Here is a 72089-nt window from a genome sequence, read left to right on the forward strand (position 1 = left end):
CTCCCAACAAATAAGAGTCCAGGACCAGATGGCTTCCCAGGGGAGTTCTACCAGACGTTTAAAGCAGAGATAATACCTATCCTTCTCAAGCTATTCCAAGAAATAGAAAGGGAAGGAAAACTTCCAGACTCATTCTAGGAAGCCAGTATTACTTTGATTCCTAAACCTGACAGAGACCCAGTAAAAAAAGAGAACTACAGGCCAATATCCCTGATGAATATGGATGCAAAAATTCTCAATAAGATACTAGCAAATCGAATTCAACAGCATATAAAAAGAATTATTCACCATGATCAAGTGGGATTCATTCCTGGGATGCAGGGCTGGTTCTACATTTGCAAATCAATCAACGTGATACATCACATTCATAAAAGAAAAGATAAAAACCATATGATCCTTTCAATTGATGCAGAAAAGACATTGACAAAATTCAGCAACTTTTCTTAATAAAAGCCCTCGAGAAAGTTGGGATAGAATGAACATACTTGAAGATCATAAAAGCCATTTATGGAAAGCCCACAGCTAACATCATCCTCAATGGGGGAAAAAATTTGAGAGCTTTTTCCCTGAGATCAGGAACATAACAGGGATGTCCACTCTCACCGCTGTTGTTTAACATAGTTTTGGAAGTTCTAGCATCAGCAATCAGACAACAAAAGGAAATCAAACGCATCAAAATTGGCAAAGGTGAAGTCAAGCTTTCACTTTTTGCAGATGGCATGGTATTATACATGGAAAATCCAATAGACTCCACCAAAAGTCTGCTAGAACTGGTACATGAATTCAGCAAAGTTGCAGGATACAAAATCAATGTACAGACATCAGTTGCATTCTTATACACTAACAATGAAGCAACAGAAAGAAAATAAAGAAACTGATCCCATTCACAATTGCATCAAGAAGCATAAAATACCTAGGAATAAATCCAAAGATGTAAAAGATCTATATGCTGAAAACTATAGAAAACTTATGAAGGAAATTTAAGAAGATATAAAGAAATGGAAAGACATTCCGTGCTCATGGATTGGAAGAATAAATATTGTCAAAATATCAATACTACCCGAAGCTGTCTACACATTCAATGCAATCCCAATCAAAATGGCACCAGCATTCTCTCGAAACTAGAACAAGCAATCCTAAAATTCACATGGAATCACAAGAGGTCCCGAATAGCCAAAGTAATTTTGAAGAAGACCAAAGCAAGAGGCATCCCAATCCCAGACTTTAGCCTCTACTCCAAAGCTGTAATCATCAAGACAGCATCGTATTGGCACAAAAACAGACACATAGTCCAATGGAATAGAATAGAAACCCCAGAACTAGACCCACAAATGTATGGCCAACTCATCTTTGACAAAGCAGGAAAGAACATCGAATGGAAAAAAGACAGTCTCTTTAACAAATGGTGCTGGGAGAACTGGACAGCAACATGCAGAAGGTTGAAACTAGACCACTTTCTCACACCATTCACAAAAATAAACTCAAAATAGATAAAGGACCTGAATGTGAGACAGGAAACCATCAAAACCCTAGAGGAGAGAGCAGGAAAAGACCTCTCTGACCTCAGCCGTAGCAATCTCTTACTCGACACATCGCCAAAGGCAAGGGAATTAAAAGCAAAAATGAACTACTGGACCTTATGAAGATAAAAAGCTTCTGCACAGCAAAGGAAACAACCAACAAAACTAAAAGGCAACCAAGGGAATGGGAAAAGATATTTGCAAAGGACATATCAGAAAAAGGGCTAGTATCCAAAATCTATAAAGAGCTCACCAAACTCCACACCCGAAAAAGAAATAACCCAGTGAATAAATGGGCAGAAAACATGAATAGACACTTCTCTAAAGAAGATATCCAGATGGCCAATAGGCACATGATAAGATGCTCAACGTCACTCCTCATCAGGGAAATAGAAATCAAAACCACACTCAGATATCACCTCACGCCAGTCAGAGTGGCCAAAATGAAGAAATCAGGAGACTATGGACCCTGGAGAGGTGTGGAGAAACAGGACCCTCTTGCACTGTTGATGGGAATGCAAATTGGTACAGCCACTCTAGAAATCAGTGTGGAGTTTCCTCAAAAAATTAAAGATAGACCTACCCTATGACCCAGGAATAGCACTGCTAGGACTTTACCCAAGGGCTACAGGAGTACTGATGCATAGGGCACTTGTACCCCAATGTTTCTAGCAGCACTCTAAATAATAGCCAAATTATGGAAAGAGTCTAATTGTCCATCAACTGATGAATGGATTAAGAAATTGTGGTTTATATACACAGTGGAGTTCTACATGGCAATGAGAAAGAATGAAATATGGCCCTTTGTAGCAACATGGATGGAACTGGAGAGTGTTATGCTAAGTGAAATAAGCCATCCAGAGAAAGACAGATACCATATGTTTTCACTCTTATGTGGATCCTGAGAAACTTAACAGAAACCCATGGGGGAGGGGAAGGAAAAAAAGAGGTTAGAGTGGGAGAGAGCCAAAGCATAAGAGACTCTTAAAAAGTGAGAACAAACTGAGTGTTGATGGGGTGTGGGAGGGAGGGGAGGGTGGGTGATGGGTATTGAGGAGGGCACCTTTTGGGATGAGCACTGGGTGTTGTATGGAAACCAATTTGACAATAAATTTCATATATTGAAAAAAAATAAAAAAAATAAAAAGTGATATTTGGTCAAAGACCTGAAGGAAAGGATGTAGCAAGTATGTGGAAATCTAAGGGGCATTACTACATCACTAAGGCCCTAAAGAAGGAATACTCCTGGTGCATGTGCTGAACAGCAGGAGATCAGTGCAACTTGAGCAGAGAGAGTGAGGGGGAGAATCGCAGATGAGATCAGAGAGGTAAAGAAGAAAGGTATCATATAGGACCTTGTAGACAATCATAAGTACTTTGATTTTTATAGTAGGCAAAATAGGGAGCCATTTTTTTTAATTTTTTTTAATGTTTATTTATTTTTGAGACAGAGAGAGACAGAGCATGAACGGGGGAGGGTCACAGAGAGAAGGAGACACAGAATCCGAAACAGGCTCCAGGCCCTGAGCTGTCAGCACAGAGCCTGACGCGGGGCTCGAACCCATGAACCGTGAGATCATGACCTGAGCCGAAGTCGGACGCTTAACCGACTGAGCCACCCAGGAGCCCCAAAAGGTTTTGAACAGAGGAGTAGCATAATATGACTTTGGTAAAGTTCACTTTTGAATCTATGTAAGCATATACTCTAGTAGAATAAAGAGAGGAAACAAAGAGACCAATTAGAATAATATTTCAACATTCAGATAAAAGATGATGATGGTTTAAATCACTGAAGCAAAAAGTGGAATAGTAAGAAGTGGTCACATTTTGGTATATTGTGAAGGCAAGGATAGATGAGAGATCGGACATTGGGGATGAGAGAAAAAGAGATGTCAAGGATACCTCTATGATTTTGGGCCTAAGCTACTAGAAGAATAGAATTTGCATTTTTTAAGATAGAGAAGACAATGAAATACGTGTTAGATACCAAGCGAGAGTATAAATAGGCAGTTGTACAGAAATCTATACAGAAACCCAGAAAAAAGACTAATGAAAGTACAACTTTGGTTAACAGTTAACCAGTTACATAGTTAATAGTACTTGTTAACCAGTTGTACTTGTTAATCATGTTGTAACTTGTACTATTAATATGGTTGCATATTCCTGGTAGATATAGTTTTGGTGGGATCTGTGGAAATTCTTTTTTGCTTGCTTCAATTATCTCAATAATGAAGAAGTAAAGTCAGAAGCTCTCATGAGAATGAGGAGTAAAGTTTTAGGAGTTTGAGTGAGAAAAATTATGAAATATTCATCTAAGAGAGTGGGACACATTAAATAAAGTTGAGAAGTTTATTATGATTGACATGCATCGCTAAGTGTGTACTTGAGATTCATGGTCATGAATTTAAAAAGAGCTAGTTAGTGTGATTGGATATTTTTCTGTAGCCAAGTTTAGCTGTAAAAGTGCAGATGAAGAGTAGGTAAAAAGTTGGTATATTAGTCTGCTTAGTCTACCATATCAAAATATCCCCAGCTGGGTGGCTTAAACAACAAATTTATTTTCTCACAGTTCTGGAACCTGAAAATCCCAGATTAAGTCCAGCAGGATTCAATTTCTGGTAAGTAGTCTCTACCTGGCTTAGAGGTAGCCACTTCATACTCACGTGGCCTTTACTCTGAGCATGAGAGAGAGGGAGAGCAAAAGTGAGAACGAATGTGAGAGAATCTATTTCTTCCTCTTCTTATAACTCCACCAGTACTATTGGATTAGGGACCCACCTGTATTACCTTATTTAGCCTTAATTACCACCTAAAGACCCTATTTCCAAACACAGTCACATTGGCTACAACATATGAATTTGAGGGGGACACGATTCAGTCTATAGCATCTGGATATATGTAGTAACACTTCTTTAATTTTTTTAAGTTTTTCATTTTAATACCATTATAGTTAACATTCAATGTTATATTAGTTTCAGGTGTACAATATAGTGATTCAACAATTCTATATGTTACTCAGTGCTCAGGTAGTTACACTTTTGCCAAAAGAGAAAGAGTGTGTGAGAGAGATCAGGCAGTATTACCCTATACTATATTCAAGTCAATGATTATATTAATTGATCATGAATTTAAGATGGCTAAGGGGAGAGAGAAATTCAAAGGGGTGAGAAACAAAAAAATATATAAAGTAGGAACAATGGAATGGAGTCTCAGTTTATAGATTATTGTAGTTACTATATTTTAACAAAAACAATGAAAAACATAGGAGGTGGTGGATGGATAATAGGAAATTGAAACTAAGATTTTGTGGACATGGCAGCTATTGGCAATATAAGATCTGAATTATAATCTTGCTGTGAATGCTATAATGTGTTACCCCAAATCTCCTTTCAGAACAAGGACACTCATTTTCATAGCTTCTGGGAGTGTTGTCTGCTGAGAGCACAAACAATTGAGTCCTTTCCCGGGCATTGCCCTTCACTGAAGGTAAATACTTTGGCCAAGGATATGCCACTACTTAGGGTCTGCCCATATTCAAGTATTGATGAGTTTAAAACTCTGGGAGGCCATCTCAGCTCCAGAGCTCCCTGCGGGATTAGATGAGGCCTTTGCTGCTACTGGCATTGTATGTCAATTGACATTGTTTCTCTCAATTGACATTGTTTCTCTGTCCAATCCTGCTTCTTTCATTGCCTCATAGGTGTTGTTTCAGAGAGCACTCTTTAGTAAACTTCCTGAATTCAAATATCCATCTCAGAGTCTGTTTTACACAAAAACTGGCATGGGATAGTTGGGGCTAGGCATGCTCTGAGGAAGAAGACTTCAAAACGGGATGCTAGATTACTTGTCAGTTGGCTGGAAAAAAGAATGCTGCCACCAGTGGTAGGCGGTATATGGATAACCTTTGTCATGTTATAACAATGTAATTGTTAAAACTCTCAGAGAGAAGGGGAATGCACAAGCAGTGGCAATGTCTCAGGAGTTTGAAAGGTTCAGGACAAGTGGTAATGATAACTAATGATTACGACAATGGGCAACAGATGGCTTTTGCCGAGTATGACAGATGCATTGGAGAAACAATGAAAGGCTAAGAGTGATTAACCAATTTCAGCTGAAGTATGAAAGTCAGCCTTGGAAGAACTTAAAGAGACTTTCACTTTTTACAACCAGATGATCAGGCCCAGAACTTATCTAGGACAGTACAGGACCAGGGAAGGGTTATGTTCCCAGCTCTGACATGTTTACACCAAGGTAGAGGCCCTGGTTGAGAAGGAGAGGAAATGAGGCACCTGGGGGATACTGTTGTTTAAGCATCTGACTCTTGATCTCAGCTTGGGTCATGATCTCACGGTTTGTGAGTTTGAGCCCCACGTTGGGCTCTACTGTGATGGCCCAGAGCCTGCTTGGGATTCTGTCTCTCCTTCTCTCTGCCTCTCCCCCCTCTTTTTCTCTCCTCTCTTCTCTCCTCTCCTCTCCTCTCCGTCTCTCCCTGTCAAAATAAATAAATACAGTTTAAAATAAATTTAAAAATAAGAAAATGATAGGAGGCCTGAGATGTGGGATGAGAATACCCTTGACTTCTACAACATGGATAACCTTGAAAAATTATGCTAAGTGAAAGAAGCCAGACACAAAAGACCACATATTATATGGTCCCTATTAATAGGATGAGGGTCAGCATAACTAAAGAGCACAGGGTTTCTATTTGACGGTTGAAAATATTCTAAAACAGACTATTATGATGGTGGTTGGTGCATGTATGTGAAAACATTAAAATATTGAATTGTGCACTTTAAATGGGTAAATTACATTGCATGCAAATTATATCTCAACAGAACTGTTTTTAAAAAAATCCTGAATTCTCTGATTACCCCAAATCCTTTGTACTTAAAGAAATGATCTCCTCCTCCCTCTTAAAGGCTAGTTCCCCCACCCTTCTTGATAGCCATGAAAAGGTCTCTGTTGTAAGAAAACTGTGGCCCCTCTTGTTCTATCCTCAGCTCCCCTCCTTGGCCACCAAACCAATACTTAGAATCATGTCACACAGAACCTGGATGTGCAAGTGTCAAGTGTGGAAAGGAAGGGAAAGGACTAAGGCAAATATCTGAACAATGTAGCCAACATGTATCAGGAACTGATACAGTATGCATGGGATTGTATCCTGAGGGTGCTGGATCAAGGAAGGCTGGGGGGGGGCAAACATCTTAATTTTTAGTTAGATTAGTAAGAATTACCAATATTGATACAATCTCTTGTAATGTAATGTAAACACCCTGGCAAAGATCCTGGATGATGGTGCTAATATGCTGGTAGGATGGCACCTGGAAGTTTAGATAAAGTGATGGCCCAAAGTAAGCAAAGATTTTAGAACTTCCATGGAAAATAATGGAAAAAAATGATCAAAATGCTTAGTAAAGAGGATATGCTAGAGAGGATACATTTTATATGACCAGAAAATGCACCAGCTGTCTATGTTCCTCCAGTAAAGCCTGGAGGATAGCCCACTTATAAAAGCAATAAGGAATATGTTGGTCATCATCAAGAAGTACATTGGTGGTCATCCTCTGTAGGCAAAGTCTGATGGTAAGAGATACTATTATAGAACTGTGTCCCCTGAAAATAATGGTAGATTAAAAGATCCTAAAATATTACAGATCAGGTTATTGTCATTACCTATCAGAGACAAGGTGAGCACAATTACTCTAATTAGAGGCAGGACTGAATTGGTAGACAGGAGTATTGATCCATAGAGCCTGATAGAGATGGTTGATGGAGCATGGTTCAGCAGCTCTTGATTCTCCCCATTAATGTCTTAGATTGGGTTCCCCAGAATATTGAGGCCAGAATTCTTCCAAGTGCTTCATTGAAGCAAGACTCTCAGAAGGGGTTTGTAGGGAAGTGAGGGAATAAGGCTAAGGCAGGGAAAGTTGCTGAGAAAAAAAAATGTAGCTTCCAAAATATATATTTATTGACTCCTTACCCTGTGCTTCTTACAGTGAAACTCTGGAGCATGAATTGAGCAGTGTGCTGCAGCAAGCTTGTAAAAGCAGATTGTGTACATCTCATCCCCAACTCTGATTTTAGTGATGTCAGACTGGTATATTGACATCAGACATAGTGGGAAATTTTCACAACAGAAATCAGCAGACACTACAAATCAGGGCCTTCCCCCCACTCCCCTCACCCCCACCCCCGCAAAAAGTCAGTTTATGTCACTGCAAGAATTTCATTATAGAATAAGTTTTTCCTTTAGGAGACCTCTGAATCAGTTGGTCAGTCAATCTCTGGCTGTATGCTTCCACCTGGGGTGGGGTACATAACTTCTTGGGTGAGAAGACTCCTGCCCTATGATGAATTTTCAGAGAAGGGTGCCACTGTGAATAGTTAGTAACCAGTACTCATAGCAGGAAGGTGAGAACACCACCCAACAAGTTTTACAGAGGCAGGCACCTTTTCAGCAACATTTCAAATCCTTTCAGCCTTACCTCTCATTGAAGCTCCAACAAAAGCAACCAGTTCACAAGGGAACAGGTGGTCTCAGTTTCTCGTAGGTATAACCTGATAGCACCATGCCTTGGACCAGCACCTGGAGTTTTGGACTTCCTACAGTGGAACTTTTCTGAGGCTGAAGCATGAGACACTGTTAACCAAACTGGGCCCTTGGGCTCTCCAAGCAATAGAAATTGATAAGAGGTCAAACAGGAGTTCCAGGCAAGGGTTTATTAGGGCTTATGCTCATGCACAAGTGAGATAGCACAAAAGAAGGAATCCTCAGGTTTACTCCCAGAGGAGAGGTCAAGGTAGAATTTTTCTAAAAGAAACCTGGGAGGGAAAAGGGTGACATTTAAGCACGTAGATGTGGGGATTTATTAGCACCTGGGCACGTAAAGGTCATGCTTTTTCATGCCTTGCATGCATTATTGACATGTTAAATCTCCACTCCTGGCCATGCTTTTTAATATTACAATGGGGGGGGGGAGTCAGTGAAAATTCAGCACTGTGGTTCATCTTGTTGCAAACAGGTTTGGTCTGCTCTTCACCAGTCTTAGTAATAAGAATCCTCCTTTCAGTAAGCATCCTCCCTCTGCATTCCTGAAAGATATGCTATTCAAGAAGTATAGATATTTAGCTTTTTTTTCCTTATGGAGTCAGCCAAAAATGCTGGATTTTGTGGTCAGAGTTGAGGGGACCTGAGTCCAGTCCCCACTTTGTCTCAACAAATGCGGGGAATTAAAGCCCTGTAAGCCAGACTCAACTCTTGAAGGATAAATGTTCATCTCTTTTTCTATCCCTAGGTAGATGATTCTGAGTTGCATTTCAGAGGGCTCCCCAGAAGCTCTCTTCAAGATCAGGCACTCACCCTGTAATCATGGGCAACAACTGTCAAATTTTGAAAAAACATGTCCAACAAACAAACTACAAGGTAATTGGTACTTTATTCAGTCAATTGCAATAGGCAAAGGACATATCTTTTCATCTGGCTATTGATTTGTATCCTTTATCATATCCTTTAATAAACTGGTAAATGCAAGTAACTGTTTCCTTGAGTTCTGTGAGCCACTCTAGTAAATAAAAATAACTTAAAAAGAAGGTGGTTTGGGGCGCCTGGGTGGCTCAGTCAGTTAAGCATCTGACTTCGGCTCAGGTCATGATCTCACAGTTCATGGGTTCAAGCCCTGCGTTGGGCTCTGTGCTGATAGCTTGGAGCCTGGAGCCTGCTTTGGATTCTGTGCCTCCCTCTCTCTGTGCCCCTCCTCCACTCACACTCTGTGTGTGTCTCTCTCTAAAAAATTAACATTAAACATTTTTAAATAAATAAATAAAATAAAAAGAAGGTGGTTGGAACCTCCAATTTATAAACAGTCAGTTGGAAATACAGGCAATAGCCTGGAGTTTGCCACTGGTGTCTGAAGTGGGGGTTGGAGGGTAGTCTTGCATGATTGAGCCCTTATCATGTGCTATCTGATGGTATCTCTGGTAGATAATGTCACAATTGAGTTGAATTCTTGGAAAATCTGCTGGTGTCTGAGATTTGTTTGGTGTTGTGTGTGGGACAGCCCCCTATAATGGAATTAGGTCTGAGAACCCAAAAAGAGGGTTTTAAAGGGAAAAAAAAGAGTCAAAAGTAGCAGAGTGCAATTGCATGATTGTGGTCTGATTTGGTCAGGCAGGTGTCTAAATATTGCCAGTAGAAATTTTTCTTTGTCAGTGTGGCACATTTCAGGCCATTAAATCCTGGTCTTGAAATGCTTGACTAAAAGAAGGGATTTAAAGGGAAAGAGTGAGTTTCTTGGTATTAGAGAGCAAAGAAGTCAATGAATGTTCAGTGCAGAGAATTTTCCAGTCCTCCACATCACCTTATATGGGCTCTCCTTTCCATTTCCCCCTCTCTGTCCCTTGCTCCTCCCTCTGAGTTTCAACATCTTCCATCAGCATTTAACTCTGCCTCAGGCTCTGCTTTTAGGGAAAACCCATGCTAACTCAAGAGATGATAGTAATCCATTCTATTCTATATTTATAAGATCCAGGTATACAAGTGTTGGATCCTACATAAGACACCCAGCATGTCCAACCAAGGCAATCGCAATTCAATTCCCCTACTTATGGAATAAATAATTCTAATTAATTTGCCATCAGGGTTAAATACAGCATAATTTGATAAACTGTATTAAAATATAAACTATCAAAAATAAAATAAAATAAAATAGAAACTCATTCATGAAGCTACTTGTTAGCCATAGCATGAGTTCTGTTTGAATATTTTTGATAAAAAATATTCCATTTTTTCCTTCTTTTATAGAGGTTGTGTGGATAAATTCAATTTTGTAAATCCTTCAACTTCTCAGCCAAAAAGAGCAAGATGTAAAATATTTTTATTACTCTTTTGATGAATTCAAGAAAAACAAATAAACTCTCTACCAGCTAAAGGTAGGTAACAGCAAGAAGATAATCTGTTGCCTCTTGCTGCTAAAATGAATATTTCAGTTGGTCAGTTGGTTGATGTGGGGGACAGGATGTGGAAGACATTGAAACAAATTCTACAGCAGTAATTAAAACAATGTTATTTTAAAAATATCTCAGTGGTAAAGATTAATTTATGTTTTCACTATCTACTTTTAGTTGTCATTGCTTCAATCAAATTTTCTCAGAATAACATCCCATTTGGCAGTCCTGAAAACAAGAACAGGGCAAATGCTTAATAAATATTTGTTGGAAGTATGAAGAGGAGATGGATTAGGAAAACAGGCTTAGGGCTTTGCTTATGTGTAGAAAAGAATATTGTTTTGAGCTTGCTTAGTTTTCCTGTTCCTAACTGTGAATAAAAGCTGGTGATGACAATAGTTGAAACATCAACACAATTAGCAAATGTCCTTAGACCAAATCTATAGTTATTGAAAGCTCTTTCGATAAAAAGCTGCCATTTGTTTCATTTTCAATTTTCACTCGATTTTTACTTTTGCCCTCTAAAAACCTTTTTAATGATTGCTAATCATCTAAGGAATGAGACAGAGCTTGTGATTGTTTCTGTAGCATTGGTAACATTAATTTTCCTGTCAGAAAAACTGTCTAAATAGCTTTTGTGTAATAAATGGTGCGTACTTATTGATCAAAATGGAATTTTTCTTTTATTGCTTTAATTGATGTTTTGTCTCAATTAAAGTGGTGATATTTGCAAGCAGAGGTATAGGTTTGTGAGGCAGGCTGATAGAAGCTAGTATTTTCTTTCTGTCACTGTGTAATGCAGCACGTTGCCTCAGGGTAAGAGAGATATGGTCTCCAAATCTGACTCTGCCACTTCCTTGTGAATGATTTTGACCAAATGCTTTCTCAAGGTTTCAGTTTTCTCACCCATAAGGTGAAAATCATATTGACAACCTTCCTCTTCAAACTGCTGTAAGTGCCAGTGGCTGGCATGCCAGTGCCTGGCATGTACTAAGAGCTAAAAACATGATAACTATTTTGATTAGCACTTAATACATGATTCAACCTCATACTCTTTCAATGAAAATATAATTCTACAACCATTTATTTGCATTTTCTACACTGACCAGTAGGATAAGTTATGCTGTTATTATTATTTTTTTGCTTATATTTTAAAAACATTGTTTCTTTGTTTTTAACATTCAATTGAAGTATAGTTGACATGTATTATATTAGTTTCAGGTGTACAACATAGTGACAATAACATATATTATATAGGGCTCACCACAATAAGTATAGTTACCATATATGACCATAGAAAATTATTATAATATCATCAACTCTATTCCCTATGCTGTACTTTTCACTCCCGTGACTTATTTATTTTGTAACTGGAGGTTTGTACCTCTTAATCCTTTTCATCTATTCATTTTTTTATCAACATCTTCTCTTTATTAAGATAGCTCATATTACCAAGGAGCTAGATATTAAGGGAGGACAAAAATTAATTTGCATCATTTTATCATAGCAGAATTTTTTTATTTTATTTAGTTTTATTGAGATATAATTGACATGCAACACTGTATAAGTTTAGGGTTACAGCATAATTATTTGACTTATAACATGATTAGCACATAGTTAACAGATATCATTTCATAACCATTAAAAAAATATATATAATAATATTTTCCTTGTGATGACAATTTAGGTTTTCCTCTCTTAACTTTCATAAATATCAAACAATATGCTGTTATTTTGAAATAAAGTTAAAGCATTAGTTTATATTGTTTTAATAATTATGGAGCATTTATAATGAACTAGTCAGTGGGCTGCAGCAAGAAAAGTACAAATGACCTACAGAACTTATATACAACTTGATAATGTAATGAGTCATTACTGAATGAAATAGTTCATTTTTATTTATAAAATATTTGTTCATATTACTATGTGTACATGCCTCTACATCTATTCATATTTATTTAAAATATTATTAGTATCCAGAAAAGGGCAAAGATGAAAAGCACCTTTAGTCCATCTATCTCTGTACATAAACACACATATATATGTATATACATATATGCACACAAACAATATACATATATATCTTTATATCTATATATATACATATATAATATATAATTAATATTTTGGTGCATATCTTTCCAGTGTTTTCTACTTTGCATATATTCAATATTTATTTCTGTTAATTGTTATATACCATGCATATTCTTTTGTAAACTGTTATTTTTATGTAAAACATATAGTAAATTGTTCCATTGATCTAAAAATACTCTTTGACCTCATTATTTTAAAATACACTAGAATAGTGTAGATACATATCATAATTTACTTTACCAGTTCCCTATGGTAAGCATTTTTATTGCTTTTAATATTTCATTAATAAAATAACGTGACAAACTTTGATACCATCACATCCATTTCACTTTCAGCAGATGAGTTCACACAGAAAATAGCAGCCATCAGAAAGGGGAGCCCTCATCATTCCATCATCAGCTTTATGAATTAGTTGCCTCATCATTCATTATTTCCTTCTTTCCTAAATGTTCTAGACATTTAGTGTCTAGTGTTCTTTCTACATTTTCAGAGAACATGTTCTTTGATTATTTCTTCTCTTTCATGTATATGCACTTTTTTCCTTCTCTCTGGGTCCTTCCCTTCAACATTTTATCATACTTAAATATTCACCATTTTATAAAACAAAAATAAATAGAAAAAGCTCCTTCATTAACCTCATGTCTTTAACTTTATGTATATCCCCAGATACTTGTTCTTCTTTCTGCAGGTTCTTAGCCAATTTCTTCCTTTCCGTTCCTTTCCTTTCCTTTCCTTTCCTTTCCTTTCCTTTCCTTTCCTTTCCTTTCCTTTTCTTTCCTTCCCTTTCCCTTTTTCTTTCTTTCTTTCTTTCTTTCTTTCTTTCTTTCTTTCTTTCTTTCTTCTCCTTCCTTCCTTCATTCCTTCGAAAATATGTTTCAGTTTTCTTAATTTTTCAAAACAGAAAACTTGGGAAGTATTTTATATTTTGTTTATGACACCCCCCTCTTCTGCAAGTTGATATCTAATTGCTCAGAAAGTATTATCAGTTTTACCATCCAAATAACTATTGAATCCAATTATTTATTTCTGTTTCCACTATTTTAGTTTATACCATTGCTATCTCTTGTGTGGACAGCTGCAGATACGGATCCTAACAGTTTTCCCTGAAACTACTCTGTCTCTCAAATCCTTTCTAATAATAGAAGCTAGGAAAACTTTTTCAATCATAAGTCTGATCATATCAACACTGTCTCCACACCCAAGAGTGTTGCGAGATGCCTTTAGTTAAACCCCTTCATTGGCTTCCCACTGCTGGTCATATAAAAACCAAATTCTTAGCTGCATGATCTGAGCCTGTCTCACTTCTCTTAGCCCTATTTCTTACTATAATCCCTTTATTCTCAATACCCCACTCAGGCTTGCCTTCTTTTAATTCAATGGATATACCATGTTTCTTCCTGTTCCAGGTCTTTGCAAATGCTTTCTCCTCCACCCAGAACCCTATTAATCACAGTATTGCCATTCTACTATGCCTACTTGATTTATTCACATCTGTTACATTTAAGTTCATGTCATTTCCACAGAGAAACCTTCCAGGTCACAGTTTCTCTATTTGATGTATACACATACATAACATTTTCCCTTGTCAGAACAGCAACTTAATATTTGTTTACTTGACTGTTTTATTAATATCTGTCTCCTTCACTAGATTGCAGACTCCTTGAGAATGAGGATATTTGTGCTTACTATTGCATCTGCACAATCCAACACAGCGCCAGGCTAAACATAGGCACTTGTAGGGGATGAGCTTAGGAATCCCCCGGGCTACACCAATGGGTTAACAAGGCATAAAGAAATACAAAGTCATAAAATGCTCTCACCCGAGTTTGCGTAAAACAGATTGGCACTCCAAGAATATGGGGGAGCAGAAACACCCCGAGAATAGGGAGGCACAAAGGTGCTGGTAATAGGGAGGTGCAAAGGCACCCGAAAATAGAGACGGCATGCAGAGCCCCCCAAAATAGAGAGAGAGGCAAAGGGCTAAAATAGAAATGGTGCAAAGGTGCCCAATACATAGGAATAACAAGATTAGACATGCAGGGTGAAAGCACCCCAAATTTAGTACTATAGCAGAAAGCTGCTTTCATAGGAGAATAGGGCCGGGTTAGGTAAATTGGTGGACTATGGACTGCTGAGCTGCAGGCAAAGCAGCCCAGAGCAGAGATGGTTAACAAAAGAAAAGGTGTCTTGCTAACCCCGAGGTTATTTCCCCTATCTGTCTCATCCCTTTGGCTAGCTAAGATAAACAGAGGTGCTGCCTCCTGTCTGCTGTTAACCATCTACCCATCTGCCCGGTGCCAGGATTTTGTTTTATATTGACCCAAACCCCAAACACTGTATATCTTCAAAACCCCCCTTTTCCCTCACATCCACAAGTCAACGTTCACAGTTTCTTTGTCTCTTTGTACACTCCCATCATGTTTGTAAGCCTTCTGATCTGAATAAATATGGGGCAAGGACCCTTATAAGGGCTCTTGTCTTTTCCTGGACATCAGCCATCTCTCACTTTAATCCTGTGTCCACTCTTTTGCTGGCCAAAAAAAACTTTATACTTAGAGTCTATGACAGGCACTCAATAAATATACCTGTTGACTAAAAGGATGAATGGATGCCAATTAGGATTATACACCAATTCCATCACTGCAACTGCTCATCTTAAAGATGCTAAGAACCTTGTTGCTAAATCTAATAGATATTTTAGAATTCTTATTGCACTTCACTTCTCAGCAGCAAATGAGAATTTTTTTTAACCTGGGATACCTGAAAAATTTTCTCCCTTTGTTTCCTAAACAAAAATATGGAATTTTATATATACTCATTGTCAGGACTTTTACTTAGCACCTCTTCCTCTGTTCATTACTTAAACATTCATGATATACAAGATTCTTTACTTTTTGTCCTTCTTCCTACTAATTTATATTATATCACTGGATGATACAATCTGCTCTCAATGATGCAATTAACATGTGTGTTTTAGAACAATAAAGATGATACAGTTTACATGTATCTTATCTTTTAGTATTAAAATCCAATTTTTAGATAACAAGAGTTAAGTGACCAGATTTGCATAGGTTGTCATAGAACTACATTTGTGTAGGTAAATGCTTTGTGATCTTGCACAAGATACTTATATTTTTAGGATATTTTCCTCATCTGAAAAAGTAAGATCATTAATATTGATGATCTCTAATGTTCTGTGTGATCTAGGATTATGTAAAATCACATATATAGAGAGGCTAGGAAGATTCTGATGTAGGAGGAATCTAAGCTTGCCTTATCCCATGGATACAAATAGGCAACACTCACATTAGTGTAAATAACCCAGAAAATGACCTAAAGGCTGGCAGAAGAAACTCCACAACTAAAGGTGGAGAAAAGGGGCGCCTGGGTGGCTCAGTTGGTTAAATGAATGACTTCAGCTCAGGTCATGATCTGATGGTTCTGTGAGTTTGAGCCCCACATCAGGCTCTGTGTGGACAGCTCAGAGCCTGAAGCCTGCTTCAGATTCTTTCTATCTCTTTCTCTTTTTCTCTGCCCCTCCCCCACTCATGTTGTCTCTCTCAAAAATAAATATTAAAAAAATAAATAAATAAAAACAAAGGTAGAGAAGAGACCACATCAAAGAAGGTAGGAAGGGTGGAGATACTCTTTGGGAGTTAAATGGATCATGGCCATCTACGGTGGGGAGAGAGCCAGTGACATAGAGAAAGGCAAGAAACAGACTATCACACTGGGGATCCTGCACAGGGAAGAAGAATCTTCATAACTTTTGGCGTTGAAAATTGAGAGGGGCCAAAGATCATAAGTTCTTACAGCCAGTGGGACTTAAACTCTGGAATTTTAAAAATCAAGGGGCTTAGCTCTGGGAGAGACCAAAGGTCCTTAGAAGCCTGAGCCCTCACCCTTACAGAGAGCACAACAGCCAGTGGAGTGGCTGCATAAGCACAACTGTTTTAAAAATGTCGGGGACATATGGGAAGGAGAGTTATTTACTCATCTTAGAGCTTTTCTCAGAGAGGCAGGAATTGTAGGAAGACAACATCAGGAACAAGGGAGCTGGGAACTGCTATTTACCTCCCTCTTCCACAAGCATAAACACATGGCCATCTGCTGGGACCAGCACAGAGCTTCTACTCATTATCTAACTTGCTTACATCAAGGTGCCCCATCCCATGCTTCTTCAAGTTTACCCTTTAGAGTCAAACTTGTCTCAGTCCCAAAACTGTGGATCCCCTTCCCCAGAAGACCAGGGCAAACCCTGCTAACATGATGTCTCTAACTGCACATTTTGTGGGGCCTTGATTCTGGTGGTGACAATGGCAGGTCTCATCTTACCAGCAGAGAAGCCCACATCTTGTTAAAACATGACCCACCCCAGCAAGGACAAAACATTTGCTACAGCTGGCAAAGGGAGCCTCTGCAGGCAATTGGACTGAAGGAAAAAGCAACCAGGACACAACAGAAGACCACAGGCAATACACATAGGAAACACTCTGTGGAGTAACAGGTCTTGGAGAACAGGGGACTTTGCATTGCAGGGCACTGTAGGACCTCTTATTCATAAGGCCATTACTTTCCAGAGCAGGAGACATACCTGACTTTCTGAACACACAGAAATAGACACAAAAGATAGATAAAATGAGGAAACAGAGGAATATGTCCTAACTGAAATAACAGGACAAAACCACAGCAAGAGACTTAATTGAAACAGATTTAAGTAATATGCCTGATAGAAAATTTAAAGTAATCATCATAAAGCTATTCACTGGACTTAAGAAGAGTGGGAGACATCAGTAAGACACTTAAAAAAGACATAAAAAAGAACCAATCATAAATAAATAACACAATGAATGAAATAAAAATATACTTTATGGAATAAATAAAAGGCTAGAAGAAGCAGGAGAAATTAATGACCTGAAAGACTAATTAAAAGCAATCAAGGTGAGTAAGTAAGAGAAAAACAATTACATAAACTGAGAATAGACTTAGAGAACTCAGTGATTCCATCAAGCATAACAACATTTGCATTATAGGGATCCCAGAATAAGAAGAGAGAAAGAAATTGGGGCGCCTGGGTGGCGCAGTCGGTTAAGCGTCCGACTTCAGCCAGGTCACGATCTCACGGTCCGTGAGTTCGAGCCCCGCGTCGGGCTCTGGGCTGATGGCTCAGAGCCTGGAGCCTGTTTCCGATTCTGTGTCTCCCTCTCTCTCTGCCCCTCCCCCGCTCATGCTCTGTCTCTCTCTGTCCCAAAAATAAATAAATAAAAAAAAAGAAGAGAGAAAGAAAGGCAAAAAATGTATCTGAAGAAATTATAGCTAAAAATTACCCTAATCTAGAGAATATATGCAGATTCAGGAGACACAGGGATCTCCCCCCAAATCAATCCAAAGATGTCCATGCCAAGACACATAGTAATTCAAGTGGCAAAAAGAATGATAAAGAAAAAAATTAAGAGCAGCAAGAGAAAAGAAGACAATTACATACAAGGGAAACCCCATAAGGCTATCAGAGAATTTTTCGGCAGAAACTGTGCAGGCTAGAAGGAAGTAGCATGATACATTAAAAGTGCTGAAAGGAAATAGAAAATCAGCCAAGAATACTCTATCCAGCAAGGCTAACACTTGGAATAGAAAGAGAAAGTTTCTCAAACAAACAAAAAGTAAAACAATTCATGACCACTGAACCAGCCCTAGAAGAAATATTAAAGGAGGCTCTTTGAGTAGAAAGGAAAAACCATAAGAGTATGAAAAGTAGGAATTGCAAAAACAGTAAAAATAAGTATATCTATAAAAATCAGTTAAATATTTCACAGTATAAAGAATATTATACCAAATATCTGAAACATCGAGGGTAAGAGTATAGAATGAGTTCAAATTTAACTGACCATAAGCTGAATACAGACTGTTGTATGTAGAAGATATTATATACAAACAAAATGGTAAAAACAAATAAAAAACCAGCAATAGATATGCAAAAATATAAAGAGAAGGGAATCCAAGTGTGTCATGAATGAGAGCAAGAGAAGAAGGAATCAGAAGAAAACTACAAAAACAGCCACAAAACAAGTAACAAAATGGCAATAAATATGTATCTGTCAATAATTGCTTTGAATGTAAATGGACTAAATGATCCAATCAAAAAACATTGAGTGACAGAGTGGATAAACAAAAACAAAACTCACTGATATGCTGCCTACAAGATACTAATTTTAGACCTAAAGACACTGGCAGATTGAAAGTGAGCAGATGGAGAAATATTTACCATGCAAATGGATGACAAAATAAAGCTGGAGTAGCAATACTTATATCAGACAAAAATGAGTTTTTTATTTAAATTTTTTTTAATGCTTATTTATTTTTGAGAGAAAGAGAGAAAGAAAGAGTGTGAGTGGAGGAGGGGCAGAGAGAGAGGGAGACACAGAATCTGAAGCAGGCTGCAGGCTCTGAGGTGTCAGCACCTAGCCCGAAGTGGGGCTCACACTCACGAACTGTTGAGATCATGACCAGAGCTGAAGTCGGATGTTTAACCAACTGAGCCACCCAGATGCCTCCAGACAAATTTGACTTTAAAACACAGATTGTAAGAAGAGACAAAGGAGGACAATATATAATAATAAAGGCGACAGGGGCACCTGGGTGGCTCAGTGAGCTAAGCATCTGACTTCAGCTCAGGTCATGATCTCATAGTTTGTGAGTTCAAGCCCTGCATTGGGTTCTCTCTGTCAGCTCAGAGCCTGCTTCAGACCTCTCTTCTGCTCTGTGTCTGCCCCTCCCCCACTCTCTCTCATTCTCAAAAATAAACATTAAAAAATAATAAAGTTGACAATCCAATAAGCTATAACAATAGTAAATATTTATAGACCCAACATAAAAGTACCTAAATACATAAAACAATTAATGACAAACATAAAGGATAATACAATAACAGCAGGGGACTTTAATCCTCCACTTACATCTATGGAGAGATAATCCAAACAGAAAAATCAAACAATTACACATCAGACTAGCTGAATTTAACAGATACATTCAGAACATTCCATCTTAAAACAGCAGAATACACATTCTTTTCATGTTCACATGGAACATTCTCCAGAATAGATCACACATTAGACCACAAAACAACTTTCAACAAATTCAGAAAGATTGAAATGATAACATGCAACTTTTCTGACCACAACATTATAAAACTAGAAATTAACCACAAAATATATGGAAATAGCACAGCAATTAGACAACAAAAAGAAATAAGGACATCCAAATTAATAAGGAGGAAGTAAAATTTTCACTATTTGCAGATGTCATGATATTATATATAGAAAACCCTAAACACTCTATTAATAAATTACTAGAACTGATAAATGAATTCAGTAAAGTAGAAATCTATTGCATTCCTGTACTAATAATGATAAGCAGTGAAAGAGAAATTAAGAAAACAATCCCATTTACATTTGCACCAAAAATAATAAAATATCTAAGAATAAAATTAACCAAAGAAGACATGTACTTTGAAAACTATAACACTAGGAGAGTTCCGGAAGATGGCGGCGTAGGAGGACGCTGGGCTCACCGCGCGTCCTGCTGATCACTTAGATTCCACCTACACCTGCCTAAAGAACCCAGAAAACCGCCAGAGGATTAGCAGAACGGAGTCTCCGGAGCCAAGCGCAGATGAGAGGCCCACGGAAGAGGGTAGGAAGGGCGGCGAGGCGGTGCGCGCTCCACGGACTGGCGGCAGGGAGCCGGGGCGGAGGGGCGGCTCGCCGGCCAAGCAGAGCCCCCGAGTCGGGCTGGCAAAAGCGGAGGGGCCGGACGGACTGTGTTCCGACAGCAAGCGCGACTTAGCATCTGGGAGGTCATAAGTTAACAGCTCTGCTCAGAAAGCGGGAAGGCTGGAGGACAAAGGGAGGGAGAGCTGCTGAGCCCCCGGACGGCAGAGCTCAGCTTGGCGGGGAACAAAGGCGCTCGCCAGCGCCATCTCCCCCGCCCATCCCCCAGCCAAAATCCCAAAGAGAACCAGTTCCTGCCAGGGAACTTGCTCGCTCCGCGCAAACACCCAACTCTGTGCTTCTGCGCAGCCAAACCTCCGGCAGTGGATCTGACTCCCTCCCACTGCCACAGGGCCCCTCCTGAAGTGGATCACCTAAGGAGAAGCGAGCTAAGCCTGCCCCTCCCGCCCCCGTGCACCTTGCCTACCCACCCCAGCTAATACGCCAGCTCCCCAGCACCACAAGCCTGGCAGTGTGCAAGTAGCCTAGACGGGCCACGCCACCCCACAGTGAATCCCGCCCCTAGGAGAGGGGAAGAGAAGGCACACACCAGTCTGACTGTGGCCCCAGCGGTGGGCTGGGGGCAGACATCAGGTCGGACTGCGGCCCCGCCCACCAACTCCAGTTATACACCAAAGCACGGGGGAAGTGCCCTGCAGGTCCTCACCACTCCAGGGACTATCCAAAATGACCAAACGGAAGAATTCCCCTCAGAAGAATCTCCAGGAAATAACAACAGCTAATGAACTGATCAAAAAGGATTTATATAATATAACAGAAAGTGAATTTAGAATAATAGTCATAAAATTAATCGCTGGGCTTGAAAACAGTATACAGGACAGCAGAGAATCTCTTGCTACAGAGATCAAGGGACTCAGGAACAGTCACGAGGAGCTGAAAAGCGCTTTAAACGAAATGCAAAACAAAATGGAAACCACGACGGCTAGGATTGAAGAGGCAGAGGAGAGAATAGGTGAACTAGAAGATAAAGTTATGGACAAAGAGGAAGCTGAGAGAAAGAGAGATAAAAAAAATCCCGGAGTATGAGGGGAAAATTAGAGAACTAAGTGATACACTAAAAAGAAATAATATATGCATAATTGGTATCCCAGAGGAAGAAGAGAGATGGAAAGGTGCTGAGGGGGTACTTGAAGAAATTATAGCTGAGAACTTCCCTGAACTGGGGAAGGAAAAAGGCATTGAAATCCAAGAGGCACAGAGAACTCCCTTCAGACGTAACTTGAATCGATCTTCTGCATGACATATCATAGTGAAACTGGCAAAATACAAGGATAAAGAGAAAATTCTGAAAGCAGCAAGGGATAAACGTGCCATCACATATAAAGGGAGACCTATAAGACTCGTGACTGATCTCTCTTTTGAAACTTGGCAGGCCAGAAAGGCTTGGCACAATATCCTCAGTGTGCTAAACAGAAAAAAATATGCAGCTGAGAATCCTTTATCCAGCAAGTCTGTCATTTAGAAGGAGAGATAAAGGTCTTCCCAAACAAACAAAAACTGAAGGAATTTGTCACCACGAAACCAGCCCTACAAGAGATCCTAAGGGGGATCCTGTGAGACAAAGTACCACAGACATCACTACAAGCATAAAACATACAGACATCACAATGACTCTAAACCCGTATCTTTCTATAATAACACTGAATGTAAATGGATTAAATGCACCAACCAAAAGACATAGGGTATCAGAATGGATAAAAAAACAAGACCCATCTATTTGCTGTCTACAAGAGACTCATTTTAGATCTGAGGACACCTTTAGATTGAGAGTGAGGGGATGGAGAACTATTTATCATGCTACTGGAAGCCAAAAGAAAGCTGGAGTAGCCATACTTATATCAGACAATCTAGACTTTAAATTGAAGGCTGTAACAAGAGATGAAGAAGGGCATTATATAATAATTACAGGGTCTATCCATCAGGAAGAGCTAACAATTATAAATGTCTATGCGCCAAATACCGGAGCCCCCAGATATATAAAACAGTTACTCATAAACATAAGCAACCTTATTGATAAGAATGTGGTCATTGCAGGGGACTTTAACACCCCACTTACAGAAATGGATAGATCGTCTAGACACACGGTCAATAAAGAAACAAGGGCCCTGAATGATACATTGGATCAGATGGACTTGACAGATATATTTAGAACTCTGCATCCCAAAGCAACAGAATATACTTTCTTCTCAAGTGTACATGGAACATTCTCCAAGATAGATCATATACTGGGTCACAAAACAGCCCTTCATAAGTTTACAAGAATTGAAATTACACCATGCATACTTTCAGACCACAATGCTATGAAGCTTGAAATCAACCACAGGAAAAAGTCTGGAAAACCTCCAAAAGCATGGAGGTTAAAGAACACCCTACTAACGAATGAGTGGGTCAACCAGACAATTAGAGAAGAAATTAAAAAATATATGGAAACAAACGAAAATGAAAATACAACAATCCAAACGCTTTGGGATGCAGCGAAGGCAGTCCTGAGAGGAAAATACATTGCAATCCAGGCCTATCTCAAGAAACAAGAAAAATCCCAAATACAAAATCTAACAGCACACCTAAAGGAAATAGAAGCAGAACAGCAAAGGCAGCCTAAACCCAGCAGAAGAAGAGAAATCATAAAGATCAGAGCAGAAATAAACAATATAGAATCTAAAAAAACTGTAGTAAATTTCATATATTAAAAAAAAAAAAACTGTAGAGCAGATCAACGAAACCAAGAGTTGGTTTTTTGAAAAAATAAACAAAATTGACAAACCTCTAGCCAGGCTTCTCAAAAAGAAAAGGGAGATGACCCAAATAGATAAAATCATGAATGAAAATGGAATTATTACAACTAATCCCTCAGAGATACAAACAATTATCAGGGAATACTATGAAAAATTATATGCCAACAAATTGGACAACCTGGAAGAAATGGACAAATTCCTAAACACCCACACTCTTCCAAAACTCAATCAGGAGGAAATAGAAAGCTTGAACAGACCCATAACCAGCGAAGAAATTGAATCGGTTATCAAAAATCTCCCAACAAATAAGAGTCCGGGACCGGATGGCTTCCCAGGGGAGTTCTACCAGACGTTTAAAGCAGAGATAATACCTATCCTTCTCAAGCTATTCCAAGAAATAGAAAGGGAAGGAAAACTTCCAGACTCATTCTAGGAAGCCAGTATTACTTTGATTCCTAAACCAGACAGAGACCCAGTAAAAAAAGAGAACTACAGGCCAATATCCCTGATGAATATGGATGCAAAAATTCTCAATAAGATACTAGCAAATCGAATTCAACAGCATATAAAAAGAATTATTCACCATGATCAAGTGGGATTCATTCCTGGGATGCAGGGCTGGTTCAACATTCGCAAATCGATCAACGTGATACATCACATTAACAAAAAAAAAGAGAAGAACCATATGATCCTGTCAATCGATGCAGAAAAGGCCTTTGACAAAATCCAGCACCCTTTCTTAATAAAAACCCTTGAGAAAGTCGGGATAGAAGGAACATACTTAAAGATCATAAAAGCCATTTATGAAAAGCCCACAGCTAACATCATCCTCAATGGGGAAAAACTGAGAGCTTTTTCCCTGAGATCAGGAACACGACAGGGATGCCCACTCTCACCGCTGTTGTTTAATATAGTGCTGGAAGTTCTAGCATCAGCAATCAGACAACAAAAGGAAATCAAAGGCATCCAAATTGGCAAAGATGAAGTCAAGCTTTCGCTTTTTGCAGATGACATGATATTATACATGGAAAATCCGATAGACTCCACCAAAAGTCTGCTAGAACTGATACATGAATTCAGCAAAGTTGCAGGATACAAAATCAATGTACAGAAATCAGTTGCATTCTTATACACTAACAATGAAGCAACAGAAAGACAAATAAAGAAACTGATCCCATTCACAATTGCACCAAGAAGCATAAAATACCTGGGAATAAATCTAACCAAAGATGTAAAAGATCTGTATGCTGAAAACTATAGAAAGCTTATGCAGGTAATTGAAGAAGATATAAAGAAATGGAAAGACATTCCCTGCTCATGGATTGGAAGAATAAATATTGTCAAAATGTCAATACTACCCAAAGCTATCTACACATTCAATGCAATCCCAATCAAAATTGCACCAGCATTCTTCTCGAAACTAGAACAAGCAATCCTAAAATTCATATGGAACCACAAAAGGCCCCGAATAGCCAAAGTAATTTTGAAGAAGAAGACCAAAGCAGGAGGCATCACAATCCCAGACTTTAGCCTCTACTACAAAGCTGTCATCATCAAGACAGCATGGTATTGGCATAAAAACAGACACATAGACCAATGGAATCGAATAGAAACCCCAGAACTAGACCCACAAACGTATGGCCAACTCATTTTTGACAAAGCAGGAAAGAACATCCAATGGAAAAAAGACAGTCTCTTTAACAAATGGTGCTGGGAGAACTGGACAGCAACATGCAGAAGGTTGAAACTAGACCACTTTCTCACACCATTCACAAAAATAAACTCAAAATGGATAAAGGACCTGAATGTGAGACAGGAAACCATCAAAACCTTAGAGGAGAAAGCAGGAAAAGACCTCTCTGACCTCAGCCGTAGCAATCTCTTACTCGGCACATCCCCAAAGGCAAGGGAATTAAAAGCAAAAGTGAATTACTGGGACCTTATGAAGATAAAAAGCTTCTGGACAGCAAAGGAAACAACCAACAAAACTAAAAGGCAACCAACAGAATGGGAAAAGATATTTGCAAATGTCACATCGGACAAAGGGCTAGTATCCAAAATCTATAAAGAGCTCATCAAACTCCCCACCTGAAAAACAAATAACCCAGTGAAGAAATGGGCAGAAAACATGAATAGACACTTCTCTAAAGAAGACATCCGGATGGCCAACAGGCACATGAAAAGATGTTCAACGTCGCTCCTCATCAGGGAAATACAAATCAAAACCACACTCAGATACCACCTCACGCCAGTCAGAGTGGCCAAAATGAACAAATCAGGAGACTATAGATGCTGGAGAGGATGTGGAGAAACGGGAACCCTCTTGCACTGTTGGTGGGAATGCAAATTGGTTCAGCCGCTCTGGAAAGCAGTGTGGAGGTTCCTCAGAAAAGTAAAAATAGACCTACCCTATGACCCAGCAATAGCACTGCTAGGAATTTATCCAAGGGATACAGGAGTACTGATGCATAGGGGCACTTGTACCCCAATGTTTATAGCAGCACTCTCAACAATAGCCAAATTATGGAAAGAGCCTAAATGTCCATCAACTGATGAATGGATAAAGAAATTGTGGTTTATATACACAATGGAATACTACGTGGCAATGAGAAAAAATGAAATATGGCCTTTTGTAGCAACGTGGATGGAACTGGAGAGTGTGATGCTAAGTGAAATAAGCCATACAGAGAAAGACCGATACCATATGGTTTCACTCTTATTTGGATCCTGAGAAATGTAACAGAAACCCATGGGGGAGGGGAAGGGAAAAAAAAAAAAAGAGGTTAGAGTGGGAGAGAGCCAAAGCATAAGAGACTGTTAAAAACTGAGAACAAACTGAGGGTTGATGGGGGGTGGGAGGGAGGGCAGGGTGGGTGATGGGTATTGAGGAGGGCACCTTTTGGGATGAGCACTGGGTGTTGTATGGAAACCAATTTGACAGTAAATTTCATATATTAAAAAATAAATAAAAAAAAAAAGAAAAAGAAAACTATAACACTTGATGAAAAAAATTGAAGATAACACAAAGAAATGGAAAGACATTCCATGTTCATGGATTGAAAAAACAAATATTGGGAAAGTATCTATACCACCCAACACAATATACAGATTTAATGCAATCCCTACCAAATACCAACAGTATTTTTCACAGAACTGGAAAAAACAATCCTTAAATTTTTATGGAAGCACAGATGACCCTGAATAGCCAAAACAATCTTGAAAAAAGAAAAACAAAACTGGAGATATCACAATTCCAGACTTCAGGTTGTATTACAAAGCTGTAGTAAGTAAAACAGTGTATTAATGGCATAAACATAGACAAATAGATCAATAGAACTAAATGGGAAACCCAGAAATAAACTCATAAGTATATGGTCAATTAATCTTTGACAAAGGGGGCAAGGATATGTAATGGGAAAAAGTCTCTTAAACAAATGGAGTTAGGAAAACTGAACAGCTATGTGTAAAGAAATGAAACTGTATCACTTTCTTACACCATACACGAAAATAAACTCAAAATGGGTTGAAGATCTAAATATGAAACCTGAAACAATAAAAATTCTATAAGAGAGCACAGACAGTAATCACTCTGACACAGTCATAGCTACATATTTCTAGATATGTCTCCTGAGGGAAAGAAAAGCAAAGAAAAAAGCAATTGGAATACATAAAACTAAAAAGCTGCACAGTGAAGGAAACATTCAACAAAGCTAAAAGGCAACCTACTGAATGGGAGAATATATTTACAAATGACATATCCAAGAAAGGATTAATATCCAAAATATATAAAGGACTCATACAACTCAAAAAAAACCCCTTAATTCCTTATACTTAGGGATGCCTGGGTGGCCCAGGCAATTAAATATGGTCACAAGAATGAACAGATATTTCTCCAAAGAGATATCCAGATGGCCAACCGACACATGAAAAGATGATTAATATCACTCATCATCTGGGAAATACAAATCAAAACTGCAAAGAGATATCACCTCACACCTATCATGTTGTCTAAAACAAAAAACACAAGAAGCAACAGGTGTTGTTGAGGATGTGGAGAAAAGGAACCCTCATGTACTCTTGGTGGGAATGCAAACTGATTCAGCCACTGTGGAAAAAAATAATATGGAGTTTCCTCAAAAAGTCAAAAATAGAACTACCCTATGATTCAATAATCACACCACTGGGTATTTACCCCCAAAATATAAAAATACTATTTCAAAGTGATGCATGTACCTCTGTGTTTATAGCAGCATTATTCACAATAGGCAAAGTATGTAAGTAGCCCAAGTATCCATTGATAGATGAGTGGATAAATAATTTATTATATAAATTTGTATATACAAAATATGGAACATTACTCAGCCATAAAAAAGAATGAAATCTTGCCATTTGCAACAGCATGAATTGAGCTAGGGAGTATAATGCTATGTGAAATATATCAACCAGAGAAATACTATATAATTTCACTTATATGTGGAATTTAAGTGAAATAAGTCGACTGGAGAAATACTATATAATTTTACTTATATATGGAATTTAAGAAACAAAACAAAGGAACAAGGAGAAAAGCGAGAGATAAAGAAAGAAACAGACATGTAACTATAGAGAACAAACTTATGGTTACCAGAGGGTGTCACAGACTATGAGTCTGGAGTTCTCTCTTGTCCAGCAAGAGAATGGACAAAGAAATGAAAACTAGAGAGGCTAATGTCTGGGAGGTGACAAGAGCCTCAAACAGGGCTTTCATCTCTGTATTTATTGAGGTCTCAAGATCTTACACACATGGCGAACGTGAAGAAAACAATCAGATAGTAATCATTAACTTGTGTGTGTAAGAAGCAAAAGCTCTGGGCAGCAAGGGCCGTTTGAAGTTATGATCAGAGCACAATACTATGTTGGCACCAGATGGAATGTAGTTTTCTGCAGGTGATATAACAAGTTACTCATGATGCCATTATAATATCTCACTAACTAACCTTAGGCGCTTTGGCCCTGTGGGGGTCGCTTTCTGCCCTCAGCTTTTCTTAACCCATTTAATATAAGAGATTATTTCTTTCTTTTTCAATGTTTATTTACTTTTGAAGGAGAGAGAGACAGAGTGAGTGGAGGAGGGGCAGAGAGAGAGGGAGACACAGAATCTGAAGCAGGTTCCAGGGTCTGTGCTGACAGCACAGAGCCTGATGTGGGGCTCGAACCCACAAATCGTGAGATCATGACTTGAGCCAAAGTCGGACGCTTAACGACTGGGCCACCCAGGCATCCCTAAGTATAAGGAATTCTTGAACTTATTTCCCCACAACAGAGAAGGTGGGAGAGGGGATGTGTGAAATAGGTGATGGGGTTTAAAGAGTACACTTACCATCATGGGCACTGAGTAATGCATAGAATTGTTGAACCAATATATTGTACACTTGAAACTAATATAACACTGAATATGATATTAGAAACTAATAACACTGTATGCTAACAATAGTGCAATTAACATAAAAATTAAAATTAAAAAAATAAAATCATAAATAAATTGTTACTCCCCCAAATGGTTACAACAACAAAAACAGACACCCTGAATATTTCATAATACTGTAATACAGTTTTTGGTGTGGAGGGGCAGGGGTTTGATTATTTTGATAAACATAAGAGTGCTCTATTTAGGAATTCTCTTAGTAGTCAAACTTGACAGCATATAAAATGGCAAAAGAAGCCTAGTCAGGTGATACTGTAAGTCAGATTTCTGCACCATAAACCACAGGTGCTGAGAAGCAACTTTAATGAAGAGAATATAGGAGGACACAAATTTAGCAGCCGTATAACTAAATAATGCAAAGATTGCTAAATTGGAGAATGATGAATGATGTCAAAGTGGTAAAAACAAGAGACCAGGTATTGCTACACAGCTGTGGCTTTTATTTAGAAATGACTGGCTGCTTCCAGAAGCTGTTGAGGCACAGGAAGTTTATAATTTCCCTCGCTGAGGCATATGCAAGCTGTCCAAACCTCCTCCTTATTTAGTCGAGCTTGTTGGCCTTTGACTCCACACAATCTTTGTGACACTGTTATCAATGATACTTCAGAAACATCTGCTCTAGAGCTATCTGTTACCACCATGGCATACAGAAAATCTAATGGCACCAAAAGAGAATGACAGGATAAACATTAATGTGTAGTGGTGGTAGGAAACAACACAATAACCATGATTAGGGCCTGCTAAATCTGTCAGCATTTCAATCCATAGGTCAGTGAATGACTTAAATTATTGCCACATTCAAAATATAAAATGTTGCCTGAAGGTCAAAGCAAGACTAAATTAAAGATTTTGGTGAGCCATTTGTGGTACAATTCGATTCTTTTTATTTGTACAGAATACTTAGAGTGGAGGTTTCTATCTCGTGCTCTTTTATACTACCATTCATTTTCTTATTCACTCATTTACACTTTCATTTATTTGAAAAGTATTTGAGTTTCTACTCTTCTAGATGCTGAGGATATACCAAAGAGTAAGACAGATAAAAATTCTTGCATTCATGGGACTTGTATTCTAGTACCATAAGAAAAATAAAAACAAATATGATAAGTGTTAAGTGTTAACAAAGAGAGATAAAGCAAGGAATGGGAGTTGGAACTAGGGAGAGGAGTCTGCAGATTATTTAAACCTATTTAGGAGAGGCCAAAAAGCCTTGTCTGATAAGTTTACACATGACTAGACAAAAGGCAAGAGAAGTAAGAGAAGCTTGCTGGAGCTCCTCTTGGCCTGCCCACATCTTCCCTCCAAGGGCTGTCCCGTGGTCAAACTACAACCACAACCCCAAGACGTAGGCTTTGCCAAGCAAGGGCAAGCCTGCTGGCAAGTGACTACAGGGCACAAATCCAACCCACTCCTGGCTGGCAACCAGGTCCAGCCTCCTGTCCCCAGGGACCTCAGCCCTCAGCTGACCCTGTCCCCAGCCCTGCCTACTATGCTGGTCCCCACCCACCTCCTGCCCACAGGGATTGAACAAATCCCCAAATCTGTCCCCACCATATAGGTGAGCTCTCCTCTCGCTCAGAGTTGTAGTCCCCTCTGCTCTCAAGGGCATGCCTGCCTGTTCACATGCCCAAGGAGAGCTTGGTCCCACTCTGCTGTCCAGCCCTAATGTGCCCTGGAGGACACAGCTGAATACCAAGAACATCTTCCTGGGGTCACTGCCTTTCCATCACCAGAGACTACAAGGTAAGTGGAGGGGAGAGGGAGCAGCAAGGAAAAAACTGCCAGTCCTGGCCATTGGGACAGGTGGAGGGCCAGGCATGCCACCAGGAATGGCAGGGGCTACCCTTTTCTCCTTTTGGTGGTTCATCCTACCAGCACCTCCAGATGTCTACTTACTCCTGTAGATTCATAAAACACTCCCGTGATTCATGTGACTCTCTCAGAGTCTATATGTGTTTGCATCAGTACTGTTGGCATTCTAAGATAGATTGTGCTACCTATTTTAGGCATGGAAAAGGACTAACACATTTGCCTTTGAAAATTTATAGAAAAGCTATGTATTCTAGTCAACATCTGTAAAATTTGTTTTACTCAAAAGTGGCTTTTATTTCTACTTGATGATTTGAGACCAGCTATTCGTTAGTTTCAAAAATATGCATCCCTGAGTGGGATATTTCTATCACCCCCCTTAATTTATTTTCTTCCTAGGATAAGAAGGTTAAAGTTATTTGAAAAAAAAATGATTTCACTGGGCAAAGGTATTTTTAGAATTTGTGGTCATGTCAACATTTTCTTTTAAACAGCTGGAAAAAGACAAACCAGGAATGAAAAGTTATAGACAAGCCAGCAGTACATAAAGAGATATGAAAATATTTATTCCCTAGCTCTTTAATTTTTAGCTTGATAATTTCTAAGTGATTGTTTCCTAAGTATGTCATTAAGTCAAAAATGTTAGATTACAAGGAATGTCATGAGCATATTATTTTAATACTATTATTATTTGAGACAGAGAGAGAGAGAGAGAGAGAGAGAGAGAGAGAGAGAGAGAATGTGTGTGTGTGTGTGTGTGTGTGTGTGTGTGTGTGTGTGAGTGGGAGAGGGACAGAGAGAGAGAGAGAGAGAGAGAGAGAGAGAGAGAGAGAGAGAATCTCAAGCAGGCTCTGCACTCTCAGCACCCAATGCAGGGCTCAAACTCATGAAATGTGAGTTCATGGCTTGAGCCAAAATCAAGAGTCTGACACTTAAGTCACTTAGCCACCCAGGCGCCCTGAGAGAGAATCTTACCCAGGCTCCACACCCAGCCCAGAGCTGAACACAGGGTTCAACATCTCTCGGCTGTGAGTTAATGACCTGAGCCAAAATGAAGAGTTAGACACTTAACCAGTTGAGCTATCCAGGTGCCCCATGAGCATATTCTTGTAAAAAGTTGCTGGTAAATAAAAATTGAAGACATTGGTTGGAGACACACAGTGACATAATATTTGAAAAATGGGGACAAAACTGCTCACTTGCACAATTTAATTGGGAAATAAATCTGTTTAAACATAGGCCACTATGAAAAGTCACAGTAAACCTCAGACTCATATATATGCCTCACCTCAGCATTTTCATTTGTACATTTCATAAACCACTCAAATTCAGCATGGAAAAAAACTACACAAATCTCTTTCTTCAAACTGTGTCTTCCTTTAGCGGCTTATATCTCCAATTATGCAAGCAAGAAACCTGGGAGTCATCCTTGACTCCTGTCAGAGAGGAAGACCTTCCTTTGCCCTACAAGGTCCTTCTAGTTGGACTTAGAATCAAATTGGCATGTGATAACAGGAGAGAATCAAATGTAATTTGTATATATGGGGAATCCACACAGACATGGAAATTCCAAAGACAATGAGGAGCCATGAAGCTTATATGAGCTAAGAAGTGTAGGGTCTGAGGGAGCAAGGCCATTAGCAGGAAGACACAAGAAGATGTTTTGAAAAACAAAGTTTGGGGGCGCCTGGGTGGCTCAGTCGGTTAAGTGGCCAACTTCGGCTCAGGTCATGATCTCGAGGTCCATGAGTTCAAGCCCCGTATCGGGCTCTGTGCTGACAGCTCAGAGCCTGGAGCCTGTTTCAGATTGTGTCTCCCTCTCTCTGACCCTCCCTCATTCACGCTGTGTCTCTCTCTGTCTCAAAAATAAATAAACGTTAAAAAAAAAAAAAGAAAAACAAAGTTTGCCCTATTATGCAGATAAGTTTCTTAGGTAAAGAGGAGATTTGATTAATAGATCTGTTCCTCCGACAGGGCAGTTGAAAACGAGGAAGAAAGCTTTTCCTGCATCTTCTAGGTTTTGATTACTTATTTATTTATTTTTAAGTTTATTTACTTATTTTGAGAGAGAGAGACAGCACAAGTATGGGAGGGGAAGAGACAGAGGGAGAGAGAAACCTAAGCAAGCTCTGTGCTGTCAGCTTGAGCACAGTGTGGGGCTTGAACTCACAAAACATGAGATCATGACCTGAGCTGAAACCAAGAGTTAGACGCTCAACAGACTGAACCACCCAGGTGCCCCAAGGTTTTGATTACCTTTAACTTAAAGTAATGTTTATGCCAAAGTGGCCTATCTTGGGGCAGCCTGTCCTCGGCCCTTACACTGCTGTCTTTTCCTTCACACCTCACAGCCAATTAATCATAAAGTTCCTGTTGATTTTTTACGTAAAATATCTCTCAGGGTGCCTGGGATGCTCCATCTCAGTCGGACACTTGAGATCTTGATCTCAAGCCCCATGTTGGGCTCTGAACTGGGAGTGGACTACTTAAATAGTAATAATAGTAAAATAAAATAAAACACCTCTCAAATCTTTCAAATAAGTCTGCTTTTTTTTATTCTCACTGTCAAACTCTTAGTGCTACCTGCCACAATTCCTTACCTAAACTGCAAAAATACTCTTATAAGTAGTTTTCTTTTTCTAATCAGAATGACCTTTTAAACATGCCTTTTGATTCTGCTAGTCTCTTATAAAACTGTAATTGCTTCTTATTGCTCTTAGGATGAAGACTAAAAATCTTAGTATGGTCCTTATGAACCTGTTTCACCCCACTATCCTCACACTTTGAATTGCACACAGATAGACTTACTTTTAATTCCTGTAATGAAATCTGTTCCCCCATCTCAGGACCTTCCCACATGCTCTTCCCTCTGCTTGGAATTCTTTTTCCCTTTTTCAACTCTCAATCTAGGGAAGATGTGCCTGTTATGTACCCTCTGAACAACTCCAGAGTATTGGTCAAAATTTTCATTAAACAGTTAAGTTATGAAGTAGTTTTAACTACCTTTTCAATGAGAATATAAATTCTAGGAAGGCCAGTGACACTTCTCTTTCACTGTAATGTTCTCAAGTACCTACTGTAGAGAGAGAAAAAATTTCCCTTCTAGGGTTTTTGGATAATCTAATAATTAACTTGATACAAGACAGTTTATCAGACAGCAAACAAAAGTTTAATGGCATGTATACTTCCTGTATACATGGGAGATACCCAGGAAAACTGAGTAATTCCCTGAAATTGCCAAAGCCATCACCTTAAATACCACCTTCAGCTAAAGACAAAAAAAAGATGTTGGGGTGAGGAGTTGGTTATCAGATGTTACCAGGAAAAGCAACTTTAAAGAGCATTTAAATCCTTGCCTTCTCCATCTATGAGTTTCTAGAGATTGAGTCATCACCTCTTTCCTGGTACAGCATGGAAAACACCATTAAGATGGAGATTTCCCTTATAAATATAAATGTCTCTTACAGAAGTGTAATTTCTACTCAGTTTTCAGAGCTTCACTTGTGTCTGCTGTTTCTTAAACATAACTAATTTAGGGGCGCCTGGGTGGCTCAGTTGGTTGAGCGTCCGACTTCAGCTCAGGTCATGATTTCATGGTTCATGAGTTCCAGCCCCACATCAGGCTCTGTGCTGAAGGCTCAGAGCCTGGAGCCTGCTTCCAATTCTGTGTCTCCCTCTCTCTCTGTCCCTCTCCCCCTCACACTCCCTTTCTCTCAAAAATAAATAAACATTAAAAGAAATTTTAAAATGACTAATTTAAAATAATTGATACTTCAAAGAGGCGTATATTTGAGGTGGCAAAGTCTGTTCTCCTTTACTATCAAACACCATGTACATAGTAAATTGCTTAGTATATACATTTTACTGAATGAATACTGAGTGCTTTAGACTGAAATAGCATTATTTAAAAGTTATCTCAGAGAGGTGCCAGGGTAGCTCAGTCAGTTAAGCAACCAACTCTTGATTCTGGCTCAGGTCATGATCTCCCGGTTCATGAGTTCAAGCCCTGCATCGGGTTTGTGCTGACCGCGCAGAGCCTGCTTAGGATTCTCTCTCTCTTCCCCCTCTCTCTGCTACTATCCCCCCCCCTCTCTCAAAATAAATGAGCTTTAAAAAATTTAAAAAAATAAAAGTTATCTCAGATATTGTATTTTGACAAATCCAAAATTTGTTCTTTAATTGCAGTATCTCAGTAGTCCATCACAGCTGACCAAAAGAGTGTTACCCAATATTATCAATTTGAAAAACACAAAATTTATATATTTTCTAGATGATATCAAGGTTTTACATTCATGAGATTTGTGGACATGACTAGTAGAAATAACTGAATCAGGGCATAATTTCTTTATTTTCCCTTCACCTCAAAATACAGGATATGCAAATAAGAAAGTGCTAAAAAAAGGCATGAATGGTGGTTGTTTTCATTAAGAGTATCCTTTTTCATCCTTATATCACTCAGGTTATATTTAAGATACATTTAATCATATCTATTGATGGTATTATGTGAATTTCCTTTGATTCCACTGAAAATTCTGTGTAACATCTACATATAATTGTCAGAACATACTTTTAATGCATTTTTAAGTGATATAATTTAGATCTTGGACACCAATGTGAATTTGCTTTTGATGAACCTTTCACCTTTCATGTCAGGGCTCTGTTTTCTTTTGCCACTCCCATATGCAATTTCCACTAGGGTAGTATTCCAATTCTATAGTTCTATCTATATATTAACATGCTAACTGATTTTTAAGGAGTGACCTTTTACAACAGAATTTGCCTTTCAAATAGAACTCTTTGATAGATAGGTCTACTTTTAATTTTCTGAGGAACCTCCACACTGTTTTCCAGAGTGGCTGCACCAATTTGCATTCCCACCAACAGTGCAAGAGGGTTCCCGTTTCTCCACATCCTCGCCAGCATCTATAGTCTCCTGATTTGTTCATTTTGGCCACTCTGACTGGCGTGAGGTGATATCTGAGTGTGGTTTTGATTTCTATTTCCCTGATAAGGAGCGACGTTGAGCATCTTTTCATGTGCCTGTTGGCCATCCGGATGTCTTCTTTAGAGAAGTGTCTATTCATGTTTTCTGCCCATTTCTTCACTGGGTTATTAGTTTTTCGGGTGTGGAGTTTGGTGAGCTCTTTATAGATTTGGGATATGAGCCCTTTGTCCGATATGTCATTTGCAAATATCTTTTCCCATTCCGTTGGTTGCCTTTTAGTTTTGTTGGTTGTTTCCTTTGCTGTGCAGAAGCTTTTTATCTTCATAAGGTCCCAGTAATTCATTTTTGCTTTTAATTCCCTTGCTTTTGGGGATGTGCCAAGAAAGAAATTGCTACAGCTGAGGTCAGAGAGGTCTTTTCCTGCTTTCTCCTCTAGGGTTTTGATGGTTTTCTGTCTCACATTCAGGTCCTTTATCCATTTTGAGTTTATTTTTGTGAGTGGTGTGAGAAAGTGGTCTAGTTTCAATCTTCTGCATGTTGCTGTCCAGTTCTCCCAGCACCATTTGTTAAAGAGACTGTCTTTTTTCCATTGGATGTTCTTTCCTGCTTTGTCAAAGATTAGTTGGCCATATGTTTGTGAGTCTAGTTTTGGGGTTTCGATTCTATTCCATTGGTCTATGTGTCTGTTTTTGTGCCAATACCATGCTGTCTTGATGATGACAGCTTTGTAGTAGAGGCTAAAGTCTGGGATTGTGATGCCTCCTGCTTTGGTCTTCTTCTTCAAAATTACTTACACATGCTGTATTTTAATTTCCATCCTGTTCTGTGTTTTTAAAATTTCCTTTGTAATTTTCTCTTTGACGTATGAATTGCTTAAAAATGTGTTGTCTAGTTTTTAAATGTTTGAAGATTTTCCCTTTGTTTTTCTGTTATTGGTTCTAATTTGATACCTTTATGGTCAAGACATATAGTCTATATGATTTCAGTACTTTTATATTTTTGAGTTTTGTCTTATGGCCCAGGATATGGTCTATATTTAGGAATGTTACAAGTGTCCTTGAAATAAATGTCTGTTTTGCTTTTGTAACATGAAAGGTTCTATATATTTCAATTATATCCTGTTGATTGGTTATGTTGTTCAGTTCTTCTATATGCTTACTGATTTTCTGACTGGTAGTTCCATTAACTAGGGTGTTGAAGTCCCCAACTTAAACAACTTCTTGTATTTGTGGATTTTTCTTTTTCTCCTTCCAGCTCTATCAGTTTTTGTTTCATGGGTTTTGAGGCTCTGTTTGGTGCATAGACATTTAGGATATTGTGTTTCCTGATGAAACACATCCTTATACCAAATGTACTTTTTCTTTCTGAAGTCTACTTTATCAGATATTAATATAGACATTCCTGTTTTCTTCTTACTGACTTTTTCTAAAACTTCTTATTGATTTTATATGCTATATCTTTTTCCAAACTTTTAAATTAAATTTGCCCATTTCATATTTGAAGTGAATTTCATATATAGTCATCAAATTATTGCATCATATTTTTAAATCCACTTTGCTAATCCTATCTTTTACCTGGTATGTTTACACTATTTATATTTAAGATAGATATTGATATGTTAGGGCTTAACTCTGTAGCTTTATTGTTTATTTTACATTTAGCTCCTCTCTTTCTTTTTCCTTACCTTCCTTTGGGTTATTTGAACATTTGTTTTAGAATTGTACCTTGACTTTTTTATGATTTTCTTGTATGTAATTTTGTATCATTTTCTTAGTTATTATGATATCATATATCATTCATATTGTTACTGAGTAGATATAAAAGATCAATTCTCTGCTGGATCACACCAATATCAGGGTGTGTGGAAGTAAAAAGCTAAGTCATACCATTTTGTTGATGAAGGGTAGACAGTAGAAGCTCAGCTAGACCATAATAACACCTGGAGAATGGAGTGGGGGAAGGATAAAAACAAAGTAGTTTCACCCCTAATAACCTTCAATGACTTGATGCAGTATGGGGTGGAAGCTCAACTCCCCGTGAAATCCTCTGACATCAAAGGGGAAAGTAGAATATCACCAAGCCAATCTCCCATCATTGTACCACCTTGTTGGTAGAGGGTGGAAGTAAAAACTCATCTCTCCATTGAGCCCCAGTGACAACTGGGGGCAAGTGGAATGTGAACTACTCTACTTCACATCACCTCCTTCAGTCTTGTTGCCGCTTGGTGGGTGTGGTGGTTTAGCTCCCCAGTGGATCTTGCTAGCTTCTGGGATATGGAGAAAGTGGGGTGCTTACTAACACATATTTGTACAACTTTGTTCAGTCTCATGTCTGTTGAGTAGTAATAGAAGCACAGCTTACCATTAGAGTATATGGATACTACCCTTGGGAGGATTGGGAGAACTATCTGGTTTCCCTGAGAAAGGATGGAATATCATTTCCCTGCTTGGCCTGCCAGTACCACTTGTCTGGGGAACTGGAACACTTTCATTAACAAGGTAGGGAAAATTAGCTTCTTGCTAGGCTCCACCAACATCACCCAGCAGGGGAATTGGAGAATGCTGCCTGCTTCACCAGGGCTGGAGGATTGGATGAAGATCAGCTCCTCACTTGGCCTTTTTGAAACTACAATAGGGGTGGGAGATGGGGAAGTGGTTTCCATTGATGTTTGACTGGAATAAGGGGGTGTCGTGAAGTAAATTTTGACCCCCTGCCAAATTCATATGTTGAAACTCTAACCTTCAATGTGCTTGTATTTGGAGATATGGCCTTTAAGGAGGTAATGAAGGTTAAATTAAGTCATAATAGTGAGTTCGTAATCTGGCGGGACTTGTATTTTTATAAGAAGGAGAAGAGAGACCAGAGATCTTTTTCTGTCTGTGACAGAGGACAGGCCATGTGAGGACACAGCAAGAAGGTAACTGTCTCCAAGACAAGAAGAGAGGTCTCACCAAAAATAAATCTTAACCTGTGATCTTGTACTTCTAGCCTCCAGACTCTGAGAAAATAAATGTACATTGTTTAAGCCACCAAGTCTGGTATTTTATTATGGCAGCTTGAGCAAACTTCTATAGGCAGGTATAGCGAAAATGTTTTTCTGTTCTTAGGCCACAATCTCTTCCTGGTCCTTTGGTGAGGGGAAAATAGATTTTCTTAGGGCTTTATTTTTTTCTCTGTGCCTGTTGACATTTCTGGGTTGGGGTCTTCTGTAGCACCCTGTCTAGAATATATGAGAGATGATAAGAAAATCCAGGGAAGTCAACACCATGTCCTCCCTAATATTCCAAAGTCTCTAGGCAGCTCATCTTTTTTCTATCTTTTAGAAATTGCTTATGCTTATTTGTTGTGTTATGTGTTAAATTTTAGTTGTAAGAAAGATGACCTGTGAAAAATATGACTATTTCATCATGGTGGTAGCTCTAGAAAATTTTACCTAGGCTATCAAAATCTGAAATTAATGAGTACATTTACCCTTCTCCCAAATATTGCAAAGATATAGAGAAGTTTAACTATGATTATTTTATTTTCAGTTTTTATTTCATTGGTTTAAAATATTAAATTTATTTTATAATCTCTTTTATAATTCCAATATCTAAGCCTTTTGAAGGTCTGAAATCAATGTCATTGGTTATTGCTGGCTGTCACCTATAATTCATTCCTTCTGTTTGTGTGTGTGTGTGTGTGTGTGTGTGTGTGCGTGTGTGTTTGTGCATTCAGAGACAGACTTGCTTGATTTACACAAAAATGTTAAAGATGTTCATCTCTGAGTGGTAAAATTATGGATAATATATATTTCATTCTTTTCCAAATTTCTTTCAATAAGTATGGACAGTTGTCACATATACTATAGTCATATAAAACTAATTTTTTTTCTTTTGAAACTTACATTTCTCACTAGAAAGCTAGGCTTGTAGAATATGCCAGATATACACTCAATTAAATGAAAAATAATTTTAATTAAATAAATCATTAACTTGGAAAGTAAATCTCTGTATGAAATTATAATTAAATAATTTGCTAATTTTTTAACTTGCTGTGGTCATCATCTTGTGCTTCCCATGGCGAGGATGCCTATAATGAGAAAACAAGCAAATATGTTCTCTGTCATAATTGTGGTTAAATGTTAAATTGTGGTTAAATTGTGGAGAGCTAATGTTAATAAAATAAGTGTTTAATTTACAGTGTATTTGCAAAATGACACTGAGTCAGGCTGAATTTATTAGTTTTGCATCAGATGGCAAAGAGACCTACAAACAGAAATATAGGAAAGTTTTGGAGGAATAGCACAGAGTATTGATAAGAAGGTGTTAAGAATACTTACGGTAGCTACTGGTAGAAAATTTTAGAAACACTGAGGTGGTATTATGTGTATATAGCCAGACAGAAAAGTACCAAATCTAAGAAGTCCCAGGAAATGAGCTTCTTCTTCCTCCTTCAGTATTATCTTTTGAAGTCAAACACCCTAATTAATCCTTATCAAATTTCTGCAGAGTAAATATGAATTCAGTGTTAGTTATATCCACAAAAGACCTTGCATTAGTTGGCCAGTCAACAGCATGTGAACCTAAGGCAGCTTCTTTGATCTTTATTTTTCTGCACCTCCTACTAGTCAGCCCTTAAGCTGGCATGATGAGTAGCCAGCTTTCTTGTTGTTTTTTTTTTCTCCATCTTTCTATGGAATTACATGGACCCCTAAGTGTTTCTAATTTATATATTTATTTTGAAGGGCTATGTTTAAAGACAGATGGTGACATTCCACTTCTTTTTTTTTCCCTCACATTATCGTATCAGTTAAAAATTTTTAATCTTTAAAATTAATTAGTATTGTATTAAAGGAGCTAGACAGAGTAAAATAAATGGGAAATATGTAGAATTCTTTACAAGACCTGGTACTTAGATGTTCAACAAATTTTCTAATTTGTTTTCTGATTAAGCTAGAAAGAAAAATGTCTTTTATGCTATTTAGTTTATTTTTTTAATTCAACAAATGTTTTAATTTAACAAACATTATATTGCCTGCAAAGTTTATATTCTGTTCACTATTTTTCTTTCTTATGAATAGCAGACCAGACATGTGTTATTACTCATAATGTAGAAATATGATGGCACACATATATCTATCGTGCATAAAATGAAGCAGTGCGGTATAAGAAAATGAACACTTATTTTCAAAGACTCCTATTATTATCCAGTCTGCTCTACCTTCCAGCAGGATGATCATAAATCAATCATTTATGTCCTCTGAATCTCAGGTCATATACAAAAATGGAGTTAATGATACAGACATTGACTATCTTATAGGATTAGTACCATAACAATATATAAAACATTTATTTTAATAAATAGAGATTTTAAAGTGATATACAAATGTGTTCTATATATTCACCACTCATTTAGTTCTGGAGATTTTATTTTATGCTGAGGTCTAAGCTCTTTGTAAACATTTTACACAATACTTATACATGTATAATAAGTGCAAATGATTACATTTTTTATAAGTGAGGAACGTTAGTAAGAGAAATGAGACAGGAAGAGGAACAATACAATTTTAGTCTCCTTCTCAATCTGATATTTTTATGTAGTAGACCACCTCTTCCTTTTCACCTGTTTTTGAAAACTGTAAACATCAATGAAAATGTCTTAATAAACAATGAAATTAAACCAAGTTATAGAATGTTCAGCTGTATAATTTTTATAACTGAATAGTAACTTCATTGAAGCAAACATACCTTTTCCAGCAGTGTGCATATCAGTCCAGAGTTCCCACGTGAGAATGCTTAATTTAAAATGTGATCAGGGGCACCTGGGTGGCTCAATCGGTTAAGCGTCTGATTTCAGCTCAGGTCATGATCTCACAGTTTGTGAGTTCCAGGCGCACGTTGGAGTCTGTGCTGATAGCTCGGAGCCTGGAGCCTGCTTCAGATTCTGTGTCTCATTCTCTCTCTGTCCCTGCCCCGCTTTCTTGCTCTCAAAAATAAATAAAACATAAGAAATTAAAATAAATAGATAAATAAATAAAATTTTAAAATGTGATTAAATAACAGCAGAGTAGCTCAGCAGAAGTCTGCTTGTTCCATAAAATGTGATCAAATATATCTGTACACTACAGAATCTTGCACCTTTCTTAGATACTAGGGTACATATTATATAAAGTTAGTTTCTAAAATTTAATCAACAAGTAATTTACATGAACTTACTTTAATTTGGAAGTCTCAAAAGCTTAATATGTTTGAACAATCAACTAAATGATCTAAAACATCTATTATCATAAATTATGTCAAAGTAATGAAGAAGTCAAGTAAATCCTCTTGTTATTTCTTTGACACCAAATCCACATATCAAAAATGTTATCAGTGAAGCAACAGACAAGAGAATATCTGTATTTATGGATGTTCTGTCCATATTTTCTTTTAGATTTGATCTCCTTGGCAAACCACAATACAATGGTTGCTTTGGTTACAATGTATTTTAGTTAAGTCACTTTGAATCATATTGTTATTGCCATAGAAAATAAAGACGATTTTTAAAAAGACTATATTCATTTCAAATATATTCATGAGAAATAGACCCAGTGCATTGTTTTTCTGAGCATATCCAAAAAGATGTCAGGCCTTTTCAAATCCAGCCATCTCTTTTGTCACTAACGCTGCTTAAAAGATGAGACAATTTTGTTTCAGATTCAGTATCAAAATATCAAGACCAACACAATAGTCTCAAACATTACCTCTGCATTACCTCTAACTCAATATGCAGAAAGCACTTACCCTCTGACATTTCGAAGTAATAAATCAGCACCATCTGTCCCTGGCTGTGCTTCTTCTTTCCTCCTTACACTCTGTTAAAGGGTATTTATCATGTTCCTTCCATTAGTGAACACCATAAAGATATGCTGTTCTGACACCTGTATATCAGCCAAAGTTACACTCCAGGGATGCCACAATACCTTATCATATTGTCATGAATACCAGCCCCTTTTTGTCCATTGAAAATCTCCGGATTTCTGGAGGAAAAATGGCTCTACATAAATTTACCATTATTGGTTGCATTTTGTCTGAGAAGACCCCGTGTCACTTACATTACAGCTTGATCTTAGACTGATTTCTAATGCCAGATAGTGAGATAGAATGGGGAAATACAATCCTGCATTCAAATATGGAAATACCCAAAATCATAATTAATGTGAGATCTTCTAGATATATACACTGCAAATTAGTTTTATGCCTCATAGAAAAATAGTGTTATGGTACACAGATTTAACAATTGTGATTTCACTAATCACAAATGACCTTTGAAAATCCATGCCATATGGTAATTTATATTTCATTATTGCATTCAATAACACTTCTTTAGAGGAGGGAGTTAACTTAGCATGCAGCCTAATGTTTTTCTAGTCATTATTGTGTCTGTTATAGCACTTCAGAGGTGCGACAAACCTTATTCCTGAGAAAATGCTTTCTCTCAAAATGTAATACAACTGAAGAATAAGTAAATGGGGCTAAAAGTAATAGTATACATGGTTTTCAGGATTCCTGGACATATACCAAGAGGCCTCCTATTCTAGATAGGAAGATTCAGAATGGTTTCATGGAAGAATCAGATGCAAATAGGGAGCACCTAATAGTTAGGAACATTCACTTGTTATTCCATATTTAATCCTTCCCAAAGTTTTGTTTTATAGGAAGAAACAGTCTCAGAGAAGATGAGCAGTCGAGAATCTTTTTGGAGCTTCAAACTCTCTATCTGGAAAAAAAGGCCAGATACCTCAAAGGATACCTAATAGTTATGGGAGTCTATAATTCTTCAGTATTCCTGCCTCATCCTCTTTCAGGATCTGCCACACCTCAGACTCCAGACTATAAATAGAGGTTGTGAGTGAGTGAGTGTGTGTGTGTGTGTGTGTGTGTGCGTGTGTGTGTGTGTAGGGCTGATGACTGGATTGGGAAGAAGAGGGATATAATGAGACTTGTGAGTCTTTCTTCTTGTCCTCTTCTAACTTTTTTTCACAATTTGCACCTCAGTTTTCTCCAACACAAGGTTTTCTGCCTGGAATACTAGTCCCTAGTGCCTAAATACTGCCAATGCACTTGTTGCCTTGCTAGTGCTTCCACCTATCCAGCAGTTTCATCTTAACTTTTCCTAGTTTGGCATCTCTTAACTATAGTCTGATTCCCAACTTTCAGTTAGTGGTCTAACTACACATTTTTATGATCTCCATATTGATTGGTGTATGTTTGAGTATGTTAGAACAAAACACCCTTCTTAATGTCAGCACTTCTTTATCTTTTGTATTACATTATCTTAAAATATCTAGTCTTTAGGGATGATTCTGTTTGAGTTATTGAGGAACTGTAAAGATCTATGAACCCTTTCTCTAACGTCTGGTAGATCTTTGTATTAGAAGAAAAAAGAACACGTAACACAAAAGAGAAGAAAATGTACCACAACAATACATTAAAAAGAAAACATAAACAGAAACCAAATATTTTTCTTCTCTGGCCATATATATAAGATACTTTCAAAGCCTAAAATGAAGTTATCATTAAGTTAGATTATTTTTCTTGATTAGGCTACAAGTGGAATAACGTAGAAGATTAAATTAATTTGTAACAAATTATTTTACTCTCAAAGTCTGATGTAAAATGCAGAGTTCACATTTATTTTTTTATTACGTTTATTTTTGAGATGCAGAGAGAGAGAGAGCGCGAGTGGGGGAGGAGCAGAGAAACAGGGAGACACAGAATCTGAAGTAGGCTCCAGGCTCTGAGCTGTCAACACAGAGCACCATGCGAGGCCCGAACTCACTAACCGTGAGATCATGACCTGAGCGGAAGTCGGATGCTCAACCGACTGAGCCACCCACGCCCCCCCAAAGTTTACATTTAAATGGTAAAATTAAAAATTTGTCAGACAACTTACAGAACTATAGGCCATTTATATTGCAAGTTACTTAATGTGATCATTTAGTTTTATATGACCATCCATAGTGCTTACTCAATGTGAGGATATATATTTTTTAATTTTTAAATGTTTATTATTTATTTTTGAGAGAGCATGAAACAGAGCACAAGCAGGGGAGGAGCAGTGAGAGGGAGACACAATCTGAAGCGGGATCCAGGTTCTGAGCTGTCAGCCCTGAGCCTGACGCGGGGCTGGAAATTGTAAATCCCAAGATCATGACCTGAGCAGAAGTTGGACACCTTAACCGACTGAGCCACCTATATGCCCCAATGTGAGGATAAATTTTGGTTGAAGTCTTATAAAAAATGTTTTTGTAAGAAAATGAACTACAAAGACAAAAGATGTGTTAATCAAAATAACATCATTAGGTTTCACCGAGGAACATTATCTTTACTAGTGATTACATTTTTCTTGAAAATAAATAATAAAACTTTTTATGAGAATGTTGTAAAATTACAAAACACAAGATGTTTTAAATAACACATGAATTTTTTTCTTTAGGGGTTTACACAACCATTTTGTCTTATTATTTCTTATTGGAGTAAATCCTTAAAGCAAAACTGCATTTATTATTAAAAATGGTCACCAGAAATCCCTGGGAGACCAACATCCTCCTTCCAATTTCTGGATCACTCTTTTTTAACTAACAGTAATAGTAGCATTTATCTTTTCCTGGTCTGTAGGAATGCAAGCATTGTTGTCCACAATGTTTTTATTGTTTTTAAAAAGCATATCTTTGTCATATTCAATATTTTTTGTGCTATCACTGAGGAAATTTATTTTTTTAGATCAAAGAGTATTTACAATAATCTCTAAAAACAAAAGGAAAAGAAAAATTAATTTTGTAATGTGAGATCATATCTTCCATAATATTCCATTATATTCCAACTTTAACAATTCATCAAAATTATAGCAAAGAAATTATATTTTAGTTTTGAGTAGATATTTTAGAAACACACACACATGCACACACACATTTCTTCTGATTTATTTTTCAAAGGTAATTTGTGTTTTCCAATATATACTATGTGGGTTTAGGCAACTGCCCATATCAAACTTGTGAAATGTATTGCTTTTTAATGAAAATATAAGGGTGGGAGTACCATAACATTTCCACTACTTTTTCTATAACCAAACAAAGTAAAGTGTGTTTGTATTTAAAAGTACTTTAGCTTATCAGTGCTATTGTCAAAAAGAAGGCACATATTCAGACAGAATACAGGTGTTGGCATTTTTGGATTCCTTTTTCTCTAAATAGGCTTTCCTTTTGAATAAGATTGCATTCAAAGGCCACCTTTCAAAAGAGGTCCATTTATCTCTGAAGTAAGAGTTTTCTGTTTCCACATTTGCATTTTTAAAAGTATTCTAGAAGGAAAAGATGCCACCCCAAATAGTGACGCAACACATACTAACTTGGAAATTTAAAGGCAACCATAGTACTCTATAAGTAATATACTTTCAAACTTCTATTCAAATACTGTCCAAAGTAACATTCTTATAAAGAGTTCCTTTGCAAACTCACTGCCAAAAATGGAAGTAGAATAACCCTTCGGATATTGTGAAGAGAATCAAAGAAAAAGAAAAGCACTTTTATAAAATTATTTTTTGGAAAATAAGTGATCAAATAGACCTGACCTTTTCTTTATAATGACAAAGGGCATACGCATTCTTTGGATCCATTCAATTTTATATCTCTGAGTCATGGTTACCTTTAAGTTTTCCTAGCAAAATGTTTTTAAAATTGCAATCACAAATATCCTTTTTTTGTTGTGTTGTGTTTTTTGATAACTCTTTCTTAAAAATCTATTTTTACACCTGTGTATTTTAAGAGAAAACTTAAGGATGTTTTAAGGGCTTTGCAGGGAAACAGAAAAAAAAAATAGTAGAAGTTAAAAGTCTATCAACATTACTACAATCTTTTTCCTTAATTGTAGGACAAGCTGATTGGGTAGAGGCCAGTGACATGGGCAGTGAAAGAATTCACCCATGGCAGAAGAAAAGAGATAGAAGGTTACTGAATACACTGCAAGAGACTAATGGACAGGAAAGCAAAGGAAACAGGTGGTGGTGAGGGGCTACATAGGGTGGAGTGAGGAAGTATGGAAATATATGGGAATTTCCTATGTTGGTAACTGTGACCAGTTGTAAGTAGCTCATTGGTCAGCTAGGGCCTGTGGCTATTTTGAGGTGGGTCGCCTGATACAAAAAGGGCACTCTGACCACGTTTTTATTACTGAAAGCAGGAGATGGCATTTTTATATGAAAGATGTACTCCCTGTACCAGAAGAAAAATAACATTCTTTTTTTAATGTTTATTTTTGAGAGAGAGAGAGAGAGAGAGAGAGCAGGAACAGGAGAGGGGCAGCAAGTGAGGGAGACACAGAATCTGAGGCAGGCTCCAGGCTTTGAACTGTCAGTGCAGACCCAACGTGGGGCTCTAACCCAGGAACTGTGAGATCATGAACTGAGTCTAAGTCAGACACTTAACGGACTGAGCCACCCAGGATCCAAAGGAATGTAGCATTCTTATCACCAGTGATGAGAAGCTGAGAACAAGAAAATTGTATGCAGATACACATTGTGAAAAAATAATAAATTACTTCCTGTAGCTTCCCCACATAGTTTAGTTACTTTTCCACAATTGCCTCTCTTTGTCAACCTACTATAAAAGTATGTAGATTTCAACATTTCTTTGAGTTTTCTTTTTTTTTTTTTTCTTTTTTTTTTTTTAAAGTTTTTTTATTTTTTTTATTTTTTTTTTTTTTTTTATTTTTGGGACAGAGAGAGACAGAGCATGAACAGGGGAGGGGCAGAGAGAGAGGGAGACACAGAATGGGAAACAGGCTCCAGGCTCCGAGCCATCAGCCCAGAGCCTGACGCGGGGCTCGAACTCACAGACCGCGAGATCGTGACCTGGCTGAAGTCGGACGCTTAACCGACTGCGCCACCCAGGCGCCCCATCATTTCTTTGAGTTTTCATTCCTTCTGAGGGCTTCCATGTCACATAAAATAATATAAATTTATATACTTTTATTGATTGGTCTTAAATCAGTTTAATTCTCAGACCCAGCCAAAAAACTGTGAGTGAAGGTAAAAATTTACCTCCCTTACACCCATATAAGAACATAAACAAAATAAAAATAATGGATTATTAAATTAAATATTGTCAAAGCACATTAAGGAAAATACCTGTAAAAAATGAGGTATTTTTTATTTTTTTTTTAGTTTTTCCATATAGTGGCACTATTTAAATCCCTGACAATAGTGGAAGTCAAGGCTCCTGAATACTGGCTTTTTTAGAACCTGGAAAGCAAGTATAGGTAACTGTTTATTTGTCCAAACAAAATTGTTATTTAGAAAGTTCAGTCTCATCTTAAATGAATAGCATTTACTATTTTGCCTTTTACTAACTCTTTGTGCAGCTCTATGGCCATTTACTTTTTCCTATAAAATCTAATAACTTCTCCTCAGATGTTTTAACAAGTATGTTTGTGAAATACTTGGAAAATTGCAAAAGCTACTTTCTATTCAGAACTCATAATAGCATCTTTCTGCTTTAAGAAAGTGAAATAGTTGATTGTAGTAAGAAAAATCCTCTTAGACTGTAGTATTATCATCTGAAGTAAAGGTCAGCAAACTATGGCCCATAGCCAAATCTACTCTGCCATCACTTCTTGTGAATAAGGTTTTATTGGAACATAGTTACACCTATTTGTTTACATATCGCCTATTTCTATTTTCACACTATAGCAGATTTGAGTAGTTGCAGCAGGCAGTATGACCTGCAACCTATTGCAATTATTCATGTGTTAAGATTTGCATTAAAAAGTATTCATTTTATAACAAGTAGGCCTCTATATGCTGTTTACTACACATAGATTCATACTCAAGTCCCTCAATCTAAATCTTCTCCTTAAGAGCTGGAAGTTTATGAAAATCTATTATATTTATCCCTACACTTGTGCTGTGAAAAATCTTAGTTTATTAACTCACTCATTCATTTACTCCATGCTTATTTAGCAATTTACTTTATGTTGTCCACTATACTAGATGTTGGTGTAATAGTGGTGGAAATCTCAGACACATTCTTTGCTTTTACAGAACTTACTTCTAAGTTCTGTGATTTTCTTCTCATGGCCAGATTTCCTTCAGTGTCTCCCAATATATCCCTCCCCACTCCTTTGTGGGTCAGACTAGACTATTCACTAAACTCTGAAGACAACATCATACTATTGTTTCTGTCTGTAATACCTCTCTGTTCCATTCCTAGTTGTCAAAATCCTACCAGTGTTTTCATTTTAAGATGAAACCTGAGCGTCTTTTACTATTTTATTTCAACCCCCAAATTTCAAAAAGTTATGTGCAATAGATATAAGCAACTAATAAAGTTATTTTTATGCTAAAAAAAACAATAAGCATGGTGAAAAAATCTTGAAAGAAGGAGTTCAATAGATGATCGATCTAAAGAAAGAAAAACATAGCCCTCATATGCATGAGGGACTATTCTTCTATGAAACATAGGCACTGAGAATTGTCCATCCTTGTAAAAAGGGAATACCAGGAGTAAGAGGAAACTCAAGGGCAACCAACAACAAGGAGATTTGAGTACTATAGAATGGGAAACTGGTCAATTTAGTGATCACAAGTTACATTCTACTTGACATTGGGGATATATAGTAACTGCTTCAATGTCTGCTTTTAGGCAAGAACTTGGGTTTGAGAGGTGGGGAATTTGCAGATGACTGTGATTCCCAGGGAGGGACAAAAACCATCAGTGCTGAGATTAGAAGCTGAGGTAACCTATGTTGTTGCAGTTCCTGCCACTCCCCAACTTTTACCCCAAATGGGTTGAAACCTAAGACTAAACAGTGTGTCTTTGTCCTTTAAGACATGTACAAATTCACATAATTTCTTGAGTACAGAACTTTCTGAGAGAATTACTATAAATGTATTTTCCAAATATGGTATTTTTATCACAATACATGAGATGACACTTTTTATAGTAACTGACATTTTTTAATTGTTATATTTAACTGACATTAACCTATGATTTCATATATATAATTACTTAGGGTGAGTTTAAGTTAATTTATATTAAAATTGATTTTATTTAAATAAATTATTAATGAAATAAAATTATAGTGGGATTCAGATATAAAATTGTGAAGGTGATAAATAGCTGTATTTGGGAAATATTGTACTAGAATATATATAAATGACATCCAAGAAGAATAATGAATTCAAGATGATAAAGTCAAATGTAAGAAGCAATGCTGCATAAAAAACTAAAGGTTAGCAGAATATACCACCCCAAAATACGTCACTTTGGCATAAGGATCATTTTGAGCTGAAGACAACTAAGAAGCAGATACAAGAAAAGTTTTCTGCACTCTCCCTACTTGCCTAAAAACAGGATACAAATTTACAAAGGTATTCCCCTCCCCTCTCTACCGGGAAGGACAAAAGTTAATCACCAGAAAAATCTTTAAAGCCTTAACAGCCTGGAGAAGGCTTTAAAGGATACAAAAACAAAAAAACAAACAAACAAACAAACAAAAACCAAAAAATTGTACTAACTGGCCTTTATCTCTGCCCTTGGAAGTCTAAAATTGTTTTCCTTTGTTTTCTCATTTCTCCACAAATTTATTATTCTTTCTTGATGATGTTGTAAGAATTCTAAGCCTCTTCAAGTATTCATTTCTCCCTGGGTATCTCCCACATAGACATGAAGCATACATATTAATAAACTTCTGTTTTTCTCTTGTTAATTTGTCTTTTATTACGGAGGTCTCAACCACGAACACAGAGGGGTAGAGGAAAAATTATTCTTCCTCTCCTACTGAAGCAAATAATTTTTTTAATTAAACACTGTTCATGGTTAAAAAAAGTGTTAAATTGGGGCGCCTGGGTGGCGCAGTCAGTTAAGCGTCCGACTTCAGCCAGGTCACGATCTCGCGGTCCGTGAGTTCAAGCCCCGCGTCAGGCTCTGGGCTGATGGCTCAGAGCCTGGAGCCTGTTTCCGATTCTGTGTCTCCCTCTCTCTCTGCCCCTCCCCCGTTCATGCTCTGTCTCTCTCTGTCCCAAAAATAAATAAAAAAAAAAAGTATAAAAAAAAAGTGTTAAATTAAAAACTGCAATGTAAATTGGCATTTTAAAGGGGAAGAAATAGAGGGGAAGCAAAAAGAAAAGAAGGATGTAAATATATACTGCATTTCTTATTTTGGGTTGAGGGACAGAAAATAAATACCACTGAATATTTTAGATAATACAGGTTTAATGTTTGATTAAAATTTAGGGATAACCACTAGGAATACACATGCAGAGACAGACAGACATAAACAAAGAGAGACATAATATATTTCAAAAAATTAAAGGAAAAAACATGAATTAAGCCAACTAAATGCATGGCACCTGGATGGGTCAGTTGGTTAAGCATCTGACTCTTGATTTTGGCTGAGGTCATGATACCAAGGTCATGGGATCGAACCTGCATCAGGCTCTCCATTGAGTGTGCAGCCTGCTTAAGTTTCTCTCCCTCTCTCTCTCTCTCTCTCTCTCTCTCCCTCTGTCCCTGTCCCTTCTCATGCTCTCTCTCTCTCTAAAAAAAGAGAAGACTACCCGAAAAACAAATAATCAAGTGAAGAAATGGGCAGAAGACATGAATAGACACTTGTCTGAAGAAGACATCCAGAGGGCCAACAGGCACATGAAAAGATGTCACTCCTCATCAGGGAAATACAAATCAAAACTACACTGAGATATCACCTCACGCCACTCAGTGTGGCTAAAATGAACAAATCAGGAGACTATAAATGCTGGAGAGGATGTGGAGAAACAGGAACCCTCTTGCCCTGTTGTTGGGAATGCAAACTGGTGTAGCTGCTCTGGAAAACAGTGTGGAGGTTCCTCAAAACATTAAAAATAGATCTACCCTATGACCCAGCAATAGCACTGCTAGGAATTTACCCAAGGGATACAGGAATGCTGATGCATAGGGGCACATGTACCCCAATGTTTATAGCAGCACTTTCACCAATAGCCAAATTATGGAAAGAGCCTAAGTGTCCATCAACTGATGAATGGATAAAAAGTTGTGGTTTATATATACAATGGAATTCTACTTGGCAATGAGAAAGAATGAAATATGGCCTTTTGTAGCAACGTGGATGGAACTGGAGAGTATTATGCTAAGTGAAATAAGCCATACAGAGAAAGACAGATACCATATGTTTTCACTCTTATGTGGATCCTGAGAAACTTAACAGAAAACCATGGGAGAGTGGAAGGGGAAAAAAAGTTACAGAGAGGGAAGAAGGCAAACCATAAAAGAGTCTTAAAATCTGAGAATAAACTGAGGGTTGATGGGGGTTGGGAGGGAGGGGAAAGTGGATGATGGGCATTGAGGAGGGCACCTGTTGAGATGAGCACTGAGTGTTGTATGGAAACCAATTTGTCAATAAATTTCATGTTAAAAAAAAAAGAGAAGACTAAATGCATGTATATTAGGAAAAACAGAATTATACATTGGGAATAGAGCCAAGTATATAAATATTCACAATAAATATAAGGAGGTTAAATTCTCTCAGACTGGGTGGAAATCCAATGTAAGTGTTATTTACATGAGATACAAGAAGTACGAAAATAAGAAATAAAAATATGTACTAAAAATACTAATGAAAAATGCAGGTGTGACATTATTAATATCAGTAAAAACATAATTCAAAGCAAAAAGTATCAAAGGACACAGACAAAATATTTCATTGAAAGAATAAACCATCAAAATATATAAGTCACAAACTTTTACTGCCTAATTATGTAGGTTCAAAATATATTCAACAAAAACTGATAAAATTTCAAAGAGAAATTTGCAGTCATAGTGAAAATTTAACATACTTCACTAAGTTTCCAGACCAAATACACTAAAAATGTTGGAAAAAATATAGAGAATTTGAATTTTATGATTAACAAACTCAATTTAATATACATAGATTATGAACACATACACACACACATATTTTTACTTGTAAAAGAAGAATATGGATTATTTTCAAACACATGAGAAATATTATAAAAATTGACAATATAAAAGACCTCATAAAAATCTCCATAAATTAAAAAATTAAAATCTTATTGGCCATTTTACATATACTGATCACCATTCAATTAAATTAGAAAACAATTTCCCAAAAATATACTAAGACAAAAAAAAAATTCCTATACACCCACAAATTTAAAAACACACTTTTGAATATATATTACATTAAAAAGAAAATGAAAATGAAAACTTATTTAGAATTGAATAACATCACATGTCAAACTGGTAAAATTGATCAAAGAGAGATTTAGAAAGAATATATATAGCTCTTAATTTATTTTAAAAAAAAGTAAATGAAGCACACCTGATTACTTTTTAAGTATAGTTGACACACAATATTACATTTGTTTCAGTACAACATAATGAGTTGACAAGTTTATATATTATGCTATGCTCACCACAAGTATAGCTACCATCTGTCACCATAGAATGCTATTCAATGCAATTGAATGCAATATCATTGAATTTTATTCCCATGATATATTCATTTCATAACTGGAAACCTGTATCTCTCATCCTCTTTCACCCATTTTGCCCATCTCTCCAAACCCCTCCCCTCTGGCAAGCATCAGATTGTTCTTTGTATTTATGGGTCTGATTCTGTTTTTGGTTTGTTTGTTTTTTAAGATTCCATATATGATACTTGTCAGATTGACTAAAATAAGAAACTCAAGAAATAACAAGTGTTAATGAGGCTGTGGAGAAAAAGCAACCTTCATACATTGTTAGTGGGAATCTGAATTGGTACAGCCACTATGGAAAATATTAGGGAAGTTCCTTAAAAATTAAAAATCTAAATAACATATGTTATGTTCAAATTCTGCTACTGGATATTTACCGGAAGAAAATGAAAACACTAATTCAAAGAAACATATTCATTCCTATGTTTACTGCAGCATTATTTATAATAGTCCACATACAGAAGCAATCTAAGTGCCCACTGATAGGTGAATAGATAGGAGGAAGTGAATGTATGTGTGTGCATATATATATATATATATATGCACACACATAGACATATATGTATATATACATATAATATTATATACATATAAATATTATAAATATAATATTATATTATAAATATAAATTATATAAAAATATATATATTAATATATAAAATATATTATATATTTTAAATATAGTATATTTATTATATTAATTAATATATTATTAATTAATATATTAATATATAATTAATATATGATCACTATTAATATTAATTATATTATATTATATATTAATATATAATTAATATATTATATTTATTATATTAATTAATTATATTAATTTATATATAATATATAATATAAATTATAAATATATTATATTTATACATATATTTATATATATAATATATTTTAAATATATTATATATAAATATAAATATTATATTATAAATATAAATATATATACATATAATATATTTAATACATATTAAATTATGTATTAATTAAATTAAATTATAAATAATAAAAGTAATAATTAAATTATGTACATAATATTTAATACATATTAAGTATATATACATATATCACTCAACCATAAAAAGGATGAGACCATACCATTTGCAATAGCATGGATGGTCTAGAAGGTATTATTCTAAGTTAAATAAATTGGACTGAAATAAAATTTTGATTCAAAAATCTGATAGAACCACAAAATAAATTCTATTAAACTGAAGAAGGAAATTAATAAAGGTGATTAGAAAAAATAATAATGGAAAATGAAACAAAATATAAACTTTATCAATAAAACAAAAACTAATTCCAAGGACCAAAAAGTTACACCAACTGTTTTTACATATAGCTAAGGGAGAAGAGAATGTTAAATAAACAGCTTAAGAATTAAAAAGAACATAGATAAACAGGAGATGAAAACTGTTAACTTAGACTATAGAAATGTTTTAACACTGATATAGTAAAATTGCCAAGATATTTGTTGAATAAAATAAATTGTAGAGCCTATGCAAAATGTGATCTCCTTTAGGTTAAAACTCAAAACAAAGCAACATGTGCATGTAAATGTGTTTAAAAAAAAGTATTAAAGGACTCATACCTAACTAATAATAGTAGCTACTGATGGCAAACAGAATAAGGCATTTGGGATAGTATTCAAATTATGTTTTAGCCTTACTTATAATATTTTAATTATTTTCCAAGGGAACGTATTTATTTATTATTTAGTTAACATCATGAAACATCTGTCAGAATGTCTAAAAATGAAAACTCAAGAAACAAGTATTGGCAAGACTATGGAGAAAAAAGAACACTTGCACTATTAGAGGGAATGCAAACTGGTGCAGCCACTGCGGAAAACAATATGAAGGTTCCTCAATAAGTTAAAAATAGAACTACCCCATGATCCATTAATCATTCTACTGGGTATTTACACAAAGAATACAAAAACACTAATTTGAAGGGATATGTGCACCCCTGTGTTTATTGCAGCATTATTTACAATAACCAAACTATGGAAGGAGACCAAGTGCCCATTGATAGATGAATGGATAAAGAAGATGTGGTGTATATATATATACACAAAGGAATATTATTCAGCTATGAAAAATGAAATCTTGCCATTTGCAACAACATCGATGAAGGTAGAGAGTATAATGCTAAGTGAAATAATCCAGTCAGAGAAAGACAAACATGATATGATTTCACTCACATGTGGAATTTAAGAAACCAAACAAATGAGCAAGAGGAAAAAAAAGAGTGAGAGAGAGAGACCAAGAAAATAAGACTCTTAACTGTGGAGAACAAACAGATGCTTACCAGAGGGGAGGTCGGTGGGAGTATGGGTGAAATAGGTGAAGAGGATTAAGAGTACATTTATCTTGGTAAGCACTGAGTGAAATATGGAACTGTTGAATCACTATATAGTACACCTGAAACTAATATAACACTTTATGTTAACTACACTGGAATTAAAATTTTTTAAATGGAAAAAAAATTAGCCTAAAATGTATCAATCACAACAAAGCAATGTCTAGCAGTTATTATTATTGGATCACAGAGATAATGCAGAGAATTTAAGGAAACAATGAGGGGGCAGGGCAGGCGTGAGTTAGATAAAGGGTCTTGTAAAAATATTATTGATTTTTGCCATGAAGGTGAAATGGGAGCAATTGAAAAGTATTAACAAAGATTTGTATTTGAGAAAGTTAATCAGATGCTAGAAAATATGTTTGCATGCATGAATCTATTTGTTTAGAATATTTTTTAATGTTTATTTATTTTTGAGAGAGAAAGAGACAGAGTGTAAGCGGGGGAGGGACAGAGAGAGAAAGAGGCACAGAATCCAAAGCAGGCTCCAGGCTCTGAGCTGTCAGCACAGAGCCTGACACGGGGTTTGAATTTAGCAACAGTGACATCAAACTGGGACACTTAACCAACTGAGCAACCCACGCACTCTTGCATGAATGCATTTGTAATAAAAAAATTACTTGCGGGCAGATTTTATTTTCTGTCTAAGTTTTATGTTTTTAAGGGTATGGGTTTCATTTATTTTGGAATCCCACCATAGCGCATAGCCAGATGTGTGTTTGTAAGTAAGCACTTAAGAAAGTTTGTTAAATTGAATTTTAATTGCGATGCTCTAATTCCATACTAGTAAGAGTATTTCATAAACTGTATAACTTTCCCTAAATCCTAACATATTATCAGAGTGATTAGAAGACTTCTGTGTAAAGTGTAAAAATTAAGTTATTAATTATAACCACTGCTTCATATTGTGGTAAATTGTCCTTACATTCAATATTTTAATTTAGCAAAGCAATGCTTATTAATAAAAAATGAATATATGGTAAAGTCCTATGCCTCACTATGGAATAAAATACCTTATTTCGAACTATATGTGAAAAAACTTCAAAATGTTTTAATATGCTTAAAAAGCACTGTTTTTCACGTTATTGTTTGATTCAAACATGGAGTTTGAATGTGTACCCAGTTTGAAATTATGTCTATGCTGTAGTTCTCCGTGACTAATTTAGAGTTTAAACAGATCTAAGAGATGAACGAATCATTGATTCATAATTGCAGTAATTTTTGTCTTTTAAAACATTCTGAGTTAAAGAAGTTTCCCATCAAAATAAACTGCTATAATGAGCAAAGCTCATCCACTGATGAATTTTTCATGTTCCTCAGGAATAATTTGACAAGGACCTTCTTACTGTTAGGCTGTCTGTCATCTACAAGACTCTCATGTGAAGCACTTTGGGATTTATACGGCAATAACAAAAATAAACAACTAAGAATCATTTTACTAAACTTCATGTAATCTTGATTTTTTTGTGTTAAATTCCCTTCCTTTTAGTCATAGTCATATTCTTTGCTCAAGACTTAAGAGAACACAAGTCAGCCAGAGCTTCAGAGAAACCCACGCTCTGAGTCTCTGGTATCTTCCTTTGATCTCTAAGCATGTTCTAGATAGTTACGGTATTAACTTTATACTACTAAAAGATAGGAAGTCCTTGTTGTCAAGCTCTTTTTATTATTTTTCCATCTTTCTGAGATATAATTGACATATAACATTGTGTAAGTTTAAGGTGTACAATATAGTGATTTAATACACATATAGTGTAAGTTTAAGGGGTACAACATGATGATTTAATACACATATATATGGTGAAATGATTACTACAATAAGGTTAGTTAACACCTCATTATCTCACATTACATTTGTGTGTGTGTGTGGTGAGACCATTTAAGATTTACTGTCTGGGCGCCTGGGTGGCACAGTCAGTTGAACATCCGACTTTGGCTCAGGTCATGATCTCACAGTTCGTAATTTCGAGCCCCATGTCAGGCTATGTGCTGACAGCTTGGACCCTGGAGCCTGCTTCATATTCTCTGTCTTCATCTCTCTCTACCCTTCCCCTGCTCTCTCTCTCTCTCTCTCTCTCTCTCTCATAAGTAAATAAATATTAAAGAAAAAAAATATTTACTGTTTTAGCACCTGGGTGGCTCAGTTGGTTAACGTTCCACTTCAGCTCAAGTCATGCTCTCGCGGTTTGTAACTTCAAGCCCCGCATTGGGCTCTGCGCTGACAGCTCAGAGCCTGGAGCCCATTCGGATTCTGCGTCTCCCTCTCTCTGCCCTTCCCCCCACTAATGCTCTGTCTCTCTCTGTCCTTCAAAAATAAATATTTTTTTTTTGACTGTGGGAATGTTGGCCTTCCCACTATTTTTTTTTAACGTTTATTTACTTTTGAGACAGAGACAGAGGATGAACGGGGGAGGGTCAGAGAGAGGGAGACACAGAATCTGAAGCAGGCTCCAGGCTCTGAGCTGTCAGCACAGATCCCGATGCGGGGCTCGAACTCACGAGCCGTGAGATCATGACCTGAGCCGAAGTTGGACGCTTAACCGACTGAGCCACCCAGGCGCCCCATAAATATTTTTTTAATAAAGAAACTTTCAAGTATATAAAACAGTATTGTCAACTATACTCACCAAGTTGTATTTTAGATCCCAGGATATATTCGTCTTATAACTGGAAATTTAACCCTTTGACCAACATATCTCCATCCTCTCTCCCAGCTCCTGTTTCTATGAACTTGTCTTTTTTATATTCGACATGTAAATGAGATTATACAGTATTTGTCTTTTGCTGTCTGATGTATTTCCTTTCCATCTTTTGAGACACTTTGTTAACACAAATGACCAAACAATTGTCTTATACTAGCAAGGTTATCAAAGTATTTTTAAAACTCAGAATGCTATTTTCCACATACTTATGGAAATGTCCCCACATGACACCAGGTATTTCAATTCTTTAACTATTAAACAGAATAACCCTTTATGTATTGACATAATTTGTAGGCAGAAGAAAACAAACAAAAAAAATTAAACAAATCTAGTCCCCTTCAAAAATTAGGAATAAATGCAATAAACTTTTCCTGTGAACCTCTTATATCTTTGTTTGAACACTGGTTCATGAACAATGCAGAAAGTGAAGTGTGAGCTGATGTTCAGCTTGTAGCTTTATTCTCTAACAACCTCTGGAAAGCATTCCTGGAAGAGATAAAGAAGGGGTAGTTAACTTGCTCTATAGAGAATTTTTTCTTTAGACTTATAGCAAACTACATGACAGAAAATGAGCCGATTACTCAAATGTTAATGATAATGTGAAATATCTAAAAATAAGTGAACTATGTGCAAGCCTTTGTTCACTTTGGATTGTGTCTTCACCACTAGAATTAGTATCCAAACAGAAGCCAAACATATAAAAAAATTCCCTTCTTTAATGTGCACCCTCAAGTTTATGTTCATTCTCTCAATTTATGTTGCAATTACATTGGGGGTAACGTAAGTCTACAAATAACCACACTAGTTTTTTTTTTCCTTTTTGATTAAAGCAATCCCATCTCCATAGGTAAAGGTAGGGTATGTGTGTGTGTGTGTGTATACATATATATATATATGAGACACTTTGAAATTTATTATGGATAAAACACCAGTTAGAAAGGGCTTGTGTCTAAATAACATGCTTTCCAGAAGGCAATTTATTATGGATAAAATTTTAAGGTCATACATATATATGTATACATGTATACATGTATATATATGTATATATGTATACATATATATATATGTGTGTGTGTGTGTGTATATATATATATATATATATATATATATATATAATCTTGACTTTTAATCCAGAATTAAATTCATCAATAATGCATGCATTATCTTTTCTTTATTGGTAGTTTGCCAAATAAAGGTGTGCCTTAGTAGAGGCTACAGTGGAAGAGTTACGTGGAGAAACAGAATAGTTAGCTCTTTCAGTCCCCCAAGTAAGTGACATAAGGTAAGGCAGAGTGGATCGCCTGCTTCTTAGTACTCATAGTAAATATCTTAAACTGCATTCCTTAATGTACTATGCTACAATTAATTATTGGGATTTTAAAAACTAAATGCTAGCTTCCATGGAAGAATATCCATTATTGTAGTATGATTCTCCAGATTTTTTGTTTGTTTTGAACCTATGTACCACTAAATTATATTAAAGATAGCATTTTTAATACAGATAAAATCATTTTAACAACTGTCTTTTTATAATGTTAACTTTATAATGCTAACTTTCTATAATGTAAGTTTGAATCTGTAATTTGTCTATGCTTAAAAAAACAATGAAATTGTAATGAAAATGACTGACTTTTTTAAGGAGAGAATTGGAGAAGGAAGAGGGAAACAGGGCCTACAGGTACTAAAGGTACTCATCAAGAGTATGGTCCAGGAATAGAATAGTGTTACAGCTTGCAGGTGGCAGCACAGGGCTGAAAGACTAGCAGCATCGTCACTCTTCTCTTCATTCTCTTCCCCTCTGTTTCTCATGAATTATTCCATCTCATGGAACAGGAATGAAAACATATTAGAAAAAAAAAGAGGCTGGAGGCTTGTTGTGACATCAATGCAGAAGTAGCTGTCCTGACCCTGATTGTTGGGGTTTATGGAAGACTCCCTTCCCTACGTTGTCATAGCATGATCAGGAAAAGAAGGTGATAGAATAAAACTCTCTTTTCTCTGGGCGCTGAACTTTGGGTAGGTGAGAGAGATGGCACTTGCCTGAGGAGATTGGGAAATGGTGCATTTACAAGAATGTCTGGCTTTCCCTAGACATCACTGCCTCCTATATGCCCTGTCATTCCTTCCATAACCATCCCTAGCATCACTCCTAGGCATTGTTCTCCCTACAAATAGTTGACTTTTGTTTTCCTCTTGAAATTTATGGTAGTATATATGGGAAATAATGAAAAATATAATTATTATATGTTAAATGTAACTATGAATGCCAGTGCAATATAAAAACAAACTGTGATCACAGTGGTTGTTATAGGGTTAGTTGTCATGGTAGCTCTATTGGAAAGTATAATAATTAACTGGTGACTCACTGCTATGTGATATTTGATAAACACCAGTTATAAAGGGCTTGTGTCTAAATAACATGCTTTCCAGAAGGAAATTTATTATGTATAAAATTTTAAGGCCATTTCTCCACTGTTACCATCATATGCAAAACACAGTTAAGAAAAACAATGATATTTTGGAACACCATTTTCTCCAAAGCCAGTGGGGGGAGCAGACTTTCTTATGCACACATTGCGTACCATTGTACTCTGAAGATGGCAGACTACTCAGTAGGTTTTAATGTGGGCCTGTACACACTGAAATGAACTTCCTTCTTATGAAATACAATGTGTTACAACAAGGCTTTTTTGAGGGAAAAAAGCCTGTTCTGTGGTCAATAATGGCTTTATATGGTTTTAGTGAGCAGTACTGAAGCACTGGGATATTTTTTAAGTCAACAGAAAAATCTGGGGCTTAGAAAAATGCCAACTTTCTTGTGCAAACTTATTTGGGCAGAAGGGTTAACTGAGGTCAGCTAATAGTAGACATAACAAAATAATCAAGAGGCATTCAGTATACTGTAAAGAAAAAGTTGGGTTTAAATGCCTCCTACACCATATGCTAACTATGTGACCTTGTATATGTTATTCAACTATTCTCTCAATTTCTCATGTAAAAGGTGAAGAAAGTAAATTTATGTATTTCAAAGAGCTCTTGTGTGGTTTAAATAAGTTAGTACCTTATTCACAATAGCCAAGATATAGAAGACAGCACGGAGTTTCTTCAAAAATTAAAGACTAAACTACCATATGGTCCAACAACTCACTTCTGCTTACTTATCCAAAAGAATTGAAATCAGGATCTCGAGAAGATAATTAAACTTCCATGTTCACTACAGCATTAGTCACAATAGCCAAGAGGTAGAAACAAGTTAAATTTCCATTATTAAATGAGTGGATAAAGAAAATGTGATATGTGTATATATATAATATTATTCAGCCATAAAAAAGAAAGAGATCCTGCCATTTGTGGCAACATTCATGAACTGGAAGACATTATGCCAAATGAAATAAGACAGATAAGGTCAAACATAATACTGTATGATCTTACTTAGTTGTGGAGCTTAAAAAAAAAAGTTGAACTTAACCTGAGTAGAATGGTGGTTACTGGGGTTTGGGAGAAATGATCAGAAGTTGGTGAAAGAGTACAAACTTTTGTTTGTAAAATTAATAAATAACTTCTGGGTACTTAATGTACAGCATGACGAGTATAAGATTGTATATTATACTGAAATTTCCTAAGAGAGTAGATCTTAAGAATTCAACACACACACACACACACACACACCCCAGTGGTAACTGATGACCAATACAGCGAACAACCATAGGCTTTAAACACTTCACATCTCCATGATGTTTGAAAATATGTTAAACTAATCCTTTATTTGCTCCATGCATATTGTTATCACCATCAACTTGACACATCTTAACAGATGTCACTTCAGGTTGTACTGAATTAGTGTTTTCTCAACTTCTTTGAAAATGTTCTTGCCTATAGTTGTTCTATGCAGACTATTCCTACAGGTTAATTCTTTAGTCGCTTTAAAGTCAGCATTGCCTTCTGAAATGAATGACAACTAAGTAGTGCTGGCAATATCTGTTGATGTATCAAAAGCCAAGGAAAAGTACTTGAAATTGTTTGCTTTGTGACCTGAACTGAAACCAAGAGTTGGATGCTTAACTGAGCCACCCAGGTGCTTTGGTTTCTGGGAACCACCAGTTTGTTCTCTGTATTTAAAAGTCTGTTTGTTTGTTTGTTTGTTTAGATTCACATATAAGTGAAAACATATGATATTTGTCTTTTTCTGGTGGACTTATTTAACTTAGCTTTATACCCTCTATATCCATCCATGTTGTTACAAATGGCAGCATTTCATTCTTTTTTATGGCTGAGTAGTATATATGTCTATACATACAACATCTTCATCCATTCATCCATAAGTGGACACTTGAGTTGCTTCCATATCTTGGCTATTGTACATAATGCTTCTATGAACATAGGGGTACATATATCTTTTCAAATTAATTTTTTTCTTTGGAAAGATAGCCAGTAGTAGTCTCATTTTCACTTTTTATTTATGTGAAGAAATTCTGCTATGATGAGATGCCATTTTAAATTTTCTTATTTTTCTGATTGTTCTTTTAAGTTAGGAATGTTGGGATGAGTGCTTTCCACTACTGTCAGCATACATTCTATTCCTTTAGCACAAAATAGATGCAATACTTTGCCATCTAACTCAGTAACAAAATAATCCACTACTTCACTAGGCCTTGATAGAATATCAAAATCTACTTTTTAAAATCATTTTTGTATTTTGATATGGATATTTATTGGTAATGAAGAATAATTAAAATGTATGTATGGTGGTACATGTTGCAATTTAAATGTGCTGGAATTATAACCATGAGTCAATGTAATTTGTAGTGAACTAGACAGAAGCATGAAACAATGAGAGCACTACATTTGTTTTGTTGTTGTTGTTGCTGTTGTTGTCATTTTGCAATTACACTGGATATATCTAAAGGTTTGTCAACTTTGTTTATCTTTTCAAAGAACCAATTCTTAGTTTCATTGATAATTTCTCTGGTCTTTTTAGTCTATATTTCATTTATTTTTGCTTTGATTTTTATTACTTACTTACTTCTACTCATCGAAAGCTTCAATAATGTGTTTCCAACTTGTTCTTTTGTGTTTCCAAATGCTTTATTGAAAATACCTTGGCATAACTGACCTATCACATGACTTTTGAGCCTGGACATGAATCTTGGGTCTTATAGCAATGGGAGAAGATGGCACTCTGTCATCCTGGTCCAGATGTTGATGTATATGTGCAAAGGTTTTGTTCAGCGGGGGCCCTATTAGTGCTACTTTAAATGACATTTTTCAAAGTCAAAGAACATGTCCATACTGGGAATGGAGTTAAAATGGGTGCTCCCTTGCAGTGAATCTTTCTGAAATTTGTGTTCCACTTTTGAATATGCAACCTAAAAATATTACTGACTCATATGTTGATACCACAGAATTTACTTTTTAAACATAAGACATGAGGCATCATTTAAAATATAACAAATTTTCTTTTCATTGTTTAAATTAGGGACATTTTAGCTCTATATCATACATCTGAAATCCACACTATGTATTTCATTTAGAAAATCCATAAGTAGAAATTACAATGAACTATATTTTATTTCATCAATTCATTTTACTTCCTATTCAATGTGATTTGAAATAAAGACACAAATTCATTTTGTAATCTTATGGCTATTTGACCAAGCCTCTAAGAGATGATTTTATTTATTTAAATCTGGCTGGATATTATAGTTGAACTCTACAAATCCACTTACCAAATGTGAATCAGGCCATAATTACTACTGTATAACATCTTTTTTATATATTACATAAGCTGATTGTTCTTGTCATTTTTTTATGAACAGACATTATATTATATTCAAAGTTTATGAAAATCAAAATGAGAAATACATTATGCCAACAATTTGCTGAAATATGGAAATCATTCAAGCACACTTTTCATTTGGTCTTAAAGACTATAATTTTGTAAACAAACTGTGGAAACAAAATTATTTCTTTTGTTTTTCAAAATTATTTCTTAATGAAAAATTAATCAAAGCTGGAAGCGACCTGACTCAATCAAGTTGTAAAAAGCCATTAGAAAAAAAAATTATATCTGGCTATGGGAAATATTTTTAAATTAGTAAAAGCAGGAGTGATGTTGTGCTTGGGGGACTTTTTTTACTTACCAAGAAAATATATAATTAACATAACAATAAACATTATTGATTGTAGCTACAGAGATAAAATATATATGAGTTTTAATTCTTCTTAAATTTTTCTAGAATCTCAAGATATTTTATATGTGAAAAAGGAGGAAAAATAATACAAAGTAAAACATACTATGAATAATATATTTAAGAAGACAAGGGAAGACATAATGCCAATGGACTGGTGGTAAGAAAGTTCTTCATCAGTAAGCTGGAATTAAAGCCATAATTAGAAACATGAATGGTTATTAAATAAATAAAAATGAAGAAAGGCACTCAAAGCAAAGATGAAATGAAAAACACAGATGAAGAGATCACCCCTCTGGGACACAAGAATCATCTGTAGAAAAACAGAAAGATAGAAATTTTGAGTTTTTCACTTTTACCTAAGTTAGTTCTCCAGTATTTATATAATCAGCAGCAAAGCAAGTATAGGTTGCGGAATACGTCCCACCCCTGGAAATATTATGTTCAATATAGAGTAGTAGAACGACAATTGATGGTTACTAAAGGCTAATCTGGCATCAGATCATAGTGTGACCTGAACCAGAAAGAGACTTTCAATGAGAAGAAAAATTTGGAGATTTAAAAATAATGGTCACGTGGTACCTGGGTGGCTCAGTCAGTTAAGCATCTGACTTGGGCTCAGGTCATGGTCTCACAGTTTGTATATTCAAGTCCTCATCAGGCTCTGTGCTGACAGACTCTCTGTCTCCCTGTCTCTATGCCCCTCCCCTGCTCGTGCTCTATCTCTCTCCCTCTCTCAAAAATGAATAAACATTAAAAAATTGTTTAAAGTGGTCATGGTCTGGGGTTATTGTGCAATAGGATATATTGTTATGAAAATAATTTGAGAGGATAATTAAGCTACATAAATGTGGGGAGACTGGTTGACTGGTCCCAGTGAAGGCAGGGGAGGGAGAAACAACTTCAGAAATAGGAGACAAGTAAAATAGTGAGAAAAGCATTAAATTCAGAGTTGAGAAGTCCAACTGGTCTTTAAAGCTCTGTGTGATTCTTGACAATTCATTTAACCTTTCAGTATCTCTTTCTCCCTATATAACATGAGATTGGATGAGAGTATCTTATGTAAGTCTTTTCCAGTTCCAACATCTTATAATTCCAAACACATGAATAACTTGAACAAATGTAGGTGTGATTGAAAATAGGCAATAAATAGCAAAAGAAAAGAGGTACAAACTGTGAGATTTCACAGAAGACAGACATTATTTTGGTCTGGGGATATCTGGAAGTCTTTTTTTAATTTTTTTTAATTTTTAATGTTTATTTATTTTGAGAGAGAGAGACAGATACAGTATGAGTGGGAGAGGGGAAGAGAGAGAGAGGGAGACAGAATCTGAAGCAGGCTCCAGGCTCTGACCTGTCAGCACAGAGCTGGACATGGGGCTCAAACTCACAATGACATCATGACCTGAGCCGAAGTAGGACACTTAACCGAATGAGCTACCCAGGTGCCCTTATAGCACTCAATTTCTTTCTTAATTTTTTTAATCAGTGTGTAAACTTCTTTCATTCTTTTTTTAAATGTTTTTTAATTTTTTAATTTTTTAAAATTTACATCCAAATTAGTTACCATATAGTGCAGCAAGGATTTCAGGAGTAGATTCCTTAGTGCCCCTTACCCATTTAGCCCATTCCCCTACCACACCCCCTCCAGTAACCCTGTTTGTTTTCCAAATTTATGAGTCTCATGTTTTGTCCCCATCCCTGTTTTTATATTATTTTTGTTTCCCTTTGCTTTGTTTCTTAAAGACCTCATACGAGTTAAGTCATGTGATTTTTGTCTTTCTCTGACTGACTAATTTCACTTAGCATAATACCCTCCAGTTCCATCCATGTACTTGCAATTGGCAAGATTCCATTCTTTTTGATTGCTGAGTAAACTCCATTGTATGCATATGCCACATCATCCTTATCCATTCATCCATCCATGGACATTTGGGCTCTTTCCATACTTTGGCTATTGTTTACAGTGCTGCTATAAACATTGGGGTGCATATGCCCCTTCAAAACAGCACATCTGTATCCTTTGGATAAATACCTAGTAGTGCAATTCCTGGGTCATTAGGGTAGTACTATTTTTAATTTTTTGAGGAAGCTCCATACTGTTTTCCAGAGTGGCTGTACCAGCTGGCATTACCACCAACAATACAAAGGAGATCCTCTTTCTCCGCATCCTGGCCAACATCTGTTGTTGCCTGAGTTGTTAATGCTAACCATTCTGACAGGTGTAAGGTGATATCTCATTGTGGTTTTGATTTTTAATTCCCTGATGATGAGCCATGTTGAGCATTTTTTCATGTGGCTGTTGGCCATCTGGATGTCTTCTTTGGAGAAGTGTCTATTCATATCTTTTGCCCATTTCTTTACTGGATTATTTGCTTTTTGGTTGTTGAGTTTGATAAGTTCTTTATAGATTTTGGATACTAACCCTTTATCTCATATGTCATTTAAAAATATCTTCTCCCATTCTTTCGGTTGCCTTTTAGTTTTGCTGATTGTTTCCTTCGCTGTGCAGAAGCTTTTTATTTTGATGAGGTCCCAGTAGTTTACTTTTGCTTTTGTTCCCCTTGCCTCCTGAGACATGTTGAGTAAGAAGCTGCTGTGGCCAAGATCAAAGAGGTTTTTGCCTGCTTTCTCTGTGAGGATTTTGATGGCTTCCTGTATTACATTGAGGACTTTCATCCATTTTGAGTTTATTTTTGTGTACGGTGTAAGAAAGTGGCCCAGGTTCATTCTTCTGCATGGCGCCGTCCAGCTTTCCCAGCACCACTTGCTGAAGAGACTGTCTTTATTCCATTGGATATTCTTTCCTGCTTTGTCAAAGATTAGTTGGCCATACATTTGTGCGTCCATTTCTGGGTTCTCTATTCTGTTCCATTGATGTGAGTGTCTGTTCTTGGGCCAGTACCATACTGTCTTGATGATTACAGCTTTGTAGTATAGCTTGAAGTCTGGGATTGTGATGCCTTCTGCTTTGGTTTTCTTTTTCAAGATTGCTTTGTCTATTCAGGGTCTTTTCTGGTTCCATACAAATTTTAGGATTATTTGTTCTAGCTCTGTGAATAATGCTGGTGTTATTTTGATAGGCATTGCATTGAATATGTAGATTGCTCTGGGTAGTATTAACATTTTAACAATATTTGTTCTTCCTATGCAGGAGCACGGAATCTTTTCCCATTTTTTGTGTCTTCTTCAATTTCTTTCATAAGCTTTCTATAGTTTTCAGTGTGTAGATTTTTCACCTCCTTGGATAGATTTATTCCTAGGTATTTTATGGGTTTTGGTGCAATTCTAAATGGGATCAAATCCTTCATATCTCTTTCTGTTGCTTCATTGATTGTGTATAGGAATGCAACCAATTTCTGTGTATTGATTTTATATACTGCAAATTTGCTGAATTCATGAATCAGTTCTAGCAGTTTTTCGGTGGAATGTTTTGGGTTTTCCATACACAGTATCATGTAATCTGTGAAGAGTGAAAGTCTGACTTCTTCCTGGCCAATATGGATGTCTTTTATTTCTTTGTGTTGTCTGATTGCAGAGGCTAAGACTTCCAATACTATGTTGAATAACAGTGGTGAGAGTGGACATTCCTTTCTTGTTCCTGACCTTAGGAGAAATGGTCTGTTTTTCCCCTTTGAAGATGATATCAGCGTTGGCTCATTCATATATGGCATTTATGATCTCGAGGTGTGATCCTTCTATCCCTACTTTCTTGAGGGTGTTTATCAAAAAAGGATGCTGTATTTTCTCAAATGCTTTCTCTGCATCTATTGAGAGGATCATATGGTTCTTGTCCTTTCTTTTATTGATGTGATGAATCATGTTAATTGTTCTTTGGATATTTAACAAGCCCTACATCCCAGGTATGACCCCCACTTGGTCGTGGTGAATAATTTTTTAATGTATTGTTGTATCAAGTTGGCTAGTATCTGGTTGAGGATTTTTGCATCCATGTTCAACAGGGAAATTCATCTGTAGTTGTCCTTTTTAGTGGGGTCTCTGTCTGGTTCTTGAATCAAGGCAATGCTGGCTTCATAGAATGAGTTTGGAAGTTGTCTTTCCATTTCCATTTCTTGGAACAGCTTAAAGAGAATAGGTGTTAACTCTTCCTTAAATGTTTGGTAGAATTCCCCTGGAAAACCATCTGGCCCTGGACTCTTGTTTTTTGTCAGATTTTTGAATACTAATTTGATTTCCTTACTGGTTGTGGATCTGTTCAAATTTTCTATTTCTTCCTGTTTCAGTTTTGGTAGTGTATATGCTTCTAGGAATTTGTCCATTTCTTCCAGATTGCCCATTTTGGGGGCATATAATTGCTCATAATATTCTCTTATTATTGTTTTCATTTCTGCTGTGTTGGTTGTTATCTCTTCTCTTTCATTCTTGATTTTATTTATTTGGGTCCTTTCCTTTTTCTTTTAGATCAAACTGGCTAGTGGTTTATCAATTTTGTTAATTCTTTCAAAGAACCAGTTTCTGTTTTCAATGATCTCTTCTCCTGTTTGCTTCTCTTTTTTCTTTCTTTCTTTCTTTCTTTCTTTCTTTCTTTCTTTCTTTCTTTTTTTTTTTTGTTTCGATAGCACTAATTTCTGCTCTAATCTTTATTATTTCCTGTCTTCTGCTGGTTTGGGGTTTTATTTGTTGTTCTTTTTCCAGCTCTTTAAAGTGTAAGGTTAGGTTGTGTATCTGAGACCTTTCTTCCTTCTTTAGGAAGGCCTGGATTGCGATATACACTCCTCTTATGACTGACTTTGCTGTGTCCCAGAGGTTTTGGGTTGTGGTATTATCATTTTCATTGGCTTTCATATACTTTTTAATTTCTTCTTTAACTTCTTGGTTAGCCCATCCATTCTTTTAGGATGTTCTTCAGTCTCCAATTATTTGTTACCTTTCCAAATTTTTTTCTTGTGGTTGATTTCGAGTTTCATAACATTGTGGTCTGGAAATATGCATGGTATGTTCTCAATCTTTTTGTAATTGCTGAGGACTGTTTTGTGTTCCAGTATGTGGCCTATTCTGGAGAATGTTTCATGTGCACTGGAGAAGAATGTATATTCTGCTGCTTTAGGATGAAATGTTCTGAATATATATGTTAAGTCCATCTGGTCCAGTGTGTCACTGAATGCCAATTGTTTCCTTGTTGATTTTTTGAGTAGATGATCTGTCCATTGTTGTGAGTGAGGTGTTGAAGTCTCCTTCTATTATGGTATTACTATCAATGAGTTTCTTTCTGTTTGTGATTATTTGATTAATATATTTGGGTGCCTCACGTTTGGTGCATAAATGTTTACAATTATTAGGTCTTCTTGGTGGACAAACCCCTTGATGATGATATAATGCCCTCTTGCATCTCTTGATACAGTATTTTAAAGTCTAGATTGTCTGATATAAGTATGGCTAGTCTGGCTTTCTTTTGTTGATGATTAGCATGATAGATGGTTCTCCATCCCCTTATTTTCAATCTGAAGGTGTCTTTAGGTCTAAAGTGGGTCTCATGTAAACAGCATATAGCTGGATCTTGTTTTCTTATGCATTCTGTTACCCTATGTCTTTTGATTGGAACATTGAGTCCATTGACATTTAGAGTGAGTACTGAAAGATATGATTTTATTGCCATTATGATACTTGTAGAGTTGGAGTTTCTGGTGTTGTTCTCTGGTCCTTTCTAATCTTTGTTGCTTTTGGTATTTATTTATTTATTTATTTACTTACTTTTTTTCTTTCATCATTTCTCCCCTCAGGGAGTCCCACTTAAAATTTCTTGCAGGGTTGGTTTAGTGGCCACAAACTCCTTTCATTTTTGCTTGTCTGGGAAACTTTTATATCTCTCCTTCTATTGTGAATGACAGCCTTGCTGGATAAAGAATTCTTGGCTGCATATTTTTCTGATTCAGCACATTGAATATATTCTGCCACTCCTTTCTGGCCTGTCAAGTTTCTGTGGATAGGTCTGTTGCAAACCTGATCTGTCTTTCCTTGTAGGTTAAGGACTTTTTTTTTTTTTGCTTTGTTGTTTCATGATTCTCTCCTTGCTTCAGTATTTTGTGATTTTGACTATGATATGCCTTGTTGGTGGTAGGTTTTTGTTTAATCTAATGGGAGTCATCTATGCTTCCTGGATGTTAATGTCAGTGTCTTTCCCCAAGTTAGGACATTTTTCCCCTATGATTTGCTCACATAACCCTTCTACCTCTATTTCTCTCTCTTCCTCTTCTGGGACCCCTATGATTCTGATGTTGTTCCTTTTTAATGAATTACTGATTTCTCTAATTCTTAAATCATGCTCTTTTGCCTTAATATCCCTTTTTTTCTGCTTCCTTATTCTCTATAAGTTTGTTCTCTATATTGCTGATTCTCTGTTCTGCTTCATTCATCCTTGCTGTCATGGCATCCATTCATGATTGAAGCTCAATTATAGTATTTTTTATTTCATCCTGACTAGTTTTTACTGATTTTTTTTCTCTCCACAGAAAGGGATTCTAATCTATTTTCTACCCCAGCTAGTATTCTTATTATCGGAATTCTAAATTCTGTTTCAGACATCTTGCTTGTATCTGTGTTGGTAAACTGCTTGACTGTCGTTTCTTCAGGCTCTTTATTTTGGGGTGAATTCCTTCGTTTTGTCATTTTGAAGGGAGAAAAGGAATTAATGAGGTAGAAAAATTAATATAAAAAAACTTAAAATTAGAAATTATAAAAATTAAAAATTAAACACACACACACACACACACACAAACCAAATAGATGATGCTAGATACTAGGTATGTTTTGGTCTGGATGTTGAAAGTGGTTTGATCGATTAGAGAAAAAAAAAGGGCAGGGGAGAAAGAAAGAAGAAAAAAGGAAATATTTTGAAAATTTGAAAAAAATGAATATAGTGAAGTAGACTAAAATGATATGATGGAAGTAAAATAGAATTTGAAAAAAATTACACAAAAGTAAAGAATATAGTAAAAAAATAAAGAAAATATCTTTAATAAAAATTGAAAACAAAATCAATTTTTTCTCTTTCTCTGTTCAAGAAAAGGAAAAGAAATGAAAAAGAGTAGTTGCAACAGCAACTATATATGGTGTTATTATCATTTGTCACTGCTATTATAAATCACAATGAAGCAGTTATCAACACTTTGAATGCCACATGTATTACCTATCTATGAAAAGACTTTTTAATAATGAAATACTTAAAATCTTCTTAGAGCTAAGCATTAACAAATGAAATTGGTACTAAATTTTAATCAGAGGAAACACTAAATTTAAACCCTAATTAGATGAAATGTTATTGCTCCTTTTCCAAAAAAAAAAAAGAATTCTGTTTTTCTCATTATTGCACTAGTATTACAAAAAATGTTCTGAATTATTATTATTACATTTTGAATTTTGTCAATACAAATTTGAGGAAGTTTATTTTCTCTTTTTTTATATATGTCCTTCATAATATCCTTAATTTTGCCACTTGCCCTACAAAGTAGTAAATATTTATTATCTGCCTCTTTTCAGAAAAAAAAGCCAATCCTTGCCATAGAATGTTACGAACTTGCTCAGAAAAAGAATCAAGAAGTATTATATGTAATCCTATAGTCTACAAGTCATAACTAGAGATACTTTGCTTGTTTTGTGTTTTCCCTTTTTGCTTCCTTAAAATTTTAGCAATCATGTGCTATAGATTTAAAAAAAAACTCAAGTTGTCAAGCAATAGCAAAAAGGTATGAGCGATTCAAATATCTATCTTATTAAAAGTTTGAAGCTGATGCCCGTAATTAAGAGCTTCTATGAGAAAACTAAACAAACAAGCAAACAAAAAACCCTCAAATCAAGAAACAACAAAGTCCCTCATTGTTCCTTCCGTGCTCAGGTTTTGATGTAGATTTTGTCAGTGGAAGCAAGTTCAGCTTTCAATTTACACAACTGAATTCAGTCTTGCTTATATGCTATTTTTAAATGCTAAGTTATAAATTATTTAAATAATGCTATGGATAAGAGTATCTGAGGAACATTTAAGATATTCCATGGAATGCCAGGGC

Source organism: Neofelis nebulosa, chromosome X (assembly GCF_028018385.1).
Source record: "Neofelis nebulosa isolate mNeoNeb1 chromosome X, mNeoNeb1.pri, whole genome shotgun sequence".
In the NCBI taxonomy this organism is placed as follows: domain Eukaryota; kingdom Metazoa; phylum Chordata; class Mammalia; order Carnivora; family Felidae; genus Neofelis; species Neofelis nebulosa.